Here is a 62,858-nt window from a genome sequence, read left to right on the forward strand (position 1 = left end):
TGCACCAGAAAGGCCTGTTAAAATTTCAGCAGATGCTTCAGAGTCTGGATTAGGTGCAGTGATTTTACAGAAGCATGAGGATTGTTGGCAACCAGCGGCATATCTATCCAAATCACTGATTGAGCCAGAAACCAGATACACACAGATTGAGAAGGAGTGACTGAGGAACACTTTAAATACAATATCCAATAGTCCTGTGCTTAGGGCTTTTTCCACAAAGCTGGGAAACTTGGGTTCAAGTCCCTGCTCTGAATCAGGCAGAATGGGGATTAGAACCTGGGTCTTCTACAGCCTGTACAAGTGCTTACCAGAACTGCTGCCTCCTCCTTGTTGGTTATTTATTTCGCAAGAAGGACTGACCTGGTTTAGGTGCCTACTGCCAGGAAGGGGTTCACAGCTGTGAATACCAAGCTGAGCAAGCTGCTTCCCTCTGACTGAGACTAATCCCTTTTGTGGGGCAGGGTTTAGTCCGTGCTGCTCAGCATGCTAGTTTCTGTGAATCCCTCTTTTGAGGCACCCTGGATGGGGAATCTGCCTAACTTGGGGCTGTGAATTCATTTGGACAGCAGCACCTAAGTCAGAGGTGGGCAAACTATGGCCCGTCCTGCCCGGCCAGGGTGGCTAGCCCCCGGCCCCTCCCCTGCTGTCCCCCCTCCCACACAGCCACGCAGGTAGCACGGCTTGCGCCCTCCCACCTCCCAGGCTTTCCAATAAGCCAGTCCTGCTGATCTGAGAGGCATGGTAAGGGGGCGGGGAGCGGGACAGGAGGGTAGATAAGGGGCAGGAAGGGGGGCAGCCAGGGGATGGGGAGGAGGGGGCGGTTGGATGGGTCAAGGGTTCGGGGGGGGTAGTCAGGGGATGGGGAACGGGGAAGGTTGGATGGGGGTGGGAGTCATGGGGGGGCCTGTCAGGGGGCGGGGTTGTGGATAGGGGTCAGGGCAGTCAGGGGACGGGGCGGGGGTTGGATAGGGAGTGGGATCCCGGGAGCGGTTAGGTCCTGGGAGGGGGTAGTCAGGGGACAAGGAGCAGGGGGGTTTGGATGGGTTGGGGGTTTTGAGGGGGGCAGGCAGGGGGCAGGAAGTGGGAGGAGGTGGATGGGGCAGGGGCCAGGCTGTTTGGGGAGGCACAGCCTTCCCTACCCGGCCCTCCATGCAGTTTTGAAACCCCAAGGTGGCCCTCGGGCCAAAAAGTTTGCCCACCCCTAAGTGTTGCAACATCAAAATCTCCTTAATTCTCTATCCTTCTGTGATAAAGGTAGTACCATGCAGTTTGCTCTATGTATGTAACCTTGGTAACAATCAAAAAATGATCACATCACTGTCTGCGCTGCACAGATATTAAAGTTGACACTTTTTATAAAAGGGGGTACAGTTTGGCCCTGTGTCCTCGGACAAGTTCCCTCTGTGATGCTGATGCCAGCTCTGATCAAAACTGTAGGCTCGGCTGAAAACTGACAAACTCACAGTTGGAAGTCAAGTCAATTCACATGTGTAGTAGCAGACTAAAAGACTGTTAAATGTGTGTGAATGTGTTTGGTGTTTAAACTTCATAAAATCAATGAGATTTTGCATGCATTGTTTTCACTTATCTGTATCGTGTTAGTAAATATAACACCCTCCTCCCTCCCCTACTGTTTAGCATGCTTGTGTTCTCCCTAACTCAGCTATGGCTTTATATCATCGGTGTTGTGTGTAGACAGTTCGCACAGCACTTTGGGATTCTTCAGCATAAAAAAAAAAAAAATCTTAAATTTTACTGTGGTTACAGTTCATTCCAACAAAACAGATCTGAGCAAAGACACCATGTATCCAGAACATTTTTAATACAAGAAAAATCAGTGCAGACTCATTCAAGGAATAAAGGATTGCGTGGGCGTAGGGAAAGATAAGTGTAAATGACAGTCTTCTGCAGTCTGGCCACATACATGCCTAACACTAGTTTAACAGAAGTTTCTGGTGCCAATTCCACCTCTGAAAATGAGTTCCCAAAATGGGATTTTGTTTTTTGTGGGATTTTTTTTTTGGATGGGTGGGTGAATATGAATATTTTTGCTGAACTTGATACCATACATTTTAAATTCAAACAGTATGGCTTTCTCTCACACGTTTGGTGCACAGAATAGCTTGACTCATCCCAGAATTCTGCTGAAGAGATCCACATTGAATATGTAAAATATTCATAAACTGCAGTTTCATACCTTTAGTCACTTCCTTGTTAATGGGTGAGTTCAGAAAAAAATGATCATATCACTGAATTGAATGAAGGACCATAGGTAGTATTAATTATATATAAATCACATTACATATAAACAAGGTAAGCATTTAGGATAAAAATCACATTGTTTTTATTATTGCATATTTAATAAAGATCTTAAATTCAATCAGTAAAAAGTTCATTCTAAACTGTGAAATTGTTGACTTGCAAAATAAAGTCATACAGGCATGATCTTGAATAGTCAACAATTCAGAATTATGCCTTTGGGGAACCTAGAGCCAGCAGGTGGGCCCAAGGATCTGGGCTGCATATTGGATAGTGTATGTGGGATATTGCTGTGTATGAGCGATGTATAGAATCATAGAATATCAGGGTTGGAAGGGACCTCAGGAGGTTCATCTAGTCCAAACCCCTGCTCAAAGCAGGGCCAATTCCCAACCCCCCAGATCCCTAAATGGCCCCCTCAAGGATTGAATTCACAACCCTGGCTTTAGCTGGCCAATACTCAAACCACTGAGCTATCCCTTCCCCCCCAGAAGTGCTCTCCTACCTTCCCCCAGGCCTCTATTGCAATTCCAGGATTGGAGCACACCATGTGGCTAGTGCCACTCCATAGAAGACTGTCACCTGATTCATTAGTTCAAAACCCCAATCTCCTCCCCCACCACCGCATGCATGAGGAGACGATATGGAGTGGAGCTTCGTGGAGGCACAGGGCTCCCACATCCTGCCCCTATTTGCAGCAGTGGTTCTGTGGGGCCAGAGCCTGCTGTGGTTATTGGGCTGTTCATATAAAAGCTCTATCCATCCCAATCTAGTATTCATGTAATTGAATAGCAACACCACTGCCTACTTTGGCAGTTCACAACCTTGCAATAAGTGTTATCCTGCAACCTGATAAGCATAAGACTGATGCGTTCTCCTGAAAAGCAAAGGCTCAGCATGCTTTTAAACAAATGATTGATATCTATTTTATTTGCTACTATCGCCCTGCTAGGCACAGCAAGGCTACAATCTTCCAAGAATCAGAGGTGTGCCAGAAGCTCAAGCAATGATGCTGAATCACCAAAAAAAGCTTCCCAAAGCTCAGATATTTAGAAGATCTGTTGTGGCTGCTGATGCAGGATTTTCCCTATTTTGAGTCTTTTAATGCCACAGAAAGAGACTCATTATAGTGCTAATTATTATTTCCACTGGAATAACAGATTTAAGATTCATCCCATCGCATGAACAGCTGATGCTTTCCAAATAAATCGCTCAGTCAATGGTGAATTTGGTCTCAACCCATCACGTTCTGCCAGGAGGCATCTGAAGGAGGTAAGGGAGGGGGGAAGTGAAAAAAGAGGCCATAAATACAGCGCTCAAAACTATAGCAAGCAGGCTTTTCTGTTTCCTGATTTAGTAGTCATGTGTGGTCTGAAAATAAAAAACTTGCTGCAGCAAAAAGACTGGTAGATGCTCATGTTTCAGTCCCTGGCATTTAAAAGAGTTGAAAATGAAAATCAGTATCGAAAACAGCACAGCTATGTTTTTAAATGCCTATATTGTATGCCTTGACCACAAATACCACAACACAGTCTACCACATAGACTAATAAGAGAGTGATGTTCCCTCTCCCATTTCTAACCCTCCAACTAATTTTCCCTACTTTCACAGCCACATGGCTCTGAAAATGACACAGCACAAGAACTTTGTGAGAAAATAATCTTACTCTCCTCCCTTCAAGATCCTAAAAGCTCCCTTATTCCAGCTCACTGTCTACCACTAACCATCCACTCCTGTTCTGATATCTCACCTCACAATTCTTAACCATAACAAACATTTGAAATAAGATGTCTCATACATAGACTACCTGCTCACATCACTTCTAATGTTCCTTCCCCAGTTATTTCTATTTTGTCTAATTTTGATTGTTAAGTTTTCTGACAGAGAGATCTAATAGGAAAGTGAATAAAATGAGCAAGGATCCCTTCATATCTGGGAGGTTGGAATGATTTTCATTACTTTGAAGCTAGGGGTCTGATTCTCCACTCATTTACATTTGTGTTAATCAGGACTAACCACAGTGAAGTCAGTGGAGCCACTCTAGTGTAAGAGAATGTGATCTTAAGCTTCAATTCTTTCAGCTGCCCTACACAGGTAGACTCCTCCAATAACTTGAATGGGCCTCAGTATGGGCACGTGAGTCTGCTCGTGTTAGCAACTCTTGTGATTTCTACTAACACAAGACTGGCACAATGGAGAGCTGAAATATGGCACCAGAGTAAGTTAGATCCCAAATAAACTGCATGTGGCATCATTATAGTATTCAGCTACTCGTATACGTTTTATTTTGTAATCTATTAAGTATATTGCTCCATATGTAAATACAATGGTTCCATACTGAAAGAGAAAGTCTTTTATAGCTAAACTTGTAGACTACTAATAAATTGGTGAAATCAACCAGCCAAGTTTGTGTAGCTGAACAAACTAAATATTTGTTAATTGCTGTAAATTGTGACCTAAGATTAAATCTAAAATTATGCAGCTTTGTATGTACTTGCTTGCATATCATTTTACTTGTAATTTACAATGTTTAAAAACAATTGAAATTTGTGCTTTCATAAATTGTATTTCTATTTAATGCATATCATGGAATCCAGAAGTTCTGATTTTTAGCAAGTGCTACTTATCTAGCCAGTTTTTGATAGGCTTTTGATTTACAATTTAAAGCAGCATGAATAAATAGCTGGCTGAAAACATCTCTCTGAAAATATGAGTCACAAATGAAATAAGTTAATATTTGGTAATAAATGCTGCAAGTGATAATTGCTTAGATTCTGATTGGTTAAAACTATCCAGGAGAGAATTTCTTTTACATACAGTATTAAGCAGCTGAGACATAGTACTTCTTATTTGTACATTTGAATATTAGTAGTAACATGAAAGCCTAACAGATGCTTCTCAAAGACAAACAAGCCCTACCCAAATGCAATTTAATAAAATAACATTCAATCCCCTTACCTGAGCATTGCTGCCTCCTATCTGCAGGAGTTTGTAGCGAACTGGATAAAGTAATTCTACTGTCTTGTCATAATTTCCATTGTCAAACTCTACCAAAGCCTGGCAAAGCGGCAACCCCAATTTCGGAGCCAGACCGAGCTCATGGTCTTCACCGGGTGCTCTGCAGAACAGGAAAGAAGTTAACTGCCAATGAGCAGAAGGTCAGACTGCAGCACTTGTACTCCTTTTCGTGCTGTTCTGTCACCTCCTGTTGGAGCAACTTAGGGTATGTCTATGCTACCCGCCACATTGGCGGGTAGCGATCGATCCACCGGAGGTGGATTTATCGCATCTAGTCTAGACGCAATAAATCAACCCCTGAGTGCTCTCCGGTCAACTCCTGTACTCCACCACCACAAGAGGCGCAGGCAGAGTCGACGGGGGAGCGGCAGCAGTGAGTAGATCCTGAGTAGTGACACCGCGGTGAGTAGATCTAAGTACGTCGACTTCAGCTACGTTATTCACATAGCTGAAGTTGCGTAACTTAGATCGATTCCCCCCCCCAGTGTAGACCAGGCCTTAGTTCCATTGAGTTAAAGGAATAGTGATACAGGAACAAAACCTAACACACATTAGGTTCATTTTGCTAAACAAATCCTTATTTGCTGTAACTTTAAAAAATCCTGAAATCTCGCATATTTTAATTAGAAAAGTGAAGACATCCATTCCATAGTATTGTTACCCCCATTCAACCTGAGTAGTTAGCCAATCATTGGAGCCCTGCAGGTTGTTTCTATTAGGAGGAGAAACTGATAATAAAGTCAGGTATTTCTTTGAGAGAAACCTGTTTATTAACAAGAATGTACAGAAAGCCCTGTTTCCCCAAACGCAGTAGGAAACAAACATAAAACAGGAGGCATTGCTCAATATTCCAAGCCTCTTTTTTCAGCCAACACTCTACCCAATAGCTCTCTCAAATTTCAGGTCACACTACAAGTGATGCTTTGGATGTCTTTGGATTTGTGTTGCCTTCTCTAGCTGCCTGTCTCTTTCTCTCTCACACACACACAACACAGACAGAGAGCCCTCTCCATCAAAACCCCCATACCCACATAGCTCAGCTCCTGGCCTTGCATGTAGCCTATGTTTTGGGTGGTGGCTACTATTGTTTTTCAGCTATCTTACTTCAAAAGGAGCTTAACTGCTTCTTTTGTTTATCTGAATGAAAGGCAGCTATTATTTCCACCAGCTCAAACAATTTTCACCCATCCCATTATACATCTACAGTAGAGAATTTTGGTTTTTTGCACAGTGATCCACCTAAGAAAGAGGAATAGAGTCAGCAGGTTAATGCCCCAGTACAACAGATTATGAATCCAGTTTGTCATCATTTCTCAGTATACAACACAAACAAACAAATTTAAATTCTGTTTTTGGAATATAGATTTTTCTTTATAATTTAGTACACATAGCTGCTATAAATTAAAGCACTTTCTTAGCTCTGGCTGTATTATTATATCACAGTTATAAATCTTTATAACTAGATAGACAGAAACACAATGGAAATAGAGTGCTGAACTTACATTACTGTATTCAGCTGAGGAGTTTGAAAAAATAGCTGACTGTTAGCACTCCTAAACTAATTGGAATGTAAGCTGTTTGGGCCAGGGACTGTCTTTTTGTTCTGTGTCTGTACAGCATCTAGCACAACAGGGTCCTGGTACAGGACTAGGGCTATGCTAATACAAATACAAATGATAATAAAGTGGAACACTACGTTTATGCAATGTCACAAGGATAAAAGTGAATATCCGATGTACAACTGCAAGCATAGTATTTACAGATATATCTAAAACTTCCAACTCATCCCACAACTATAACAATCTTTGAAAAAGCAAGCAATGAGTATATGTGCCTACTTCCCAACAATGGCCTGTTTCTAAGGGCTTGTCTACACTGGCACTTTACCGCACTGCAACTTTCTTGCTCAGGGGTGTAAAAAAACACCCCTGTAAAGCGCCAGTGTAGAGAGTGCCCCAGCGCTGGGAGCCGTGCCCCTCATGGAGGTGGGGTTTTTTGAGCGCTGGGAGAGCTGCGACTACACAAGCCACGTTAAAGCGCTGCCACGGCAGTGCTTTAACATTGCCAGTGTAGACTAGCCCTAAGACATTTCATGCTAATCATCAAACCTGGAGGACAACAACAGCAATATAAATAACTAAATTGTTCTTCAAGATGGGATCTTCAGAAGTGATCAGCTTTGGCCTAAATCTACTCTCCTGTTGGAGTCAATAGTGTAGTTCCCGTTACTTCCATTGAAGTTAAAGTTAAGCACTTTTGAAAATCTCTCCCAGTTTAAGGTTTTCTAATTAAGAGGCTATAAAAACATGATTTATAGCTGAGTTTAAGATGCAGACTTATTTTTTTTTAAATGGCTATTTACAGAATTATGGTGTTTGGTGCCCACACAAAAAAATCTTTCTGTATTTATACGTTTCACAACCCTCATCTCTCACAAGGAAACCACAAATACGGGACACTGAATTTAGTTTCTTCAGTTAATCTGAAAAGACTAGTGCAGCTAAATATTCCAATAAGAGGAATCAGTCCTTCAGTTCATGAAAACATAAGTGTGATACCCACCAGAGTACACTATTATATGGATTTGTTTGTTGTTGTTTTTTTATTTTAACTTTCAGCCTCAAAATGTATAGGGTAGAAAAATAAAAATAACAAAAATAAAGGGCTGGAGGATTAGAATTGTATGGCTATTCTTTAAACAAACAAATAATTTCTAATATAGGTAACGTAATTTTTATATTCTTGATGTGAGTAAACAGTCCTATTACCCACATTTTGGCTTAGTAAAAATGAAGTTTAATTTTATATTTAGTTTTTCAAATATGCATATTCATATCAATGTTTGTTTTCTAAAGTAAATATAGTAAAATTACGTTTTATAATGCTTCAAACAACTATTATAATGCAGAGCAGTTACAACAATGTTACAATGAAGATGTAAAGGTAGGTGTAGACAAGCAGATGAAAGCACTGTGCAGAGGTTGGCAATACTAAGTATAAATTCATTAAATATTCTACAAATTTTCCATCTACCAACGTTTAAATTCTATAGCACATATACTTGGTATCTAGAAGAAAAAAAAGGCTGTCACCATCTGATAATAGCAAGCAAACCAGATATTACTGTTTGGTAGCTTTACATTTCTCACATTTTCTTCTTGATCTCTCAAAGCTTAAGTGGGTCATTTGCATATGCACCAGTGCTGTTCTGCTCTTTTGTGCAAAACAATACCCATCACACTTGATATTAAGATTCCATTTATAAATAGTTTCTAAAAATTGCTAATTGGTTAATAGGTGTCAGTCTCTTAGAAGATTGTTAGAGAGAGTCCAAGAGACCAACATATTGCTTGTAACCATGGCTTATAATCATCTAGCACAGTGGTTCTCAACCAGGGGTCCAGGGCCCCCTAGGGGGCTGCGAGCAGGTTTCAGGGGGTCCACCAAGCAGGGCCAGAATTAGACTTACTGGGGCTCAGAGCAGAAAACCAAAGCCCCACTACCTGAGGCTGAAGCCTGAGGCCCAAAGCCCTACCACCCAGGGCTGAAGCTGAAGCCTGAGCAATGTAGCTTTGTGGGGGCCCCTGTGGCATGGGGCCTCAGACAACTGCCCTGCTTGTTATCCCCTAACGCCAGCCATGGCTTTTGTATGCAGAAAAGCAATTGTTGTGGCACTGGTGGGCTGTGGAGTTTTTATTGCATGTTGGTGGGGGGGCCTCAGAAAGAAAATGGTTGAGAACCCCTGATCTAGCACACCTTCTGTTGTACTTATAACCATCTTTAACACATACTACTCGTGTCTAACATCTATCACTCATATCACACCTTTACACACCATTTATAAATGGAAACTTAACATAAAGCATTACCACAGTAACCTTGCTGCCCTATTTTGTTTGGGTTTAAATGCCACTGCTGTCATCTTTCTAATGCTATGTATACACTATTTTTAATTAAGATTTGTTTTAGCAAAATATGATGATCATTACTCTTCTGAAAACTGACAGACAAATCACAGGCCCTTTCTTCTGTAAGTGAAAAAAGTTATCATTGTAGGTAGCTGCCTCTTTCCCAGCCTATTTCAGGATGTTCCTTTACATATAGCCCTTAAGGGTCAGAAAGAGAAAGCAATGACTGACTCAGACTGTACTCTGAAGAAAGAAGGGAAATCAGTTTCACGCACAGAAAAGTTGTGTACATAAAACAAAAGCAGGAAAAATGTAAGAGTGGAATGCCATTCTTATACCTCCTGTCATGATGGTTAATATAAAAATAAGAGGAAGAAATTTATATTTTAGACATAAACAAGGATGTGACAAACATTCTATTTTGCTGAAATACCAAAATATTCAAATTTGTATAGATGAACCAAATTGTGCCAAAATTATTTCCACAGCGCTTTCAGCTCAATATCATGTTAAAATGAAACAGTAACTCCTCACTTAAAGTTGTCCCAGTTAACATTGTTTCGTTGATACATTGCTGATCTATGAGGGAACATGCTCGTTTAAAATTGCGCAATGCTCCCTTATAACGTGGTTTGGCAGCCGCCTGCTTTGTCCACTGCTTGCAGGAAGAGCAGCCTGTTGCAGCTAGCTGGTGGGCGCTTGGAACCCATGCTACCACGACCGGAAGCCCCCTATCAGCTCCCCGCTCCCCTAAGTTCCCTGTGTGGCAGCTGCCCAGCAGGCTATCAGCTGCTGGCAGTTCAGCTGTCCCTCCCCATACTGCCATGTGCTGCTCCTGCCCTCTGCCTTGGAGCTGCTCCCTGAGCCTCCTGCTTGCTGTGCGGGGGGGGGTGGGGAGGAGGAGGAGGGGAAGAAGGGGGCTAATGTCAGGGTGTCCCCCTCCCTCCTGCTCCTGCACCCTGCTTACCCCACCTTCCATAGAGCAGGGGGGACACATGACAGGGACAGGGCTCAGGACGGGGGAAGCTTCCTGGCAGCAGCTGTGGTCTCAGCTTGCTGATCTACTGAACAAGGCAGTGTACTTAAGAGTGGGGTCAACATACTTGAAGAGGCAATGCGCATCTCTCTCTCTCTCACACACACACACACACACACACACACACACACACACACACACACACACACACACAGAGTGTTTCTCTGTCTGCCATGCTGTCTCCCCTTCCTCCATTCGTGCTGCCTTGTAGAGAGTGAGACTACATTAATAACAATGAGTTAACCCTTTAGGGCTCAGCCAATTGCAAGTTTATCATTTAGCAGTAAGGCATTCCCTGGGAAATATGCCACGCTCTGACTTCACCACCTCAACCAAGCTTCACAATCATCATCGCTGTGGACCAGTATTAAATTGTTTAAAACTTACACTGTGTGTGTGTGTGTGTGTGTATATATATATATATAGTCTTTTGTCTGGTGAAAAAAATTTCCCTGGAACCTAACCCCCCCATTTACATTAATTCTTATTGGGAAATTGGATTCGCTTAACATCGTTTCACTTAAAGCTGCATTTTTCAGGAACATAACTACAACGTTAAGTGAGGAGTTACAGTAATTCATTGTATGCTTATAGACATTTTATAGATCTCTCATAATGAACACTGATTAAAATTGGGGCATTAGGGCAAAAAGGGCCTTTACAGGTAGTTGGCTTATTTTGTTAAGTTTTCTTAATGCTGTAGAAGAAAAATTCCACTGTTCTGAAATGAACAGTCACATCTCTAAAGTACACCCACTGTAAGGGAAAAAAATGTCTACAGGGTAAGGTGCCACAAGCACTCAAACTCACAGTACCTACGATGCTCAGACAATGATGTTGCTATCTGACAAGATTAAATACCCAATCTATACATTAAATGCCCAGTTTAGATACACTTAAAATCAAAAGTAATAAGATTTTCTAATCTTAACGTCAGAAACACTACCCTGCTGAAACCACAATTCTGGTTAGGACATCCTAAAACAAAGAACAATAAATTATGGTACTTAGCAAACTGGTAGAAATTAATTATTATACTAATATGCCTTGTGATAAAAAATATTTTAATTCACCTGCTTACTTGGCAAGTTCATGAAAAGTTGTTAAGAGCTCATTGGTGGTTTTGTGGTCTTTGACCCTTAGCAAAGACATGAGAATGTGGACATCATTGAAAAGCCAAACATGATCTTTGGTGTGCTTCTTTGCAAGAGGGATAACTTCATTCCATCTGTCTCCCACCTTTACACCTAGGAGTAATATACATGATTTCAAATAAACACTCCACATGCAAAACCATACCTTTTGGCATATACTCCCAGTTTAATTCAGCATCATAAGATTTGATTACTAGTTTAAGGAACCACCTCTGGACCTGTGTCAAATCTCTTTATTGATCATCTCCAAATATACCATCTGTCACTGATATCCTGGATCCCATTAGATAGGGATCAGACCTAATAATAGGATAAATCAGAGGCGGATTATGGGTTTGTAGGGCCCTGGGCCAGAGCAAGTGGGGGCCCCTCCCCACCCCTTCTGCCTGCAGTCCCCCTGCTCCCATCCCCAGCGCTCCTGTAGGGAGCTGGGTCAGGGTGCAGAGGCTTGACCCGCTTTACCTGCCCGGCATTCTGGCTGGGGAGCAGGGTCGGGATGCAGGGGCCAGGCAGGAATGCCAGGCAGGCAGGGGGAGCAGGGCAAGCCCCTGCGCCCCGATCCCGCTCCCCAGCAGGAGTGCCGGGCAGGCAGAGTGCGTCATGGCAGCGCCCATTTTTCCAGGGGCCCCACAATTGGCCAGGGCTCCCGGGCACAGGCCCCGCTGGCCCAGGGGCTAATCCGCCAATGGGATAAATGACGTCCTCCTGAACACAGATGAGGGAAGATAATGCCCAAAATCATTATTCTGGATCTGTGTGGGGCATATTATTACTAAAGCAGACTGCAGATGAGTGCACCATGACTACCTGTGAAAGCTCTGTGAAAATTATTTACAACTATGATGATGTGGGGACAGTCTGTCTCTTATGAATGCTGGTTGATATTATGAAGCTGTACCATGAAATTGCTGTATCAAGGAAAACCTTTGTATGTGTATCCACCATGAGTGGGCAGAGTTGTGTTATGTCTTCCCCAGACCCAGGACAATGGGAAATAATTAATGTTAACTGAGGTGCTTTGAGCAGGCAATAGACATGCCCAGATAGTTTGCACAAGCTGGGAAAAGATATTTCCTCCTTGGGTGTGGGGGAGATTGGAGCACTGGAAATTTGCCAAAAATCAGAACAAAGAAAACCAGGTGTTGGAAAGGTGGCATATAAATAGGGGATGCTTGCTGTGAGACACACAGGAGGCAAGCTGGGCTGAAAGACTCCATGAGGAGCAGCAACCCCGAAGCCTGATGGGGCAGAGAAGGGCAAGTAGCGTTTACTATGAGCAGATCTGTGTATTTCTCATGCTATTAAACAAAGACTCTTAATGTGTTAGTAAACTATGCAAAGGTCTGTATGTGTTACATGCTTTACAACCATCATATGCCCCTACCCTGAGAGAATTAAACTGTAAGCCAGAGGGCTCTTAACTTTGGTGGGATTCTGGGACTGGGTGTGTGTAGGTTGCTGGAGGGGGAGAGGGAGGGGGATGGCGTCAGCACTGGTCCTAGGGACCTAAGGCATAGGGTTACCATATGTCCAGGTTATTCTGGACATTGTCTCTATTTTGAGACTGTGTCCTCTGTCCGGGCAGATTTTTCAAATAACAGGAAATATCTGGGATTTTTGTAGAGCAGATATTGCAGCTCAGAAAGCGCCCTGATTGGTTCGCTTCCAGATTGGTCCCTCCCATGTATCCACAGCTGATTGGTCCATTCCCCTGCAGGCACAGATTCTGGATCCTGCCCACCCAGGTCCCGGCTCCCAGCCCCGGGCAGGGGGTCCTGCAGAAACTGCTGACTGATGGTTGTCAGTCACTGGGTCCTGGGCTTGCGCCAGTCACCATGACAGGGAGTGACACTGCCCTGTATCTCCAGTGATCGCCCCTCCAGCACCCTTAACTATATCCCCTTCCCCGCCCCCCCCCAGCAGTATCTTCTTTTGGCCAACCTGAAATTTGGTAACCCTATAGTAAGGCAGGTGAGCTGATGAGCTCTATTTCCATGAAAGGATAACAGACTGAGAATCAGCACCAGGATATGTGCCACACACACCAAGGGAGGAAACACTACTGCAGCCTATTGAGACCCAGGGAAGCTTAAAAACACACAGGAATCCAGAGGAATTCCCCTGACAGCAGTCTATTGAGGATATGTCTACACATACACAGGTCTACACATATACATGTCTACCCTTCACCCTCGCTGGGTCCCAGAGCTCAATTATCTACACAGCAGTTTTCAGCCTGGGGCCCAAGCCTAAGTCAGCTGTCCCGAGCCAGCCTTGGGTTTTTTATCCCTGTGTCGATGTACCCTGAATGACCAAAAAGAAGTGCTTGACTGGATCTGTGACAACAACTTAGGAGGTGAGCATTTTTTTTCTGGAACTCTCGCTTCATCTTTGTGTTAGAAAGTTAAAGAAAAGACGGATGGCTGTTTACATATTCCCATGGAACTTTTGGAATGATTGGTACTATATTTACATTAACTCCTTATTTCCATCAATATCAAGATTAAGAACTAAACATTAATGTTGGCTTGATATTTACTAAAAGAGAAGTTAATGGCTTTTTAATAGCTTATGCATTTGATCTTTTAACATTAGGTTGAAAAATGAGATCTCTGGGGACAAAGGAAGTGAAACTTGCCAAAAAAAGAAAAATGTGACCTTTATTAATTTGGTTGAATGGAATACTGTATTGCAGGAAAATAATAAACTGTAGGGAGAAATAAAGGTAATGTTCATTAGTATATACTTAAAATTCACCTCTGAAGAACAGCATCTCTTTGAAGATTTCTTCTCTAGCATAACCCACTGCTCAGACTCGCTCTGTATATTTACCTAACTCTTCACCTGTTGCATTTTGGAGGACGAGCCTTTCACCTTACTCTTTTAAGAAGAATGAGTAGACTGAAGCAGAAACTAACAGTTCTTTTACCTTCCAACTGAAGCCGGTACAGCATGGAGCAGTTATCTAGCACAGCTAACATATTTCCGTTTGACAGGCATGCAGGAGCAATCTATAATCAGAAAGTATTCTTATGTTGCATTACCCATATTTAAGTGGAAGTTAACTTACTTTGACAGTACAAAATTAATTCTATCCTCTTACTCTTCCAGATAGAACAACCCAAATTGCATCTTTCAGAAATACAGCAATCTACAAATAATATTCATATTATTTTATCTGTGGTGTTTTTCCATTTATAAAATCAAATAAAGTATGTGTGAAAACTACCTTTTCTACGATCTCTGATCGCCCCAAAATGGACCATAATTACCTCTATTACTTTGCAACAATCACTAGGTAGGACACGATATTTTTGTAAAGTTTAACACCAAAACAGGCATGAAGAGACCTGTTATACAGATTCCCGGTTAATTTGCTGTGGATTATTTTAGAAAGATTCCTCCAAAGTTCAGACAGCAAAAAATTTTAATAAGTCACCTAGAAAAGAAAAGACATGACTAAGGAAGAAGAAGCCTAACTAGTAACTGGACTGGTAATTAATCTACGAGATCTGATTTTAATCATGACAGTTTATATTTATACAAAAACTATTTTACATAATGTTAAACTTTTAAAGATTATCTCTTTCCCCCCATACCTCCAAGGCATCTACATAGCAACTATAGCAGCCTGACTAAAGATTACAGGATATGAAATTGGAAAACACTAAAAATATTTAAATAAAATGTGGTATAAACAACATTAAATATGATGGTTTGAGATAAAGGGGTTTTTGGCATGGGTTTAGGATGATCTCTGTAACTTCATTTGTGATTTTGCCAGTTGAGTTGAATAGTCACTCTAAAATGCCAATTAAACTTTTCAAAATAAAACCAGAAAATGGTATCACACCTTTATCTATTTTACATCAAATACAAAATGAGGCATGTACATACCATTTCATTTGAACAATGCCTTTTCACTACACCAGAAATGGTTTATACTCACACGATTGTCATAAATTGTCAAAGCAGCCTCATAGTCACCCTGTAAAACCAAAGGAGGATTGTGTAATGACCTTTAGGATACAGTGTCCATAAGTGACTGCTAGAGTTCAGTAATAGCAAATTTTTAAAAGAATATTGGTGATCCCATCAATAAATGTCCATGTGCAACATACCCAGATTAGATATGGGAGAGGTCTATATTCTCAAATTTCTCTATAACTCAAATAAATACAATAATCACAGACTCTAAAACGGCCTATTCCTGCCCAATGGAGAAGTTAAAATTAACCTTATCTCTAAAGGGTCAGAGTGCTCATTTTAGTGGTGACTACTTCAGTACAAACCTCTGAGATGTGAGAGAGTTCTCCATATGTTAGCATTTTATGTTGTTTACATACGCCAGCAGTTTATTGTAACTTGTTTAATATTAAACTACAACAAAGACTCTACTGACACAGGTTGTTAAATGTTAGACATAAAAGTGACATTAGAAAGTTTGGCCTATACAGTAACTGGTTCCAAATGTCATGCAAATAAGATTATGGGGTCCCTTCCCTATGAATAAAATGAAGCTTCTTAGTGCTGCATAGGCTAACCTATAAGAAATGCCTAAGGGAGGGGTGTGGCCTAAGTGCACCCCTCAAAGGGATTTAGGCACCTAAATCCAGACCAGTGGAAGGTGCCTCCTTCAGCTTGGGAATCACAAGCATGAACCCTCTCCGGGAATTCGGTGCCTATGTCCTTTCTTGCAAAAAGCTGTTCTACTTTTTACAAATAATTAAAGTCATTGGGCCAGAGAAAGAGTGAGAATGACTGTATAGCGCAGTGGTTAGGGCACTCACCTGGGATGTGGAAGACCTATGTTCTAACGAGTAATTATTTATATAAAGTGGAACAGCTTCAACAGGAGAGACAGAGAGATCTACCCCAGAATATCCCATAGCGAGCAGTTAGGGCCCATTCCTGGGAGGTGGCAGATCTGGGTCCAAATTCCTGCTCCATATCAGGGAAAGTGCGGATTTCAACCAAGGTCTCCTAGATCCTTGGTGAATGCTCTCACCACTGGGATAAAGGCTGTAAGAGGGTGGCAGCACCTCCCCGCACAGGCTGCATTTTATGCAAGGCCCAATCCAGTAGGCATGCTCTGAGCAAGCCTGCTGAATTGGGCCCTGCAGGTGAGATAGGTAGGGCAACCCTAGTCTGAGGATCCTCCTGGCACTTAGGTGTGAGCTAAATGCCCAGGCATCAGAACACAGTGGGCCGTGAATATGCCCAACGATAGAAATGTAGGTTCCATGGGGACGTTACTGCAGAAACTTAGGCACCATGGGACTTTAGGTATCTACAAGGTTAGGCAGCAGCTGAGAGAGGGCTTTCAGGATCTAAATTTTGGATTTCCACTTTGGTTTATTTGGACAAAGGGTAATATTTTCTAAAGCATCTTAGTGACTTAGGCACCTAAGCTCTGTTTTTAAAAGTGACCTAGGACTTTGAGGCCTAAGTCACTCAGGTGCTTTTGAAAATTTCACCCAAATTTTCTATTTACAGCTCATTACAATTTTGTTTGTTAGTTCTGGTGCCGTGTTTTTGTTTGTTTTGTTGCTGTAGTCCTCAAAGTTGATCAGCAAAGGGGAAAAACAAATCTCTCTGAAATATGATATGCCTGAACCTTGAGGAAATGCTCAGAAAGCTCTCCATCAATAATACTAATCTTGATATTGAAGATTTCTAATTTTTAAAAACAAGCAGAAAACAACCCCAAAACTCTTTAGGCCTTCTTGATACAACTCTGCTCTCTGAGTATAGAGGAACTGTCAATTGCAAGGATAAAGCTCATTCCTACAGCAGACAGACCTTTCTTGGAGCAAACTCCTGTGGGTTGTAAGAACCACCACAAACTTCACCACCTGCTGTTCCAATCTACACACAATTTTCTGCTGGAGGAGAAAGAAAGAAAGAAGGAAAAAACCCACATGACAGATGCTGGTCATGTTGTTTAGTGCAGTGGTTCTCAACCTTTCAGACTACTGTACCCCTTTCAGAAGTCTGATTGGTCTTGCATACCCCCAAGTTTCACTTCACTTAAAATCTACTTGCTTACAAAATCAGGCATAAAAATCTAAAAGTGTCACAGCACGCTATTATTGAAAAAATGCTTACTTTCTCATATTTACTATATCATTATAAAATCAATTGGAATATAAATATTGTACTTACATTTCAGTGTATGGTATAGTACAGGGGTTGGCAACCTTTCAGAAGTGGTGTGCCGAGTCTTCATTTATTCTCTTTAAGGTTTCACATGCCAGTAATACATTTTAATGTTTTTTAGAAGATCTCTCTCCCTATAAAAGTCTATATATTATATAACTAAACTATTGTCATATGCAAAATAAACAAGGTTTTCAAAATGTTTAAGACACTTCATTTAAAATTAAATTAAAATGTTGATCTTATGCTGCCGGCCCGCTCAGCCCACTGCTGGTCTGGGGTTCTGTTCATCTAGGCCAGCAGCGGGCTGAGCGGGGCCTGTGGCTGGGACCCCAGCTGGCAAGGGTCCGGCAGCCAGAACCCCAGACCAGCAGCGGGCTGAGCGGGGCTGGAGGCCGGGACCTCAGACCGGCATTGGGCTGAGCGGCTCAGCCCGCTGCCGCTCAGAGGTTCCATCTGCCGGCTCCTGCCAACCGGGATCCTGACTGCTGGACCCACTCAGCCTGCTGCCGGTCTGGGGTCCTGGCCCTGCCCACATACAGTGCGTACCTACCTTCTCCCTGGTTCTGGCCCATTCTCTTCCTCTCTCTCTGCACTGAGCTGAGGGTGGGAGTGCACTAAGTGCAGGGCTGGGGGTGAAGAAGCAGGCTGGGGGTTGGGGTGTAGGGTCTGGCCAGGAGCTAGAATGAGGGAGGGGGCTCAGGGTTGGGGCAGGAGGTTTGGGTGTGGAGTGCTTACCTGGGCAGCTCCCATTTGGTGGGAGGTGTGCAGGTGGGAATGTGGGAAGGGTGCAGGAGCTCCCGTTTGGTGGGGAGGGGGATGTGGGGGTGGAGATGTGGGGGGTGCAAGAGTCAGGATGTGGGGGGTGCATGGGGTGTGGGGGGCCTGGGTATGTGTGTATGGGGGGGTCAGGACAGAGGGCTGGGGGTGTGGGCTGGGGTCGTGGGGTGCTCATGGCAGGGGGCTAGAGGGGGTATGCCCCGCTTCCACCCCCCTTCTCCAAGGCCCTGCCCCCACTTCTTCTCTGCCTCTGCTAGGAGCAGCGAGCATGCTGACCCAGCTCCTCCCCCACCCCTCGCAAGGGCCATCACCTGATTGGCCAGCATGGAGGGACGGGACAGAGAGGAGGAGGAGGGGCAGGAACCCAGCACACTGCAGGAAGAGGCAGGGGAGCTGGCAGGACCAAGCTTCTGCACCCTGCCCCTTGCCCCCTGCCCCCGCGGGAGGGGGCGGGGGATGGAGAAGAGTGGGCCAGGCCAGGCCGGGCAGGGCAGGGCAGGATTTTTAATGGCATGCTGCTGCTGCCCCGGCAGGCAGCAGCATGCCATTAAAATGCATGCATGCCACAGGTTGCCGACCCCGGTATAGTATATAGAGCAGTTTAAACAAGTCATTGCCTGTATGAAATTTTAGTTTGTACTGACTTCGTTAGTGCTTTTTATGTAGCCTGTTGTAAATCCAGGCAAACATCTAGATGAGCTGATGTATCCCCTGAAAGACCTCTGGTTGAGAACACGTACCCCTGGTTGAGAACTATGGGTTTAGTGCATTATGGGACCATACTCAGATGGATATGATATAAGAACACGAACAGAAAAGGGCACAAGCACCATTTTCCTTTCCTTTGCAGTCAATCTTTTAACATTCTCCCCACCCCAAAAGCAAATATAAGTTGAGGTCTTTTATAATCTTACTTTGATTGTTTCTCCCTGCAATTCATTCTATGTTCACTAATCTTTTCGTGAAGTAGTTTTGTCAAGTCCCTCAATTTATTCTTAAATTGCTGATTTTAGGCTTAGTAGAAAGCTATTTCACTTTATTGCCTGCGTATCAGAGCAAAGGGCCCTTAGCCACAGCAGATAAAAGCATTGTATGCACATATATATTGCTCAAGATCCAAATCACAAGTGGCATGTAAAATGTTTTATCTACCAACACTAGCCACATCCCCTTGGATATGTCAAGCCCGTGCTTGAGCCAGGGCTGAAGCCTAACAACCCTTGCATCTACACTGCAATTGCACTAATCCAGTGCTCAGACCCAGGGCCCCAGGACCCTGCAGGATTGGAGGATCCAAACTCGAGTTAAGCCAGTACGCAGGGTCCGAGCACTATTGCTTCACAGTGTAGACACAGCTCCGCTTCACTCAGGTCCCAAGAGTAAGCCGGAAGTATCCCATAATTTCATGGGACAACTTCCTTAGTCCTCTCTATCCCAACAATCTGCAATTCACTCTATTGAAAATGGAAGCCACCACTCCCTCTTTGCAAACGACAACAGCTCACGTGAGCATTAACCCATTATCTTCGGATCACTGATCTGCAAGCACACTATCAGAGAGCTTCCTGGGTTTGCAACGGAGAGCGAACTGATGAAGCTTTTTGTAAAATGAGCTGCTTCCTGGTAGCGTGGGGGGGGGGGGGTGGCAGTAAAGTTTTCCCCACAGTGCACCATGGCACTAGGGCTAGGGTGGCCACATTTCGGGGGTAGGGAGGGGCATCATTAGGGACTCTGGATATGGTTACTTTGACTCAGGTCTGCACACTACTGTGTGGAAGCCAGAGCCCTAGGGTTAAAATATAATGTAGATGCTCAAGCCCAGGGCTCCGTAGCATGGGTCACCTCACTAAAGCCCCACTAACCATGGGCTTACATTGCAGCATAGACATATCCAAAATATCTAACAACTCTGTTGTGCTTATGAATTGTGAAATATTTTTTTATGTAAGAGCACATGCTAGTTAAAGATGCCTACAGAATTTACCTCAATATTTCAAAGTAAAATATGGTAAACTGAGAAATGAATAGAATTTTGGGTGAAATCTTGGATACACTGTAGTCAATGGCAAAACTTTCATTTACTTCAATGGGGCCAGTATTTCACCCACTTGTTTTAAAAGTCTTTATTTAGATCATTAAAACAGAAAGTTTGGAGAATGAGTTTGAGGCTTTTTTGTTTTGTTTTAATTGTATGTCACTAATCTCAGCTATAAACACTGAGGGGAATTTTTGGATGAATAATACCCAGGGTGGATTTCTGAAATACGGAACTGTTGTTACATTTTCTGCCTGTTGCTTCCGAAGTGACATGAATGGAGATTCCATCTTGAAGCAGTAGCTTCCTATTATTTGTGAAAGCCTACGAATTTCATTAGGAAACAGATCTGACTAAAAGTAGCTACATAAGGAGGAATCACTAGTATTTAGTTGAAGGAGGAAAAAACCCACAGTCAGTCACATCAGAGGAACTGCTAAGGAAATTTACCTTCCAGTTGTTTTCAGTTTGCATCATAAATGTCAACCCATTCTTCAGGTCTGCTTTCATTTCATTTATGTGTGCTATGGTATGGACAGACCATGCATCTGACCGGTTTATAGCTAAAGCCTGGTAGTGGGAAAAGAGAAAATAGCATGATGCATACCGGGTAGATTACAAATAACTGTACATACTATTGCAGGAGTTGGAAGTGGACCTAAGGGAAGGCACAGCTCAGGAAGCTGAGTAAGGGGTACTTGGGGCTCCTCAGGTCTGGAATAGCAGGGAGACAACACCCCCTTTTTTCCAACTCCTCTTAACCCTCATATGAGGGGAAGCTAGTAGGGTCCCAGCAATAGGCTGGGAACAGAGAAGGCTGACAGCTACCCTCCCAAATAGGCAGAAACAATTAACAATGGCCTAAACAATGTACTCCTAGATATGTAAAGTGAATAAAGTTGTGGCCTAATTAAATCATATCCATAGCACTTTGTCTTTCTTTCTGCATTGCCGCGGTAACAAAGTAAGTTTGTTTTGGAGAAAGGGATACAGTATGCTGGTCACAAGGTTGTATTCATACAGCTTATAGTGTCAGGGCAGGAGCTGGTTGCATATGGATGGCTTGTACATCTACCTCAGTGTGTCAACCTGTATATCCACTTATAAATTTATCTCTGCACTCAGCTCTACATTTCTTTTGTAATTCAAAGTTAAAATCCTTTCATGAGTTTAATGTTAGTTGCCCTTTTTTGCCTTTCAAGATTTGAATTTTTTGTTTAAAAAAACCCAAAACATGTTCTGACGCATGTTTCATAAGTAACTGATATGTCAACATATTTAGATTACCTTGCATTAATTCCAGAAGACCAAACTGGGTCATCCTGCAGCATTTCATGAAGCACTAAAAGTTTTAGATGGGTGCAGCAGAGCAGCCCTCTTCCTGAGACAGCTGGGTCAGCATGCACACTTAGTTATTAAGTTAGGCAGCAAGCAGACTTAACTAGACTTCCTTGTTGCACAACTCTTTTTAGGAAAATTCCAGTTCTTATTTCAGAACAACACGTTGGCAGTCCAAATTAAAACTGTGTCCCACGGCTGCATTTTCCTCTCCCAGTTCTGCTTCCTTCTTGTAAAGTCTTGCAGCTTAGCTGTAAGTTCTTTTGAGTAAAGACAATGGATACAAAACTGGCCCAACTGAAGTCAATGGGAGTTTTGCCATTGACTTTATTAGGGCCAGGATGTCACCCCATGTCTTCATATGTCATCTGTGACATTTTTGAGTGCTATAAATTAATCATCATCAATGACTCATTCAGACAAAATCTAAGTTAAAAACAGCTGACCAGTGGGTCAATAGGAATGCAAAAAAAAATAAGTTAATTCTTATATACATATTTTTAAAGCCAAGGGTGGTTAGTTGGCACTCCCTTTTCTGTCCTCAGGCAGCGATTACAGGAATAAGCAGGGAAGGTTTGCAACACCATCACACATTGCAGACCAGAAGCTTCTGAACTTATGCAAACCAGAGGTGACGATCCACAGACATCTGAAGATCAACTCTTGCATACCTACTCAGAGGAATATCAGGTGTCCAGTAAGGATAAACACAGGCAACAGAGTCTCGCATCTGTGTTTGACATCCCATGTAAAAGTAAGTGGCATGGGCAAATTTGAGCGCTAGCATGTCATTTGGATGGTCCGTAGAATTTGATCCCACACATTACGAGCTATGGGAAGACACCTAGAGAGAAGAAAACATATTAATCATTGACAGAGTCAGCAAGACTTAACTGTCTCAGTCTAATATTTCTAAACTTATACTACTCCAGCAAGTGTAAGTGAAAAACCGAACAAGAAGTGACAATTTCCTAGCTTGCAGGAATTTTTCTTAATTTATAATATACACGATTGTTATACTGTCTTCACAGCATACTTTCTACACAGTCACGTATATGGTGTTCTTTGTTACTCGTACTGCACTGTAACAGAAGGGAAAATGAATCACCTTTTGGCCCTGATCTTGCATGTTGAGCCACATGGAAAGATCCTTACACCTGCAGAGAGTCTCACAGAAGTTTATTTAGTTCCTCACAGGTGCAGAGGTCCCGCCACGCAAACTGAACTTGCAGGGTCAGAGCTTTAGTGATTTCATTTCTAACCTTTGTTATCAAATATTAGCATAAAAATATTTTCTTATTGACAGGAAGCAAATAATCAAAACTAATAGCATGCAATATTTTTGACAGGATATGCAAACTCAATATATTTCTGTAAATGCTCAAATGCCCAAAGTCCTAATTTTCTTGGAGTGCTTCCAACTATGTATCATCTCTCCTTTTTAGAGGAAACAGGGCTTGTGGTGCAGGGGGGCTATAAAAAGAAGAACAGGAAAAGACTGCTGCAGCCCCAGCTCCATGGGATGCTATGCTCAATTTTCAGCATAACCAAAGATTTAGCCTCTTGAGTGGTTTTAGTTTTAAAAATAGTTTAGTCCATTACTGGAATAATGGTAGGTTTTAAAATACAGAATGCTTAAAACTAATTAAGTTTAGTATGCTGGCATCATAACAATAATTTTTATTATGATACTACTTGTTAATTAGCACAGTGATGCATACGGTCACACAAGAGGACTGAAAGATGCCAAGACAACAATAAAAATGAAAACAGAAATGGCAACGTGCAATCACACTATACACATTTTGAATGATAAAACCCTCTCCACCTCTTCTTCCCTAAAAACCAACCGCTTACCCACTGGCAAATGTGTCTAGTGCAGAAACATGAGCTTCTTCCTCTCAGTCAGTGGTTGCGATTCTGAGAATGGCATCATCTTTTTCATCGCACTGTCCAGCTCTTTGTCTAACCACTCTGAAGTTCCAGTGCCAATCAGAACCAAGCCATTAGCAATCACGTGTCCCATTGCTGAAGAAAGCAGCATGGATAAACATTAGACTCTAAGAAGAATTGTAAGTAATTTAACAGGTGCAGAAGCACTAGGCTAAACTACTGAGATAAGTTTAAATGAGAGCCAGAGGCAGTAGATGGCAGTAGTGCTAGAGACTGGTTAGGATCCCAATGGAAAGCCCAGGCAACTTAAGGTGCATCTACACTGCAAAGTAAGCACAGACTCAGGTTGAGTCCATCTACACACAAATCTCACAGACTCGGGTTTGCACTTAGGATCCTAGGAGCCTGCAGGGGTGAAGGGTTCAAATCCAAGTCAAGCCAAGACCCAGGGTTCAACTCTATTGCTTTGTAATATAAATGTAGCCTCTTGACTTGGGTCCTGTGAGTCCACCAAAAGTATCCCACAATCCTCTTGGCCAGCTTCCTTTGTCCTTTCTATCCCAAGAATCTCCAATCGACTGCAGGGAAATGGAAGTAACCCCTCTAAGTTTAGTGTAGCAGCTGGGTATCAGCCTTTAACCTAGCCACTGTCTTCTGAACACCGAGCTGCAAACACACCATCAGAGAACCTTCTGTATTTGCTGACCAGGAGAAGCCTTTTGCAAAGCACGCTGCTTCATGGTCACAGGAGCGCAGACAGATTTTAGTAAATCCTTGGGCCAGCAAAACAGTGTCTTTAGTAAGAGTACAAATAATGACCATACATACCAGCAAATAGCGAAGAAGCTGGCAGTGTTGCAAATTTACCAAACCAGTGAACAGTGCAGGGAGCAGATTAAGTGGCTCAAGACTGAGTACAGGAAAACCAGGGATCACACCTTGGGCAACATGCCTTTTTTATGAGGAGTTTGACCGGGTTCTGGGCACTGTGCTGAGCAGAGCCAGCGGTGGTGCATGATGATGTGATCATCTGGAATGGCACCCTGCTGACCCCAGCATCTAGCATGGCAACTGATGGGAGCCAGCAGCAAGCGCTGAGTGAGGCCAGCAAAGTGACTCTGTGGCTGAAACTGTTCCCAGAGGAGGCTTTCAGGAGGAGCACCAGCAGCACATCCTGGGGCCATACTCGGATGACCTGTTTGATGCATCTCTGAGGAACAGCCCACTGTGGATCCTGCAGCAGCCACAGAAGGGACAGAAGCCTGCACTGAGCTTTGTGAGACAATAACCATCTGTGTCTTGTCCTGTTCCAGGCCCCTCGACCTCTAGTGATTGCAGTACCTCCACAGCTTGCCCACAGTGCAGCAGAAGCCTGGGCCATTCCAAGTGGACCATTCCAAGTGGAAGCATTTCTGTGATGAACTTATGGTTGAAGTTCTAAACAGGGACAACAAGTAGGTCCAGTATCAAAGACAGAGGGACTTAGGCTAGAGGAAAAGTATGCTGAGCGCCAAGAGGAAAGGCTCAGGCTTCTTGCATATCTTGAGGACAGGGTTTCAGAATGAGACCATGCACTTGTTTCACAATTCCTGGAACAGGAACAGCAGCTAAGGGAGGAGGACAGAGCTCAGCAGAAAGAACTGTCTGAACAGCTATATCACTAATGGCTGCAAGAGTATCGAGTTCTGCTGCATTATGTGCACCATGGCATGAGTCCAATGCATGGCCCTGTGATGCAGTCCAAAAAGAGGTTGAAAAACTCCATGGCTGGGTGGCCCATGCAAACTTGCCCCATGCAGCTCTCGATATTTTCCCACACAGCGCTTCCCACCCCCAGCACAAAGGACACGGCAAACAGGGAAGGAAGGTAAAGGAGGATGGGCGGAGGTCGTGGTGGGGGTAGCAGACTTGCAATGGTAGGGGGTTTCAGTCTTGTACATGGTTTCACTTTTTGCACTTGTTCATGCACTTTTTTATTTTTATTTTTTCTGTAAGGTTCTGTTGTTACTGGAGTTTTGGTGTGGTACTGGCAGCTGGCCTGCCTGGCAGTGGGCGAATGTTGTACTTTTCTAATACATGTTTATAAATAAAGCTTTTTATTCAATCTATATAGTTTATTGCTATCACTGCATCACATCATACTACGTGTATTTAAAATAATAAAGGTAAACACATGATCAGGGACAATTAGGAATTAGCATGCAAACACTATTCTTCAATATAAGTTATCTATATCAATCCATACTTCATTCACTTTCTTACATCAATTTGAGGTTCACCACTTTCCCCACCATTCATTTTTTCCCTGACAAGTGGTCACTTTCTTTCATTAATCCTATCATACTCATCAGTCAGCAGGAGGATAGCACGCATTGTCTCCTCCAGTCCCTAAGCACATCGCCATCCTCAATAAGACTGAGATCCAAATCCAAGCATATACTACCAAGTTACTTTTCATTTTAGTAATTACATTTCATAGTTCATTGGAAGTACATTTTTTCAACCCATTTCTCATGTCTGCCTTTTAAAAGAGAATGTCCTAAAGGGAAGAAAAAGGGCTATCTTGTAGAACATAAATAAAATTAATCAGTATATTTTCAGGACCCAGCCCTTATGCTTATGCATGTGATACTCCTGGGGGAATTCTGCGCCCTTCTGGGGGCGCAAAATTCATATCTTCCAAAGATTTCTTGGTTCCCCTGCAGAAAAATTGGGGAGCAAAGAAATCTGTGGGGAACACATGCCCCTTCCGCAGCAGCCCAGGGGTACATCTGCTGTGGAGAGACGTTAAGGGGATGGGTCTGATTTGGGCACATGCTTGTGTGGGAACAAGTGAGAGAGACTCAATCTGTCCCTCTCGCTTGCTGTTGCTGCATCCCCGGATTGGAGGCCTAGGGCTGTGTGAAGTAGGCTTTGTCCCTGAGGCAGAGCAGAAATTTAACAACTAAGCAGGCAGGGGGCCAATGTTCCCATTGTTAGTTAATTGTTCCCATTCTTAGTCAATTAAGGCTCCTTCACTTGGCTGGAGTGGTGTAAAGGAGCCTTATTGTAAATGACTGTAATGGAATCTTCAGTTAGGAAGAGCTATGTGCTTTCTCACTGTTTCTCCTGTGCCAGAGAGGCACAATGGGGTTAGACTACAAATTAGGATCTATTTTACTTATCCATTTAAAAATAATGCACGACAATGATTAGCAAAACTGTATGATTTTCATTTTAAACTGACATTCTACTTACAGAACACCAAACACCAAAATAAAAGTAATGTAATTTAAATGAAAATCCAGGATTATAACTGGAATGCAGGGTATTGGTTACCAAGTATTTGTAACTTAACTTTCATGTGTTTAGGAAATGCTGAACAGTTATTGTGATTTTTTTTCTGTATGGCAGTTTAAATAAATTACCAAAATAAGAGAAACTGGTGTGATTATATTGCATTATTTTGACAAATAAAATATGCAGAATTTTGCATTTTTGGCACAGAATTCCACCAGGAGTAATATGAAATAAGCTAAGCATATAAAATTACTATACTGTACGTTCAGCCTCAGTGATAACCATTAATAAGGTATACATACTAAAAATTGGATCTGCTGCTAGTAACTTGGAGAGACATCCTTCAATGCCTCCTAGACTCTTATCATTGGTCCATGTGAATAAAGAGTGAAGTTGACTAGAAATTAGGTTTCTTTTCATTGTCTCAATTGAGTGAATTCAAAAGTAACAAGATAAATGGGAACAGTGAGACTAATTTTTTTCAGATGTAATTATCTAACATATCATCAATAAATGAGGGAATCTGTTTCTTAAAAATATTTTTTTTAACGTGACACTCTCCACTTAATTAATAAAAAGGGTAAACAATTCAAAAATCAACTGCCACAAACACTCTTTTTATGCTTGTCAGTCCCTTCAATGCATGTTTTATCAAAACTCTTCCATACCTGAGTCAGTGTATGTCAAGGTTCCTCCCCCACTCTGAACTCTAGGGTACAGATGTGGGGACCTGCATGAAAAAACCTCCTAAGCTCATCTTTACCAGCTTAGGTTAAAACTTCCCCAAGGTACAAAATATTCCCCCCGTTGTCCTTGGACTGGCCGCTACCACCACCAAACTAATACTGGTTACTGGGGAAGAGCTGTTTGGACGCGTCTTTCCCCCCAAAATACTTTCCAAAACCCTGCACCCCACTTCCTGGACAAGGTTTGGTAAAAAGCCTCACCAATTTGCCTAGGTGACTACAGACCCAGACCCTTGGATCTTAAGAACAATGAACAATCGTCCCAACACTTGCACCCCCCCTTTCCTGGGAAATGTTGGATAAAAAGCCTCACCAATTTGCATAGGTGACCACAGACCCAAACCCTTGGATCTGAGAACAATGAAAAAGCATTCAGTTTTCTACAAGAAGACTTTTAATAAAAAATAGAAGTAAATAGAAATAAAGAAATCCCCCCTGTAAAATCAGGATGGTAGATATCTTACAGGGTAATTAGATTCAAAAACATAGAGAACCCCTCTAGGCAAAACCTTAAGTTACAAAAAAGATACACAGACAGAAATAGTTATTCTAGTCAGCACAATTCTTTTCTCAGCCATTTAAAGAAATCATAATCTAACACATACCTAGCTAGATTACTTACTAAAAGTTCTAAGACTCCATTCCTGTTCTGTCCCTGGCAAGAGCAGCATACAGACAGACACAGACCCTTTGTTTCTCTCCCTCCTCCCAGCTTTTGAAAGTATCTTGTCTCCTCATTGGTCATTTTGGTCAGGTGCCAGCGAGGTTACCTTTAGCTTCTTAACCCTTTACAGGTGAGAGGAGCTTTCCCCTGGCCAGGAGGGATTTCAAAGGGGTTTACCCTTCCCTTTATATTTATGACAGTGTAGCATCAAACATTTTGCAGGCCTCATTACTAGTGGTGGATAGGACAAGTCCAGCATCCTGCCATGCCTATATAAAAAACAAGATGTGCGTATGCAGTGTTTTAGTAGCTGTGATGGTCCCAGAATATTAGCACCTTTTCCAGACTGAAGAAGAACTCAGCGTAGTTCAAAAGCTTGTCTCTCTCACCAACAGAAGTTGGTCCAATGAAAGATATCACCTCACCCACTTAAACAAGATGTGAGACTGTTTACTGAATACACTGATTTTCCAGATGACATGTAAGCTGAGGTATAAGAATCGAAAGAAGGTTACCGGCAATTTCGTTTCATCTACTTAAAAAAAAAAATTAACAGGACAACTTGAGAAGCTATGTGAGCCTTTTATTCAACTAAATTATATTTGAGGAATCCTCTTAATGGGGATAGAAAGTACGGAATGGTAGTGGTGGAAGAAAGACAAGGCAAATTCCACAATACTGTGGATGATGCAGATATGTTATGGGTCTTGTGATTTTAGGATCAGTCTCTCTTTAACCTTCAATTGTATAATAGTCCCATCTCTTCGGATATACCCCTTTCAAAATGGTTATGTGGCAAAATAAAATCCTTGCTTTGCTTCCTATCAAACCAATACCACCAGTGACACTGGGGGCCCAGATTATCTGCTGGTGTAAATCCACAGAAGTCAACTGAGTTATGCCAGCAAAATATTTGACCTAAGGATTCATTTATAGGACTTAGTATGGACATTTGATAAGGCTAAAACATAACACACAAACACTGAAAGAATTATGCTGTGCACAATTTTACACACAGATTATATAACAGCCTCATTCTATAAACTCCATGGCTAACATCTCATTGCTATAACAGAGGTTTCAGATCGACCAAGGTGATTTATAAGCAGGAAGATTAAAGTAAGACCTTTTATTAGCTGGATGAGGTGATGTATGTTTTACACATTAGTGTGGTTGGCTGTGGTGAACTGGTCATGAATGTCCTTAGGGGTATTCCTAAAACAATCCCAATGGTCAAATGAGAAATCTAATGATAATTCCTAATTTGCCATCAGATTGCCCGTGCAACCTTAATTCTGCTCCCTTGCACATATACATATATTCTTTAATTACATAATATTTCTTTTCCACAGGATGGATGCACAAAGAGGTGGAATGAAGGATGGATGGGAAACCTTAAACCTCATTTCCTAACTTTCACGTGCTTGACTTTGCCACCTAAACAACATTTTTTAACTTTGTATCCAAAAAGCTATCTAAATACACAGACCAGTTCCCACTCTCTCTTTCTATACTGGTACCACTGGCACTATTAAGACTACAAGCTTCTATGGGCAGAGACTCATGTTAACACATTTTATCCACTGTATAATGCTAGGCACACTTTAAGAACTACACAAATAACTGCAGTCAAACTCAGTTTTTCTTCCATAACATAGAATTTACAGAAAATAAAGATGGAAAGACCTGGAGCCATTTAATAGATTCTCCTGCTAACGGAAGACTATTCCGTATATATTTTGCAGTTTTTTACCTACCCTCATTTTACAGTCTAAAATATTTTCTGAGTCGAACCGTGAACTCAAGTGTGGAAATTTGAAGCAACTAGCAGAGATATCTATTTTAATTAACAATTTCAAGGTTTCCTTAGTGTGATTGGATTAAAGATCACATGCAAGTAATTTAAGCAAATTGAGTACTCAAATTACAGTTAAAAAGACTATACTGGTATACATCTTTTGTTTAGTATTTGTACTATGTACAGAAATATGGCAAAAAAACACCAGCACCAAAGAATGGAAAAGAGGTAGGTAGACTGTATAACTCTGTATACATATTGATAGTAAGGCTTTGCCTGCACTAGCTTGGTTTCTGAAAAATATTCCACTGCTTCTGATGCTAACTCCACAGGTGGTACCAAGCATTGGAATACTGGAGTAGAAAAGGTGCCCTTGGCAGCCAGCATTATATCTATCCTGTTACGTAGACCTCTTTGTGCTTTGTCTGCACTAGTGCTCCCACCATTGTTAACACTGGGAGAGCTGTTTTTGTGTTAGCAATGGCAGGAAGCTTTTTAGAAAGCAGGATGGTGTAGACCGTGCCTATGGGGAGAAGCAGAGACCAGTAGAACTGCTATAAGTTGTACTGCCTGCTACAAACTTTGTATGGCTCAATAGTGCAAATAGGGAAAGGGGGCCTGAGCACCGTCTCCTTTTCCAGCTTTCCACTATATGCTGAAAACTTCAGCCTGTTTCACTCTCCCACATTTCCCATTATAGATATTGTGCTTGATCATTAACATTCCACCCTACCCCCACCCCAAAGCCAGCTGGACAGGACACAAATAAAATGTTTCACCCAAACATCTCAAAACATTTCACACACACAAGTAGCAATACAGCATCCCTGTGATTGTTTGCACAGTTGTAACCATGTTGGCCCCAGAATATTAGTCAGACAAGGTGGCTGAGGTAATATCCTTTACTGGACCAACTTCTACTGGTGAACCACACAAGCTTTTGAGTTACAGAGAGCTGAAGGAGAGCTCTATGTAGCTCAGGGGTGGGCAAATGTTTTGGCCTGAGGGCCATATCTAGGAAGAGAAATTGTATGGCGGGCCATGAATGCTCACAAAATTGGGGTTGGGGTGCGAGAGGGGATGAGGGCTCTGGTTGGGGGTGCAGGCTCTGGAGTTGGGCTGGGGATGAGGAGTTTGGGGTGTAGGAGGGTGCTCTGGGCTGGGACCAAGAGGTTCAGAGGATGGGAGGGGGATCAGGGCTGGGGCGGGGGTTGGGGCATGGGGAGAGGCTCAGGGGTGCAGGCTCCAAACGATGCTGACCTCAAGTGGCTCCCGGAAGCAGTGGCATGTCCCTTCTCTGGCTCCTACGCGGAAGCGTGGCCAAGCGGCTCTGCATGCTGCCCCATCTGCAGGCACTGCCCCTGCAGCTACCATTGGAGTGCCAGAGGGGGCCACTGGAGCGCATAGAAGCTGGAGCGGGGCCATGCCACAGCTTCTGGGAGCTGCGCGGAGCAGCCCCCAACCCTACGCCCTAGCTGGAGCACGAGAGCGGGACAAGCCCCAGATCCTGCTCCCAAACGGGAGCTCCCGGGGTGGATCCGGCTGGCGGGCTGTAGTTTGCCCACCCCTGATGTAGCTAGACAGCTTGCCTCTTTCACCAACAGAAGTTGGTCCACTGAAAGATATTACTTCACCCCACTTGTGTGTCTAGCATCCCTGTGAGACGGATGTACTGTATGTTATTCCCCACTTTAAGACAGGGAGCCTGAGGCAGGGAGAGGTGAAGTGCTTACAAAAGGCAGGCTGGGGCAGAATGGGAGATGGGAGCCAAGAGCCTGATTCTTTGTGGTAAGTCACCACCACAAAACCCTCTGTGTCTGCAGAAAGCAAACGGCCGCTTGTATTCATGGTATTTAAGAAGAGGCGGGACAATCACCAGTCGGGAGGCTCAAGGTTTACTTGGCACTGCCTGCGCCTGGAACCGGACTAAGCGACCGCTCCAGGTCCCTTCCAGCCCCATGTTACTGTGGGTGCGGGGGCAGGGGTTTTGGGGGGGGGGGGAGAGAGGCGATGCCCTGCAGGACAGAGTCACCTGGGGCGTTGGAGACGAACCTGCCCCACGAACTGCACCTGGGAGGAAGAGACACCCCCCCCACACACACACAGAGTCACCCCGCTCCGCCTCCGGCCTGAGGGTCGCTGGGGGCGAGCGCAGAGCCCCCAGCTCCCCGCAGCACGCGGGCCCCAGAGCGGGCAGCGGGGCGGGGGCCGCTCCCGCCTCACCTTAAAGTCTCTCAGCGGCACCATGTTCCCGGCCCCTTCTCTGCCCCTCGGGCTTCAGGGCCGGGCCTGGCCCCAGCAGCGAGACACGGCGGGGCCAGGCGCGGGCGGCTCGGGCTCCGCTGAGCGGGTAGCGGCCCCTGGGGGCGCTGGGGGTCACAGCGCTGGCCCCGGCCTTTAGCCCCAGATCAGGGAAGGGAGGAATCTGGGCGCCACATAAAAGACGGGGGGCGCAGTGGCCGGGGGGGGGGAGCTCCCGGCTGTGCCGGGGCGCGGGGAATTCCGGGCTCCGCAGCGGCTGCTCGGTGGCAGTTGGAGCCGTTGGGAGGCGCCTGTTCATGGGCCAGGGATCACCCCTTGGGCCCCTCCCCCACCCCACCCCACCATGCCTCCGCTGCTGCTCCCCAGCCTCCTCCTGCAGCTCCTGGGCCACTGCGGCCCCCCGTGCCTGGCTGCTGCGGCCCCCCCCCGCTTCCAGCTCCCGCCACTGCTAGTCACCTGCTCGGATCCGCACGGGCGTGTCTATGGGCGCCGGGACAACGAGGTCTGGGCCTCGTGCCTGTGGGATGGCCCCATCGAGCTGCGTTACAGGCGGGCCCCGGGAGCCGCGTCAAGAGTCCAGGAGGGAGAGACACAACTGCCCCCCCCACCGCGCTGCCGCTGGTACCGGGACTCGGCCTGGGTGCAGGACACCTCTCGCTGGTCAGGCAGGGCAGTGCTGGGTCCAGGCCTGGCTGGGGCGGGCCCTGCTCCACCCTGGGCCTCAAGCCACATCACGGTGCAGTGTGTGTCGGCCTCGTGTGCCGTGCCTACGTGTCTGCACCGCAACCTGAGCATCGAGGTGTCCGGGCAGGATGTGCGGCTCTTCCTGCTGTGGCCACCCGAACCCCCCATCCTCGAGTGGCAGCCTGTGCAGCTGGGCTGGTGTGCACGCCTCAAGAGCTCACGCTGGCCCTACCGCTTCAGCAGCCGCGGGGGCAGCCCTGCCGCACTCCTCATTCCCGGCAACCAGCACCACAAGCTGCTCCCACCTGCTGCCTACCCAAGAGCTGAATTGCACCAGGTCTGTGCCTCCTACTACAGCTACCGTCTGACCGTGCACTATACCCGCCGCGGTCTCTACATTGCCTCAGTCAGCATGGAGCAGGGGCCTCGGATCAGCCTTAGCCTCACCCTGAGGGTGGAGCCGGCTCTGCTGCATGTCCTCAGTGCCCACTCTAAGCTATTTAGCCTTCCTTACCAGCCCCTCAATCTCTCCTGGAGCCTACAGTCCCTTGGCCCCAGGACACTGGCCTACAGGCTGCTGGACATGCAGGGCACGGGGGGCTGGTCAGCCTCCTACAATCCTTATGCTTTGCAGAGCAATTTCTGTGCTGACTCCATGTCCCAGAAGGCTAGTGAAATGGTGCTGGCCAGCATCTACTTCCATGTTGATGGAGAGTGGTTTGGTGATCTAGCAGGGGAGCTGAGTTTCTCCAATGCTACGCTGGGCCTGACAGTGAACAGTGAAACTCCCACCTACCTCACCCTCAATGCCAAGAAGACCAAGACTGGCACTTACATTTTTAGCCGCAACCATGGACTTTATTACACCACCCAAGCAAACAATGCCAGTGCCCCTGATGATGGCTTCAGCACGCATTATATATTCTTCCAGCAGCAGAGCCTTTCCTTCTTGCTCACTATTGAGTTTGTGAGGTTGCAGTGGTACAAGTTCAACATGCACTTGTATCTCAACCGGAAAGGAGCCCTGTTCAAATCGCTAATGGACAGGGATATAGAAGTCCACATTTTCAACAGCGGTCCTTCTTTTTTGCGGAGTTTGATCTACATTGTGTGGTTTATTCCTGTGCAACATCCGATGCTGCAGTGTGAGTGGACCTTCAACTTGCAGTTGTTTGGGTCAAGAAAAGAGTACCTTATCCAGAACAATACTTATATATATGATGATCATGTCAGAAATGCAGCCCACTTTGTCCGTCGCTCTGTTTTACCTTTTAATCCTGCCCTATACACAGGGTTTGTGGCAAAAGTGAATTGTACCAGAAGTGGACTTACACCTGCTGTTTTAAAAGTCACAGTCAACACTTATGCTTCAAAGGTCATGGAGTCACTGGTGTCTTGTCAGAAAAAACCTTGTTTCATAGAGCGTTTGAGAATCCAGAAGCCTGATCTTGTTTTCCCCATCATACGTACTAAAAAAGGGTTACAACTTATCCTGTATGCCAAGTTGCAAGTAAACTGCACAGATCTTGTACGTACTGAACAAATCTGGAAAATCTATGGTGTTCAAGATGTCATGACTATTCCAGACTGGACAAAACCTTTAAATCCACCCCTCATCTGGAGAAGACATATGCTCATTTTACAAATTCCCAGCTTTAGTTTAGATTATGGCTTGTATCTGTTTAATTTCTCTGTTAAAATAATTGCATCTGAGGGTGTTGTGGAAGGCTCAGATACAGTTTTTGTTCAGATTGAGAAGAGTGACCTGGTGGCAGTCATTGCTGGAGGCACCTTCCGGACAGTGGGTTTTTCTGATCATTGGACTCTGGATGGATCTACTTCCTATGATCCTGATTCACTGGACCGATTAGAGGGGCTCACATATTCGTGGTACTGTACAAAACATGTATCAGATTACGCAACCATGACAGTGAGTACAAATGGGACTTGTCATCCAGACCAGGTAGATTTGAAATGGATAAAGTTTTCTAGTCCTACTCAGACTGTTTTGCCAGAAACCCTTCAAGGAAATACTATGTATCATTTTCGTTTGGTCATTCAAAAGGATAACAGAAAGAGTTATGCTGACCAAACCATAAGTGTGCGGCCTGGATCTCCACCTGTTCTGAATGTTATATGCATTGAAAATTGTGGTAAATTTGTAATTCCAACAGATAGATTTACATTGTCTGGAAAATGCCTAAACTGTAGAATGACTAGTCGACCAGTCTATCACTGGTCACTTTTTTCAGGAAGTTTCACTGAAGTAAACTTTGATTGGGCTTCCAAAACTTCAACAGGGAAGTCTAGTGCATACATGTCTATACATGCTTTGACTTTTATGAATATTGCAGACCAGTCATACACTCTTCTCCTAAAAATAACCACTTGGGGTGGTAGGTCATCAACCTACAGGTACTCATTTTATGTAAATTCTCCACCTAAGATTGGAAAGTGTACCATCAATCCAACCAGGGGTGTTGCATTCCTGACAAAATTCATTGTTCAGTGTAGTGGATTTTCAGATACAAATTTACCTCTTATGTATAAAGTAATAGCAGCCTCAGATTTATTGAAAAGCAGTAGAATAACTTCGTTAGAGGAGAATACATTGGGGACAATAGTGTATTTTGACTATCAGCCTAAAACTCCTCCATCTTTTCTCCCCATTGGTATACCATCTAAGAAGTATACTTTGACAATCTATGTTCAAGTGTATGATTCCCTTGGGGCATTTTCCCAAGTAACTTTACATACAAGAGTGCAGGATCCAGCCAAAAGTAGACCACCAGATATTATGCTTAATGAACTGCTTGCTTTAACCAGTGGATCAAGTGCACCAATGACATCTTTGCTTCAAATTGGAGATTATTTAAATGTAGGCTATTTGGTTTATATGGTGGCCTCAATTTTAAATGATATTAAAACTGCACCAACTATCCAGGTGTCTAAAGTTGAATTTAGGGAAAGCCTTCTTAATCAGTCTTTGAGTATTCCTACTGCTAACGTAATGGAAGTAAATCAAGTAGTTGCTTGTATTTCTGAATTAACACAGGAAGTCACTGAAGTAAATAGAGCGTCACAACAGCTAGCTGTTCGAAAACTGAAAGAAGTGAGTGAAGCACTAAAAAGGTTCAGGGATAAAAACCTTGGGTCTGAACAAACAGAGCTTCTGAGCACTGGTATACTAACAGGCCTGTCCAATGTCCTGAAAGCTTCTCTTTTAGACCTCAGGAATGTCAATGTGCACGCAGTTAAACAAACCTTCTCTGTCATGGAGACTTTATCAGAAGTAGTCTTACAAGGCAAAGTCCCTGGAGAAAATGAAACTGTAATGGAGGCCAAAAGCTGGAACATTAAGTTAAAAAAAGATGAAAAGTGGGATGTCACAAATACTTTCTCCACCAAAAAAGACTGCAGGAATTGCTTTTATCCAACACTGAAGCAGGGGGATCATTCAGAATTGCCAATAGATGCTGTGATTTCCACTGTATTTTATGAGTTTGAAGAGAACCCCTTCCCTTGGTTGGCATATAGGTCAGATATTGTAACAACAGTGACTGGGTTCAAAATGACAGGAACCAAGGTGAATGGTGACATAATAGGGATCATGCCTGCAGTAGCAGAAGTGATTATTGCTAGAAAAGACAAGGAGTCTGCAGCTTTTAAATTGACAATAGGGCCTGATAAAACCCTCCCAAAAACAACTGGAGGATTTAGTTTTGAAGTGGACAGAAACTCCAAGGATGTATTTATCCAGATTTTGACTAAATTAAAAGTTTCTTTCAAGGTATTTATATACTTAGGTGTTAATGTCACCCACACCTCTCCTATAGCTTCTTTTTTTGCTTCTCACAGTGAGCCTGCAGTTGCAAGTGGGAATAAGTCAAATAACATAGATTGTGCAATTAAGGCTCCATATGTTATCTGTCTCCCACAGTCACTGCTGAGGGCCACAGCCCCAGTCAGTGGGACAGATAAATGGAATATCTCCATTATCTTGCAATCAGAATCCATTGTAAGATCCAGAAACAACAGATTGGTGAGCATATCCCTTTTTAATGCTGCCTGCTTAGACCTAGATGGAGTGCAGAGTCAGTGGAAAGAAGGTACATGCGTTCTTGGCCCTCTTACCAGCTGGCAACAGGTACATTGCATCTGCAAGGCGAAGCAGCACACCAAGAGAACAGCAAGCCGCACCAGTTCCTCCAAATTCAATATCAAGTTCTTGGCCTCCAAAGTATTTGTGATCCCCAACCCAGTTGATCTGGAAAAATCCCTTTTAGCAAAAATACACAAAAACGCAGTGACCCTCTTAACAGTGCTTTTCATTTTTTTAGTCTATTTTCTCCTAGCTCTCTGGGCCATGAGAAAAGACCGGACTGATAAAGTTAGCAGGGACAAAGTTATAGTCCTGCCAGACAATGACCCCTTTGATAAAGTGTGCTACTTGGTCACTTTATACACAGGCAGTCGCTTGGGAGCTGGAACCACAGCAGACGTGTTTCTCCAACTCATAAGCCAAAATGGCACCAGTGACGTGCATCACTTACGGCACCCAACTTATTCATCATTCATTCGAGGAGGCACTGATACTTTTCTGCTAACTACCAAGAATGATTTAGGAGACATTTATTCCCTTAGGGTCTGGCACAATAACGGAGGTTCTTCTCCTGACTGGTTCTTAAGTAGAGTAAAAGTTGAAAATATGTACACTAAAGAGTTCTGGCTGTTTATTTGCAGGAAATGGCTTGCTCTTGACAAGGATGATCGCTTACTAGAAAGGACATTTGTTGTTACACACCCAAGAGTACCTTTGGCCAAAATGGACTATTTTTTTATAAATATTGCCAATGAACTCATGGATAGTCACATATGGTTATCTGTTTTTGCTCAGGTTGTCACTGGCTCTTTCAACAGACTCCAAAGATTGTCTTGCTGTTTAGCAGTACTATTGTGCACCCTGCTTATTAACATTATGTTCTTTAATGCCGACAAGAATAAAGAAGGTGTTTCAATACACTTACGATATTTGATATCAATAATAATAGGAATTGAAAGTGCTTTGGTTACCATCCCTGTGCAAATGATTATAACTGCCTTGTTTAAGTATTCACAGAAGGAGCCTTCTCCACGTGGTGCAGCTCCGAATCACCCAAAGGAAAGTTCACCCTTCATGTCTGGAAACCTTAGGAACTGGAAGGAACGCCTGCAAAAATGGTACCTTGCAGAAGCTTCGACACAACCTGTGAGTAGCAATTCTCGAGAGAACTCTTCCAATGCCCATGATTCATATAGCTTGCAGTATTTTGGTAAGAAAAGAAAACAAAGAACACCAAAAATGTGGAGTAATTGCACAATCTCTGAGGGTGCTGCAAATGCAATTGCAGCAGAGGAGGAAAATGCAGCTGATACTTCAACAGCAAAGGTTACAGCGCAACAGACCCAACCGCCGAATTCCAATTTCAGTAATAATTACGCAGAAGAAAAGGTTGCCAGTATTCAGAAAGAAAGAAAACCACTAAACATCCCCCTCATGCTCTTTCGCAAAAGGCCACAGATAACTTTTTGTTGGTGGTGTGTCTATGTCTCTTGGATATTGGTCATAGCTGTAGCGGGGGTGTCATCGTTTTTCATCGTATTATATGGTCTGTCCTATGGCTACAAAACATCATTAGAGTGGCTGTTAGCATCAATAGCCTCATTTTTTGAGAGTGTGCTGCTTCTTCAAACCCTAAAAATCATCGTTTTCTCAGCCCTGAGTACAGTTTATCCAAAGTACTGTGAAAACATCCCATGGACAACCAGGGATAATTTCCTTGAGATTAGGTTGGATGAAGTTACTATGGATGCAGATGAGATGAGAGAGAGGCACTATGAAATTATCAGACTCAGAGGCACTAAGCAGTATCAGCCCTTAGAAGAGGATGAAATCACAATCATGAGGAAAAGAGAGAAAATTAAAAGCAAAGCTTTCATCTTCCTAAAGGACATTGTCAGTCACTTTGTCTTTTTAACCCTAGTATTAAACATTGCCTACTCTACAGAAAACACCAACAGCTTTTACTACAATCAAGTTATTCATAAACAATTCTCTCTCAAGCTCTCCAACGTGGATAAACTAGAACACATTTACCTGTGGGTGAAGAGTGTCTTTTTGCCTTTGATCCACAATAACCACCAACCAACTTTTCTTTCTGACAGCTGGTCCAAAATCCTAGGTTTGCCAAGGATGAGGCAAGTAAGGGCAAAAAGTACTGAGAAAAAATGTTTCTATCCTCACAGCTTTGTAAATAAATTTGTGATCAGTAAAAGCCATTGTCTTCATAAATATGGCAGTGACCCTGAAGAGAGAGGTGACTATGTTGGGTCCTGGACAAAGGGTGCCAACAGATCCGTTACTAGTGACACCAGCAGCTATGTAGGGTTTACATACCAGTCAAACAGAAATCACTGGGTGTATTACTCATATGGAGAATTATACACATATGGACCAGGAGGATACACTTTTTACTTCTTCCCTGCAGAACAGCGGCCTAATTCAACAAAAAGGCTGGATGTTTTACAAAACAGCAATTGGCTTGATGAAGAGACATGGGCTGTGATTATTGAACTAACTACATTTAACCCAGATGTACATTTATTTTGCAGCATCGCGGTCATATTTGAAGTTTCTCATTTTGGGCTTATAAACACAAGCTTGTCAGTACATTCTTTCACGCTCCCAATTTTCCAGCAGCAAAGCAGAACACAAATTTTTGTGTTTGTAACTGTTCTTGCTTTTCTCCTCATTTATATCATGGATGAAATTCACATCATACGCCAAGAAAGGACAAAGTATATTAAAAATGTTTCCAACTTAATCAATTTTGGTCTAAAGTCAGTGTTTTTCTTCTTTGTTTTTCTGCAAGTCATCAAATTTAAGATCGGGGCTGATATAGTAAAGTTTTACTTACTTAATCCAAATGATTTCATTCCTTTCCATACAGTTTCTCATGTAGATCAGACCTTGAGGATAACAATGGGCTTTTTGGCATTTCTCATAGTTTTGAAAACTCTCAGGTATTCCAGATTCTTTTATGATGTGCGCCTGGCACAAAGATCCATCTTGGCAGCTCTTCCTGGAATCTGTTCTATGGCACTTGTGGTGGCAGTGTACTTTTTTGTATACATGGCTTTTGGCTACCTAGTGTTTGGCCAACATGAATGGAATTATAATAATATGATTCATTCAGCTCAGACTGTCTTCTCCTATTGTGTTTCAGCTTTTAAGGACACTGCTTTTACATCCAACCGGTTGCTGGGGGGTCTTTTCCTAGCCTCTTTTATGCTGGTGATGATCTGTGTCTTGATCAATTTATTTCAAGCTGTGATTATGTCTGCCTATGAGGATATGAAACAACCTGTATATGAAGAACCATCTGATGAAGCAGAGGTGATTACTTTTCTAGTTCATAAGATAAGAAGGATATGGTATTTTATCACCTGTAGGACACCATCAGCAAGTGATCCAGATCTTTTAAATAGCGTACTGTATGGGCAAGCTGAGAGGTATAGCCACCGACACTTAGGGCTAAAGACCAAAAAAATAAATGGCAAGAAAATGGTTTATCTTGTCATATGAGTAATGCAGGTTTTTATGTGCAATAAGAATGATTTTTAAAAAACAGTATAATATTAACAACAATAATAATGTATCCTCCAATACTTATTTCCCAAATCAGTGCTCATAAATATTCTGAATTAACTTGTTACATTAGGAAATTCTCAACAGAGAATAGCCACTCACTAGTGGTCCTCCTCAGATTTACCTCAGAATCCTTTGAGACAGTTGCCATAGTATTTTAAATTAGACAACAGTTCCTATAACATTTCATAGGCAACAGGTCAGGACTCAGTTCAATAGTTTATGGGGTCATCCTTGCCGCTGACAATAACCCAGCTGAAAATGGCTGAGCAAATCCACTATACTGGAAGACTAGAAATGGACAGGGAGCAGGTTCATGGCATGTATACCCCTGCCCAGAAACTGCTGGTAAAGTTTCTTCATGAATCACAACCTAAAGGATGAGAAATGTTACTTTGAAAGAAAAGATAGGACAATTTATAATAATTTGATTTGGCAAGCAAAAAAACGGTTTCAAAACTACATTTCCCTAACAAAGACAATTTAAATACAATACTATAAGGTTCTTAAAAGAATCAACAAATACCTTTGACCTATACAATTTGCTGTGTATTCAGACTGTGCATTCAGTGGAATTCTGGTATATTTTGCTATTTTGTTTGCATGTTGGTCAATATGTTAAGTTTTACTAAGTAATGAATGTCAGATAAATGGGTACAGGCAAGAAGAAAGGATTTGTTTTATCATATGAAGCATTATTAAATACATAGACCTTTGTTAGAAAAAATATATTTTCTATCCCTGTAACTTGTTTGCTGTAATAAATAAATCTGTTGTACAAAATTGATGTACAACAGATCCCCTCGCTCTCAATTCTAATTGTATGTGTTTTTATTATATGTTCATCTTTTGCATGGAAACATTCTCCTTAGTTGAGTTCCTGTTTATCTAATAAATTCCAGGTTCCCCCTTCTGTTCAGAAAAGTGGGGTTTTACTATACTAAGCTTCTGACTTATTGTGTATTCAGAGAGTATTTTTGATGTGAGTCAATTATACAGTATTGTGGGAACACATTTTATAGAAGTTTGTATCTTATTATAAACATTAAAGAATAAACCAGACTTTACAAACCTTAGATCATGTGGCTATTTCTTACCAATATAAGTGCATACATATACCAAATTCTGTCAGTAATCGGCATTGAATACAGATTCAAATGTCATCCTTTGAACTGATAGTTTGATAGATCTTCTGGATGCATCTACATGAAATGCACATATATGTAACTCAATCTAGAGGCATGGCTGCAGCATTCTCCCTTTTCTCCTCAGGGGTATGGGTTCTGGGTTCACCTATCAGGGTGCCTGGTTCCTCCACCCAAGGAAACTCCTTCTAGTGCTGAGAACATAGAAGGCCTGCCCCTTGTAAAATATTCATCACCCAATCTCATACACAGGAATGTTAGAGCATCAAAAAAACCTATCAGTTCCCAGAGTGATAAAACAGTAATAGAGGCTTTATTAGGTACTGGAAATTCTGGATAGGAGACAATGGAATAAACAGATTGGGATAATAAAAGACAGAATTAATAATAAATTTAATGCCCCCCCCCCAATATTTACAGCTAATATGTACCATACTGCTCCCTCCCAACATGTGCCTAGGAAAATAGTGACTTTAGGTGAAGTCTGTGATGGGTGGTGCAGCACTGAAATCAGTAGACAGCTTAAAACACAATATCAAACCAAATAAACAAGAGTGTTATAAGTATCCACACCAAGGATGGTTGGATCATCCTTGTGACCCTCTGGATTCAAAAGTGCAGTTTGGCTGGCTCTTGGTAGCCTCACTGTGACTCTCCCGGGTTTCTGGTCTCTGCTGCGATGACAATGTTCAATGTCCCAGAAATTCCATAAGAGCTCAAAGTCTCCCCTTGGGTAGGAATGTGGAGGGTAGAAGGGTCCTCCCCAGCTGCATAGCTCCTTTTCCTGCTACACTCAAAACACAGCGCACTTAAAGTAAAGTCAGATCATTTATTCTGAGTCTTGGCTTGTCAAGGTTCCTCCCCCACTCTGAACTCTAGGGTACAGATGTGGGGACCTGCATGAAAAACCTCCTAAGCTTATCTTTACCAGCTTAGGTTAAAACTTCCCCAAGGTACAAAATATTCCACCCTTTGTCCTTGGATTGGCCGCTACCACCACCAAACTAATACTGGTTACTGGGGAAGAGCTGTTTGGACGCGTCTTTCCCCCCAAAATACTTCCCAAAACCTTGCACCCCACTTCCTGGACAAGGTTTGGTAAAAAGCCTCACCAATTTGCCTAGGTGACTACAGACCCAGACCCTTGGATCTTAAGAACAATGAACAATCGTCCCAACACTTGCACCCCCCCTTTCCTGGGAAATGTTGGATAAAAAGCCTCACCAATTTGCATAGATGACCACAGACCCAAACCCTTGGATCTGAGAACAATAAAAAAAAGCATTCAGTTTTCTTACAAGAAGACTTTTAATAAAAATAGAAGTAAATAGAAATAAAGAAATCCCCCCTGTAAAATCAGGATGGTAGATATCTTACAGGGTAACTAGATTCAAAAACATAGAGAACCCCTCTAGGCAAAACCTTAAGTTACAAAAAAGATACACAAACAGAAATAGTTATTCTAGTCAGCACAATTCTTTTCTCAGCCATTTAAAGAAATCATAATCTAACACATACCTAGCTAGATTACTTACTAAAAGTTCTAAGACTCCATTCCTGGTCTATCCCCAGCAGAAACCAGCATAAGACAGACACACAGACCCTTTGTTTCTCTCCCTCCTCCCAGCTTTTGAAAGTATCTTGTCTCCTCATTGGTCATTTTGGTCAGGTGCCAGCGAGGTTACCTTTAGCTTCTTAACCCTTTACAGGTGAGAGGAGCTTTCCCCTGGCCAAGAGGGATTTCAAAGGGGTTTACCCTTCCCTTTATATTTATGACATGGCTCATGATTGCTCCAAGTAGTTTTGACAACTAGGTTCTGTTTCTGCCCTGGACCCTCGGCAATCTGGGAAACAGAGTCCTTGGCCTCTGCCACCATTACTGCTGTAGTTCACCTTACAGGCTGAATGTGGTATTTCAGGAGCAACCCCTCAAAAGACAGTACACCTTCCCCTACATCAGAAAATGTGATGTCCCCATCAAGAATTTAATTAAAAACATTTAAAAGAATAAATAATAAAACACATCAATACAGACAAACACAATGTCCTACTAAAACCCAAGGACAACACAGAGGTCTTTCCAATACTGGACAGTACACCTCTGAGACCCACTTATGAAGCATTGGAGGAGACACTAGCAGAATCCTAGGTTAATTTTACAATGGGTTTCACCTTTCATCCAGAGTGTCTGGGTACAGTTGGATTTTCAGCAGCAGTAGGTCATGCATTCCCCACCTTAGGTTCCATGTATGGGTCTGCAACTTCTCCCTCAGTGGGGCTCTTTCTCTGTAACCATAGCTATATCTTCTGGATTTTGTGGTGGAAAGAATGGTTCTGTCTAAGGGTTTAACTAATCCAAAGTGGTATCAGGTTTAGACCAATCAGATATGGAGATTTTGTTGAACTTGGGGCTTTAGTTTCATCATAAAACTTGTCCCGTACAAACAGCATCAGGCTGATGTGCTCATAAGCCATTTCCCCACGTGGAAAACTATAGCCACTATCAGTATATGAAACAACTGATTCTTCAGCTGTAGCTGAATACACTACATCAGGAGACGATGCAGTAATGCTCTCTTGCCTTTATTTCTTCTAGTGACAGGAATTCTTTTGACATATGTTTCTGGTACAGGGTTACTGCTTGGGTTAAGTTGTCTAACTGGTAACGGATGGTTCCTGTGCAGAGTCTTGATAGATTCTCTCCCATCCTCAGACCAAACTTTATAAACAGGTAGGTCTGGTAACTTTTGTACAATGAAAAAGGTGTCAGCCTTCCACCAATCTGCAATTATATGTTTTCCTGGGAGTCCAAAATTACTCTGAAACTTATTCATATCTGATTCCCTGGTTGCAGGGCATGATCTCTTATTTGGGAATCAGCAGGCCTTGTTAGATTCTCTGCATTTCCTTATGGCATCTGTCGCTGTTTTATAGGCCTCCTTCAACGGCTCTTATTCAATTGACATACTGAAGACATGTCTAAGAGTAAACTCCATCAGCTGACACCCTGAAGCACAAATCAACCAGAAGTCTGGCTTCTCTTCCAAATATTAAGTAACAGACAATATCCTGTAGACTCATTTTTTGTACAGTTGTAGGCATGCACCAGAAAGCTGACATGCTTTACCACAAGTATGTTTCATTGTTCTTATCGCTTTCCACACTTAAACAGTCCATGCATAAAAGATGTAGAGGTTCACTGCTGGTGATGTTAATCAAAGGGGCAGATTTCTTTGGCAATGTCATCCTCTGTAGACATCTAAAACAAGTCTTTCAATGCTTTCCCATATAATTAGCCATACATGGTCAACAGAACTGGGATTTCACTAAATCAAGTGTCTTGTCCACTCCCATCTGTCCCATTTCTTCATGGAGGGAATGTAAGGGTATGTCTACAACTATGAAATTAGGTCGATTTTATAGAAGTCGATTTTTAGGAAGCGATTTTATACAGTCGATTGCATGTATCCCCACTAAGCGCATTAAGCTGGCGGAGTGTGTCCACAGTACCATGGCTAGTGTCGAGTTTCAGAGCAGTGCAATATGGGTAGCTATCCCACAATTCCTGCAGTCTCCGCTGCCCATTGGAATTCTGGGTTGAGCTCCCAATGCCTGATGGGGCAAAAACATTGTCGCGGGTGGTTCTGGGTACATGTTGTCAGTCACCCCTCCCTCCCTCCGCGAAAGCAACGGCAGACAATCATTTCGCGCCCTTTTTCCTGGATTGCCTGCGCAGACGCCATAGCACTGCAAGCATGGAGCCTGCTCAGATCACCGCTGCAGTTGTGAGCATTGTAAACACCTCGCGCATTATCCTGCAGATATCTGCAGTATGTGCAGAACCTGCAAAAGCCGGCGAGCAGAGCAGGATCTAAAGCCTGCAGTCGGGGGCAGGAATCCCAATCTCCAATCACAGGGGCTACAGAAAGAATTGTGTTTCCTGACTAGGTCTCAGAAAGCTGGACATTGTTATAGCAAGTCCTAGACCAAAGATTCAGCAGGGGCTGGATTGAGAGCCCTCCACTCCTGGGGAAGTTTCACTCTGAGCCCCTAGTGCTATACAAGAAGCTGCAGGTGTTTCCCCACTCCTTTACCCCCCTCCGTCCCCTTCCCCCACTTTCTTTACCTCCCTTCTCCCCATCTCTTACTCTCTGTAAGAATCATACAAGGACCATGGTTAAAAAGTGAAAGGAAAAGTCAGCGAAACCAATATTCCAATTGTTATTGCTGCTTGCTTTGTGCTCCACAATATCTGTGAGAGTAAGGGGGAGACGCTTAAAGTGGGGTAGGAGGTTGAGGCAAATTGCCTGGCGGCCAATTACGCACAGCCAGACACCAGGGTGATTAGAAGAGCACAGCTGGGCGTGCTGCACATCAGAGAAGCTTTGAAAACCAGTTTCATGACTGGCCAGGCTACAGTGTGACAGTTCTGTTTGTTTCTCCTTGATGAAAACCCGCCCCCTGGGTTGACTCTACTTCACTGTAAGCCAACCGCCCTCCCCCCTTTGATCACCACTTTCAGAGACAATAAAGTCATTATTGTTTCAAAATCATGCTTTCTTTGTTAATTCATCACACAAGTGCGGTGGGGGGAAACTCGCAAGGTAGCCCAGGAGGGGTGGGTGAGGAGGGAAGCACCGGGTAGGGTGGTGGATGTGGGGAGGAGGGAAGGACAAGGCCACACTACAGTTCAAAACTTATTGAATGCCAGCCTTCTGTTGCTTGGACAATTCTTTGGGGTGGAGTGGCTGGGTGCCCGGAGCCTCCCCCTCGTGTTCGTGGGCGTCTGGGTGAGGAGGATATGGAACCTGGGGAGGAGGGCAGGCGGTTATACAGGAGCTGCAGCGGCGGTCTGTGCTCCTGCTGGCTTTCCTGCAGCTCCACCAGATGCCTGAGCATATCAGTTTGCTCCCCCATTAGCCTCAGCATTGCATCCTGCCTTCTCATCACACTCATTTAACGCAGGGGTCGGCAACCTGTGGCATGTGTGCCGATTTTTGTTCCATTCACCCAGGCCGGCAGTGGGCTGAGCGGGGCCGGTGGCTGGAACCCCAGACCAACAGCGGGCTCAGTGGCTCAGCCCACTGCTGGTCTGGGGTTCTGGCCGCCAGTTCCTGCCAGCTGGGGTCCCAGCTGCCGGCCCCACTCAGCCCAGCCCAGGGTTCCATCTATGCCCTTGGAGATTTTGGCATCTATATTGGCATTTCGTCTTTTGGAACAGAGTTCTGCCTGCCCGGATTCTTCTCCCCATACAGAGATCAGATCCAGTACCTCCCCTTCCACCCATGCTTATGAGCTCACCACGCTGGCCAAACAGGAAATGAAATTCAAAAGTTCCTGGGGCTTTTCCTGACTATCTGGCTAGTGCATCTGAGTTGAAAGTGTTGTCCAGAGTAGTCACAATGGAGCATTCTGGGATAGCTCCCGGAGGCCAATACCGCATTCGTCCACAGTACCTCAAATCCGGAACAGCAATGTCGATTTTAGCGCTACTCCCCTTGCTGAGGTGGAGTACAGAAACCGGTTTTAAGAGCCCTTTAAGTTGACAAAACTGGGTTGGTTGGGTGGACGGATTTTGTTTTAATTCAACCTAACACAGCTAAATTCAACATAATCGTGTACTGTAGACTAGGCCTAGGACAATCCTCCTAAACTTAACCAGAAGCACTAGTTATTTCTTCAGGGCTATTGAACATTGACTTGTCCAATGTAACAGACCATTTATGGGGGTAAGCCTACTCCATTATCGTAAAAAGAAGGGTGCATCTTGGTGAGAAGACTACTGACATCTCTGGTTTTCCTTTCTCTAGAGCACAAATAAAGTCTCTGAAACTGCGGTCCATTTTTTGAGCTTTTCTCAGGGTGGACTTGCTTAGCTGCAATAAAGAAGTCATGTCCAGATAGGTGAAATGGGCATAAGTGATAGGGATACTCCTGGACAGGCTCCGAGCTAATCACACAGCCTTTACCCCAGGGGCAGGAATCTAGTGTGTCCTGTTCTGGCTGAGGGCACTGAGGCCTGGTCTACACTACAGGGTTAGGTCGAATTTAGCCTCATTAGGTCAATTTAAAAATGACCACGTCAACCCTGTTCCATCAATCTAAAGGGCTCTTAAAATCGACTTCTGTACTCCTCCCCGATGAGGGGAGTAGAGCTAAAATCGACCTTGCTGGGTCGAGTTTGGGGTACTGTGGATGCAACTTAATGGTATTGGCCTCCAAGAGCTCTCCCAGAGTGCTCCATTGTGACCGCTCTGGACAGCACTTTCAACTCCAATGCACTAGCCAGGTACACAGGAAAAGCCCCGGGAACGTTTGAATTTCATATCCTGTTTGGTTAGCATGGCAAGCTCAGCAGCACTCAGCAGCACAGGTGACCATGCTGTCCCGGAATTGCAAACAAGCTCCAGCATGGATGGAAAGGGAGACACTGGATCTGATTGCTGTATGGGGAGAAGAATCTGTGCAGGCTGAACTCCGATCAAAAAGAAGAAATGCAAATATATTTGCCAAAATCTCACAGGGCATGGTGGACAGAGGCTACCTGAGGGACACACAGCAGTGCCACGTGAAAGTTAAGGAGCTCAGGCAAGCCTACCAAAAGATAAAGGAGGCAAACGGTCGCTCCGGGTCAGAGACCCATACATGCCGCTTCTATGAACAGCTGCATGGCATTCTAGGGGGGAACCCTACTACTATCCCACCACTGTCCGTGGACACCTGCAAGGGGGGAGTCTCACTCTGCACGGAGGAGGATTTTGTGCATGAGGAAGAGGAGGAGGATGAAGAGGAGGAGAATGCACAGCGGGCAAGTGGTGAATCCATTCTCCCCGGCAGCCAGAACCTTTTCATCACTCTGGAGCCAATACCCTCCTAAGGTGGGATCCCCGACCCTGAAGCACCTCTGGTGAGTGCACATTTGTAACTACAGTACAGAGTTTAAAAGCAATAGTGTTCATGGTCACCTGGTTGAAATAGGGGAATTTTTGTAAGGGAACAGTAAAAGGACCCCGTTCATGCTGGGCTGTTTGTGCTTGGCTAAAAGGGATCATCCCGGAGAACAGCCACGCGGCGTGGGGGAGGGGTGAAGGGATCATCCCGGAGAATAGCCACGCGGTGGGGTGGAGGTAGGTGTGTGTTGCACATCTACCTGAATACTGCAGCCCTTCCTTTTAAATGTGAAACCCAACCCATTGCTTGGTCTGGGAAAGGGGGGTGCTGCAGTTTGAAAACATTCCCACATGTTATGAAGGCGTAAGAAGCCAACCCAATTTTACTCTCCCTTTTTATCTCTCCCCAGGTGCAAATGTTTCTATGCTCCCCGTATCATCTCCGTCCCTGAGGTTATCGCAGATTAGAAGGCAAAAAAAACACATTCGCAAAGCTGGGAGGTATTGCTAATTTAGAGAAGGACAGGGATACCCTACAGGAGGATCTGGATGACCTTGTAAACTGGAGTAATAGGAATAGGATGAAATTTAATAGTGAGAAGTGTAAGGTCATGCATTTAGGGATTAATAACAAGAATTTTAGTTATAAGCTAGGGACGCATCAACTAGAAGTAACGGAGGAGGAAAAGGACCTTGGAGTATTGGTTGATCATAGGATGACTATGAGCTGCCAATGTGATATGGCTGTGAAAAAAGCTAATGTCGTCTTGGGATGCATCAGGAGAGGTATTTCCAGTAGGGATAAGGAGGTTTTAGTACCGTTATATAAGGCACTGGTGAGACCTCACCTGGAATACTGTGTGCAGTTCTGGTCTCCCATGTTTAAGAAGGATGAATTCAAACTGGAACAGGTACAGAGAAGGGCTACTAGGATGATCCGAGGAATGGAAAACTTGTCTTATGAAAGGAGACTCAGGGAGCTTGGCTTGTTTAGCCTAACTAAAAGAAGGTTGAGGGGAGATATGATTGCTCTCTATAAATATATCAGAGGGATAAATACCAGAGAGGGAGAGGAATTATTTAAACTCAGTACCAATGTGGACACAAGAACAAATGGATATAAACTGGCCACTAGGAAATTTAGATTAGAAATTAGACGAAGGTTTCTAACCCTCAGAGGAGTGAAGTTTTGGAATAGCCTTCCGAGGGAAGTAGTGGGGGCAAAAGATCTATCTTGCTTTAAGATTAAACTCGATAAGTTTATGGAGGAGATGGTATGATGGGATAACATGGTTTTGGTAATTAAATATTCATGGTAAATAGGCCCAATGGCCTGTGATGGGTTTTTAGATGGGGTAAGATCCAAGTTACCCGGGAAAGAATTTTCTGTAGTATCTGGCTGATGAATCTTGCCCATATGCTCAGGGTTTAGCTGATCGCCATATTTGGAGTCGGGAAGGAATTTTCCTCCAGGGCAGATTGGAAGGCCCTGGAGGTTTTTCGCCTTCCTCTGTAGCATGGGGCACGGGTCACTTGCTGGAGGATTCTCTGCTCCTTGAGGTCTTCAAACTACAATTTGAGGACTTCAATAGCACAGATATAGGTGTGAGGTCTTTTTTAGGAGTGGTGGGTGAAATTCTGTGGCCTGCATTGTGCAGGAGGTCAGACTAGATGATCATAATGGTCCCTTCTGGCCTAAATATCTATGAATCTATGAATCTATGTTTTCCGAGCTCATGCAGTCCTCCCGCACTGATAGCTTAATGCATGGAGCCATTCAGTGGCAAAGGCCAGGAAAGCATTAAGTGAGCACAAAGAGCGGAGGCAGGAAGCGATGCTGAGGCTAATTGGGGAGCAAACGGACATGATGAAGTGTCTGTTGGGGGAGCAAACGGTCATGATGAAGCATCTGTTGGAGCTGCAGGAAAGCCAACAAAAGCACAGACCCCCGCTGCATCCATTGTATAACCATTGTATAACCATTGTATAACCACCTACCCTTCTCCCCATGTTCCATAGCCTCCTCACCCAGATGCCCAAGAATGTGAGAAACTCCGGGCACCCAGCCACTCCACTCCAGAGGATGGCCCAAGCAACAGAAGGCTGTCATTCAAACAGTTTGATTTTTAGTGTGGCTACAATAAACAATATGGCCTTGTCCTTCCCTCCTCCCCCTCCCCACCCAGGCTACCTTGTCCGCTATCTCTCTCTTTTTTTTAATTAATAAAGAAATAATGCATGGTTTCAAAACAATAGTTACTTTATTTCGAAGAGGGGAGGGTGGTTGGCTTACAGGGAATTAAAATCAACAAAGGGGGCAGGTTTGCATCAAGGAGAAACACACACAACTATCACACTGAAGCCTGGCCAATCATGAAACTGGTTTTCAAAGCCTCTCTGATGCGCAGCACACCTTGCTGTGCTCGTTTAATCACCCTGGTGTCTGGCTGCTCAAAATCGGACGCCAGGAGATTTGCCTCAACCTCCCACCCTGCCATAAATGTCTTCCCCTTACTCTCACAGATATTATGGAGCAAACAGCAAGCAGTAATAACAATGGAAATGTTGGTTGCACTGAGGTCTGACCTAGTCAGCAAACAGCGCCAGTGAGCTATTAAACGTCCAAAGGCACATTCTACCACCATTCTGCACTTGCTCAGCCTATAGTTGAACTGCTCCTTACTACCGTCCAGGCTGCCTGTGTAAGGCTTCATGATCCATGGGAGAAAGGGGTAGGCTGGGTCCCCAAGGATAGCTATTGGCATTTCAACATCCCCAATGGTAATTTTCTGGTCTGGCAAGTAAGTCCCTTCTTGCAGCTGCTCGAACAGCCCGGAGTTCCTAAATATGCGAGCGTTATGCACCTTTCCCGGCCATCCCATGTTGATGTTGGCGAAAATGTCCCTTGTGATGCTTGCAGCACCATTGAGAAATACCCCTTGCGGTTTATGTACTGGTTGGCAAGGTGGCGCGGTGCCAAGATGGGAATATGCGTACCGTCTACTGCCCCACCACAGTTAGGGAACCCCATTACAGCAAATCCATCCAGTATGACCTCCACATTTCCCAGAGTCACTACCCTTGATACCAGAACATCAGTGATTGCACTGGCCGCTTGGATCACAGCAGCCCACACAGTAGACTTGCCCACTCCAAATTGATTCCCGACCAACTGGTAGCAGTCAGGCATTGCAAGCTTCCACAGGACTATCACCACTTGCTCCTCAACCGTGAGGGCAGCTCTCATCTTGGTATTCCTGTACTTCAGGGTGAGGGAAAGCAACTCACAGAGTTCCAAGAAAGTAGCCTTATGCATGCAAAAGTTTCACAGTCACTGGGAACCATCCCATACCTGCAACACTATGCGGTCCCACCAGTCTGTGCTTGTTTGCCGGGCCCAGAATCGGCGTTCCACTGTATCAGTCAAAGCCATTGCCACCATGATGTCCCAATTGCCACAGCCCGTGCTTTCAGGAATGTCTGTGTCCATGTCCTCATCAAAATCTGCCTCGTGCTCGCGTCTCTTAGCCCGGTTCTGCATATACTTTAGGATAATGCGCGAGGTGTTTACAATGCTCACAACAGCAGCAGTGACGGTAAGCTGTGCAGGCTCCTTGCTTGCCGTGGTATCACGTCTGCACAGAAAAAAGGCGCAAGACGATTGTCTGACGTTGCTTTCACGGAGGGAGGGGCGACTGACGACATGTACCCAAAACCACCCGAAACAATGTTTTTGCCCCCATCAGGCATTGGGAGCTTAACCCAGAATTCCAATGGGCGGCGGAGATTGCAGGAACTGTGGAATAGCTACTCACAGTGTACTGCTCCATAAGTCGAGGCTAGCCATGGTACTGAGGACGAACTCCGCCGACTTAATGCGCTTAGTGTGGACATATGCAATTGACAGTATAAAGTCAATTTCTAAAAATCGACTTCTATAAGATGGACCTAATTTCATAGCCCTGGTCTACACTAGGACTTTAGGTCGAATTTAGCAGCGTTAAATCAATTTAAACCTGCACCCGTCCACACAATGAAGCCCTTTATTTCGACTTAAAGGGCTCTTAAAATCAATTTCCTTACTCCACCCCTGACAAGTGGATTAGCGCTTAAATCGACGTTGCCGGCTCGAATTTGGGGTACTGTGGACACAATTCGATGGTATTGGCCTCCGGGAGCTATCCCAGAGTGCTCCATTCTGACCGCTCTGGACAGCACTCTCAACTCAGATGCACTGGCCAGGTAGACAGGAAAAGAACCGCGAACTTTTGAATCTCATTTCCTGTTTGGCCAGCGTGGCAAGCTGCAGGTGACCATGCAGAGCTCATCAGCACAGGTGACCATGATGGAGTCCCAGAATCGCAAAAGAGCTCCAGCATGGACCGAACGGGAGGTACGGGATCTGATCGCTGTTTGGGGAGAGGAATCCGTGCTATCAGAACTCCGTTCCAGTTTTCGAAATGCCAAAACCTTTGTGAAAATCTCCCAGGGCATGAAGGACAGAGGCCATAACAGGGACCCAAAGCAGTGCCGCGTGAAACTGAAGGAGCTGAGGCAAGCCTACCAGAAAACCAGAGAGGCGAACAGCCGCTCTGGGTCAGAGCCCCAAACATGCCGCTTCTATGATGAGCTGCATGCCATTTTAGGGGGTTCAGCCACCACTACCCCAGCCGTGTTGTTTGACTCCTTCAATGGAGATGGAGGCAATACGGAAGTAGGTTTTGGGGACGAAGAAGATGATGAGGAGGAGGAGGTTGTAGATAGCTCACAGCAAGCAAGCGGAGAAACCGGTTTTCCCGACAGCCAGGAACTGTTTCTCACCCTAGACCTGGAGCCAGTACCCCCCGAACCCACCCAAGGCTGCCTCCTGGACCCAGCAGGCGGAGAAGGGACCTCTGGTGAGTGTACCTTTTAAAATGCTATACATGGTTTAAAAGCAAGCATGTGAAAGGATTACTTTGCCCTGGCATTTGCGGTTCTCCTAGATGTAGTCCTAAAGCCTTTGCAAAAGGTTTCTGGGGAGGGCAGCCTTATTTCGTCCTTCATGGTAGGACACTTTACCACTCCAGGCCAGTAACACGTACTCGGGAATCACTGTAGAACAAAGCATTGCAGTGTATGTTTGCTGGCATTCAACCAAAATCCGTTCCTTATCTCTCTGTGTTATCCTCAGGAGAGTGAGATATAATTCATGGTCACCTGGTTGAAATAGAGTGCTTTTCTTCAGGGGACACTCAGAGGAGCCCATTCCTGCTGGGCTGTTTGCCTGTGGCTAAACAGAAATGTTCCCCGCTGTTAGCCACAGGGAGGGGGGAAGGTTGAGGGGGTAGTCACGCGGTGGGAGGAGGCAAAATGTGACCTTGTAACGAAAGCACATGTGCTATGTATGTAATGTTAACAGCAAGGTTTACCCTGAAAGAGTGTAGCGACTGTTTTATAAAATGTGTCTTTTTAAATACCGCTGTCCCTTTTTTTTTCTCCACCAGCTGCATGTGTTTCAATGATCACAGGATCTTCTCCTTCCCAGAGGCTAGTGAAGCTTAGAAAGAAAAAAAAACGCACTCGCGATGAAATGTTCTCCGAGCTCATGCTGTCCTCCCACACTGACAGAGCACAGACGAATGCGTGGAGGCAAATAATGTCAGAGTGCAGGAAAGCACAAAATGACCGGGAGGAGAGGTGGAGGGCTGAAGAGAGTAAGTGGCGGGCTGAAGAGAGTAAGTGGCGGGCTGAAGACAGGGCTGAAGCTCAAATGTGGTGGCAGCATGATGAGAGGAGGCAGGATTCAATGCTGAGGCTGCTGCAGTACCAAACCAGTATGCTCCAGTGTATGGTTGAGCTGCAGCAAAGGCAGCTGGAGCACAGACTGCCACTGCTGCCCCTCTGTAACCAACCGCCCTCCTCCCCAAGTTCCATAGCCTCCACACCCAGACGCCCAAGAACGCGGTGCGGGGGCCTCCGGCCAACCAGCCACTCCACCACAGAGGATTGCCCAAAAAAAAGAAGGCTGTCATTCAATAAATTTTAAAGTTGTAAACTTTTAAAGTGCTGTACTTAAAGTGCTGTGTGGCATTTTCCTTCCCTCCTCCACCACCCCTCCTGGGCTACCTTGGTAGTCATCTCCCTATTTGTGTGATGAATGAATAACGAATGCATGACTGTGAAGCAGCAATGACTTTATTGCCTCTGCAAGCAATGATTAAAGGGAGGAGGGGAGGGTGGTTAGCTTACAGGGAAGTAGAGTGAACCAAGGGGCGGGGGTTTCATCAAGGAGAAACAAACAGAACTTTCACACCGTAGCCTGGCCAGTCATGAAACTGGTTTTCAAAGCTTCTCTGATGCGTACCGCGCCCTCCTGTGCTCTTCTAACCACCCTGGTGTCTGGCTGCGCGTAACCTGCAGCTAGGCGATTTGCCTCAACCTCCCACCCCGCCATAAACGTCTCCCCCTTACTCTCACAGATATTGTGGAGCACACAGCAAGCAGTAATAACAGTGGGAATATTGGTTTCGCTGAGGTCTAAGCGAGTCAGTAAACTGCGCCAGCGCGCCTTTAAATGTCCAAATGCACATTCTACCACCATTCTGCACTTGCTCAGCCTGTAGTTGAACAGCTCCTGACTACTGTCCAGGCTGCCTGTGTACGGCTTCATGCGCCATGGCATTAAGGGGTAGGCTGGGTCCCCAAGGATACATATAGGCATTTCAACATCCCCAACAGTTATTTTCTGGTCTGGGAATAAAGTCCCTTCCTGCAGCTTTTGAAACAGACCAGAGTTCCTGAAGATGCGAGCATCATGCACCTTTCCCGGCCATCCCACGTTGATGTTGGTGAAACGTCCCTTGTGATCCACCAGAGCTTGCAGCACTATCGAAAAGTACCCCTTGCGGTTTATGTACTCGGCGGCTTGGTGCTCCGGTGCCAAGATAGGGATATGGGTTCCGTCTATAGCCCCACCACAGTTAGGGAACCCCATTGCAGCAAAGCCATCCACTATGACCTGCACATTTCCCAGGGTCACTACCCTTGATATCAGCAGATCTTTGATTGCGTGAGCTACTTGCATCACAGCAGCCCCCACAGTAGATTTGCCCACTCCAAATTGATTCCCAACTGACCGGTAGCTGTCTGGCGTTGCAAGCTTCCACAGGGCTATCGCCACTCGCTTCTCAACTGTGAGGGCTGCTCTCATCTTGGTATTCATGCGCTTCAGGGCAGGGGAAAGCAAGTCACAAAGTTCCATGAAAGTGCCCTTACGCATGCGAAAGTTTCGCAGCCACTGGGAATCGTCCCAGACCTGCAACACTATGCGGTCCCACCAGTCTGTGCTTGTTTCCCGAGCCCAGAATCGGCGTTCCACAGCATGAACCTGCCCCATTAGCACCATGATGCATGCATTGTCAGGGCCCATGCTTTCAGAGAAATCTGTGTCCATGTCCTGATCACTCACGGGACCGCGCTGACGTCGCCTCCTCGCCCGGTATCGCGTTGCCATGTTCTGGTGCTGCATATACTGCTGGATAATGCGTGTGGTGGTTAATGTGCTCCTAATTGCCAAAATGAGCTCAGCGGCCTCCATGCTTGCTTTGGTATGGTGTCCGCACAGAAAAAAGGCGCGAAATGATTGTCTGTCCTTGCTTTCACGGGGGGAGGGAGGGAACGGGGGCCTGACGATATGTACCCAGAACCACCCGCGACAATGTTTTAGCCCCATCAGGCATTGGGATCTGAACCCAGAATTCCAATGGGCAGCAGAGACTGCGGGAACTGTGGGATAGCTACCCACAGAGCAACGCTCCGGAAGTCGACGCTTGCCTCGGTACTGTGGAAGCGCTCCGCCGAGTTAATGCACTTAATGCACTTAGAGCATTTTCTGTGGGGACACACACACTCGAATATATAAAACCGATTTCTAAAAAACCGACTTCTATAAATTCGACCTAATTTCGTAGTGTAGACATACCCATAGTGTAGACATACTTTGAGACAGAGCATTCACATCAGTGTTGTTCAAATTGGGCAAGGACTGAAGACTGAAATCCTAAGCAGACAAGGCTGAAAACCATCAGTGCCCTATAGCATCAAACTTAGCTGATGTTAACACACATGTCTGTGGCCTTACACCTCATACTCTTCATAGAAATATGGTTATTATATGAATATGGGGAAATACTTTATGCAAGATGGCTCATGTAAGATATCACTGGAATGGTTACGATTTACTGAATGTGATTATCCAATTTGTATGCATGTATCATTTCTGTATTTGCAGTTAGGAATATTGACTATGTAACAATAACAACTGTGTGTGTACTTGGGAAAATGCCCACCAGACAGTAAGCAATCATCCTGAATAAGCCATTTAAGAAGAACAATAAGACCATGAAGATACTAATGTCTCTCCTTCCTGAGAAGCATCCTGGGACGTAGCTATGACACTACTAAGGGCACGTTTTCACTGACAACGTTAAAGCGCTGCCGTGGCAGTTTTAACATGGCTTGTGTGGTCGTGGCAAACCACCTCCACCAGAGGAATAGCTACCAGTGCCGGGAGCGCTGGTGCACTGTCTACACTGGCACTTTACAGCACTGAAACTTTCAGCGCTCAGGGGAGTGTTTTTTCACACCCCATAGCGAGAAAGTTGCAGTGCTGTAAATTGCCAGTGTAGACAAGCCCTAAGTCAGGTGATAAGATCACCTGATTCAAAATACCACCTTGGACGCTGCTGGTACGTTTCCTCTGTAGGGGGATGGTGATCAAACAAAGGTTTCCCACCTTAGGTAAATCCTTTTTAAGGCTGGGGAGGGAGTTAATCTGGACTCTCCTCCATTGCTTACCCAAGAAGAAACACTGCTGAAAGTACCCGAGGGCAAAGGCAGGGGTGAGTCCAGACTGAGACAGGGGTCCAGTCTGTAAGAAGAGATAACTGGAACTCTAAGTTACAGAAACTTTGCATTCTGTTTAATTCAACATTTAGGGTGAGAAATTACACTTTGTAACCTGTTTCTTTAGTGAATCAAGCTTAGTTTGCGTGTTTTGTTTTATTTGCTTAGTAATCTGCTTTGTTCTGTTTGTTCTAGCCCTTATAATCACTTAAAACCTGTCTTTTGTAGTTAATAAACTTATTTCTTGTTTATAACATAACCCAGTTTGTGCAATCCATATCTGGGGGGGGGGGCGGGGAGGAGAGGGGACAGAAGCTGTGCATATCTCTCTTCACCTTGAGGGAGAGGGCGAATTTTTATGAGCATGCGCAGTGCAGATTTTTCTATAAAGCACAAGACAATATAATTTTTGGGTCTTCACTCCAAGGGAGGTGGGCACCTGAGTACTGGGGCAAGTCCCTTAAACTGAGTCTTCCCAGAGCTGATCTTAGTGTCTGTGTCTTAGTGTCTGTGTCTGGTGTGGCCCTGCCTGTGTGTGCCCTAGAGGAGGCTTAAGAGCCTGGCTCAGCAAGACAGGGTAAAGGGGGCCCAGGCTGGCAGAAGAGGTGGGCTTAAACTTAGCTGATGTTAACACACATGTCAATTTGCCTTCCAGAAATGTGGCTTCTTAAAGACAGTCATGAAACTTATCCACTATAGCCCATTTCAGTGCCAGAAACTCCAATTTGTGAGCAGGATAGTTTTTCTCCTTCCCCTCATGCTTCTACTTGCAGGCAATGAGTCTCAACTCTCCATTATGTTTTTGATAAAGAACTGCTCATAGACCACTAAGGCTAGCATCTGTATGCAAGGTGCAGGGTTTCATAGTCAGGACAGGCTTGTACTGGGGCCCATGGTAGGCATTGGATGATATGTTGGAATGCCTCCTCAAATTTGCGTCCCATACAGGTTCAAAAGGTTTTGTCTCCTTAAAATAGTTTTTTTCTTTAAGTATCTTCTTGCCAGTCCTTTTAGTTCTGGTAAGGGAATAGCCCTATGTGAGGATATGCAGGGGTTTCACAATCAAAGAGTAGTCCTTTACAAACTTGCAGTAGTATCCACAGAATCCTAGAAAGGATTGTAGGCTCTCTAAATTGTAAGTTTGAGGCCTAGTAGTTAAAGCACTGATCTTGTCAGGGTCTAGTGATATTCTGTGTTTCGACACAATGTGCTCCACATACTTGACTGAAGTCTGGCAGGAGATACACATATCCAGTGAAAGTTTCAAACACAGGCTTGCAAATGATCAAAGACCTTCAACAAATATGTTTTGGAAAGACCTCCAGGGTCTTTGAAAAGGTTCATATTTCCAACCACCCTCTCTATTAACCTCTGGAAGGTTGTTATTGTTTTTGATTCCCTGTAGCATCTTCTCAAACTGGCAGGTGAAAGAAGTCCTCTCTTTGTCCTATTCTCCCAGAGGGATTTGATAGTGCTTGCTCTGGAGATCAAGAACGGAAAACCATTTGCTTCCCAACAAACAATCAAGGGCCTCATTCACTCATAGTGTGCTGATCAGGGATCATCCTTTTATTCAGGCTCAGATCATCAATACACATACAGACTGTGACAGAGAGGCCTACTGGTGCCAGCTGGCTTAGGTCTGCTGTTCTGTTACAGCAACTCCTAACAGGTCTGACAAACTCACTACACCTAGCACATAGTATATATCCACAAAGACTATCATATAAGTCTTAAGTGAAAGCCACTGTCATACCGGTTAGGAATATTGTTGTAAGATGTATGTACAGATGATATACAAAGAGTTGTGTATATGTATTGAAAAGTTTTAGTCTGTCAACAACCATAAAAGAAAAACAGATTTCTTCCAGACACGATGTAAGATGTGCATCTCTTTTCAAATGTAGATTAAGCATTGTAAGCCAACACAATGGAATCCCTATTTGCATACAGAGTCAGCAGGAAAATGGGAAGTCAACAGACACTGGAGACTGAACCACTCCATAATTATATAGGAAAGCAGAGAGTCCTAACCTTGCTGTCCTAAATTGTAGTGTAGTATTGCCTGTGAAATGTTAAACAGCTGCTTCATTTTGTCCCAGAGGTAGCTGTCTGTCAGTGGTGGGTAAAATATCTATAGAATCCCTTAATAAATGAGTATCTGTACATTTACAGGTGCAAGCTAAGCTGATATAACCAGTTTTAAATGAATGTGTGTGTCCACACAGAGATTTGCACTGGTTTAACAATAAAAAAAAAAAAAAGATTTAAGTTAAACCAGTACAACTTCTGTGTGAGGACAGGCCCTTACCGTGTACAATTTAATACATGGCTGTTTCCCTCCACATGTGTACAGTTTTTCTAGTTAGTAGGACTCAATGACAACTGAGGCTTAAAAACTAGGGGAGATTATTTGTTTTATTGAATTTTTTTACTTGGTTTACTTGATTAACAGTTGCAAACAGTGTACCTTTAACATGTATTGCTCTTATGACACTGGAGATCAAAATCTGCTGCATTATTCTGGAGTATAGCATGAGTTACCCCATTGGAACTGAAACAGAATGAAGCCCCGGTATTCAAATTAGGAACTCTGCTTTCAGTACTTCAAGTTCAAAATAACTACACAAAGTCACAGATTACTGGGAAATCACTGACAGTGCAAGAGAATCTATCAGTGCTGAGGGAATATAATGAATGGAGTAATAACTATCACAGAGAAGTCTTTGGCTAATTATAAACTTGCATCTGTGACCCACCTCCCTCTCTAGAGATGCTTAAACATCATTCAGCACATCAGTCACATCTGTAACCATATTATGACGTTTCCTACAACCAGCCTGGTTCAGGAATAATATTTGATTAGCTATTTCAGTAATCTGTTAGCTGATTTGTTTCTACTAGTTCTTAGGAGCTCTGGAAATAAACTACTTTTTTATAAATATGTATGGCATACCCAACTTTGTCTTCAAGTTGAATATTACATTAGCCTGTTTCTGTGCCTCGAGGATGCGGCTGGGGCTGCATATCCCAACTTCAAACATTATAGCCAAGGGATAAGAGATGCTGTCTGCTGAGATTTCATCCCTAATTATTTCATCATTTGTTGATGATTTGACAAAATTCAGTGACCAGGATCTTTTTAATAACTTCAACAACTGTAACATATTTCAGGCTGAAATTGTGACCTTTCACTTCTCGGGATCTTGTTTGGTTAAAATGTATAACCTTGTTTAACTTCTTCAGCCTAATCCCTTGATATTTATTCATAAAAAAAATCTCTTGACCTAAATATTTGCAATTTGAGATGGGATATTCATTGGCAGTTATATTAGTACAGTTATGATGTGCAATCATTTCAGAAATCATAGCTATTCCTTTTAGACATTTAATGTTGTTTATGATAAGAATGATCTCTCCCAATACTCAACAATAATTTCCTGGAGATAATAGTTAAGCCATAAATAGTGCCCATAAACCTTGGAAAAAAATTAACAGTTAAGCCATAAATAGTGCCCATAAACCTTGATTAATAAGTCACTTTAGGAGTGAAATAATTTGCATTATGAACTCATATTTTCCGTATTGCAGTGTAGAAAGATTATTGTAAAATCACTATCATCAGAGCACTTTACAAATATAATGGGTCATATCCTGATCCCAACAATACCCACACCCCAAGTAAATGGGCTGCATGCTAAGGAGGTCATAGGCTTTGGAGAGTTCAAATTCCTCCCACAAGGCTACAGAGCAGCTTCAGTGTACCTATTAGGTTCCGGGAAGAGACCCACACCCCCAGCCTATGGGGAGGATCCACAGGACCTGGAAACCAAATGACTCCGTGGGACAACTAATGAAATAACAGGGACAGGAGCGCGGTCAAAGGGTTAAAAGAAGGGAGCCTGACGGGGACACCGAGCAGAGAACCCTGGACAGCGCCCACTGCTCCTCAAAGGCGTCAAGGGAGCCAGTGGACGCTGCCAAGAAGAACTCCGCCTGGATACATGAACGGACAGAGGATCAGAAACAGGCCCCACAGTCACAAGAGTCTCCATCGGCCAACCTCCTCTCCCCGGTTTAATAGATGGCCGTTTTAGCCAGGGAGGAGGTTGACGAGGAGGTCCCGTGACTTTGTGGGGCCACGGATAGAAAGTGCATAGAGAAGGAGGTGAGGGGAAAAGTGCAGCCAGAAACGTAACAGAATATTCGTGAGGAACCGGAATAGGGGCTGCAACCTGGCGCACTCCAAGTAAACGTGCGCCAGAGTGTCCCTCATGCCACAGAAGGGTCAGGTGTCCGGGACGGGAAAACCGCGCCAAGTACACACCCGGGCTCACGGCCCCATGAAGGAGGCCAGCTGATATCCCCGGTGGGCCCCGGGACCGGGGTGGAGTATAGGCTGGCCCACCGGGGGCTCCTCACCCTCTAGAGGTGGCAGGAGGTTCTGCCACTTTGTGTCAGGGCGGGACGCGAGGGTGAGGAAGTAAAGGGTGTGGAGCATGAGTATGTATAGGTATTTCTTTGGCGCGGTCTGGAAACGAACCGGCTGCAAGTCGTGCAGCCGGCTCACAGAGAAGGGGCGGGGAGGCCGGTTGGGTCCATGGGGCAGGGGCCTGATGAAAAGGTTCGGAGCGCCTGGGGTGGAGGGTGGGCGGGGCGTGCCTTTGTGCAGTGTAGCTCTGCAGCTGCTACTGGAGCATCAGGTCTGTAGCAGACTTCACAGCTACTCTATCTACATGGAGAGGAAAGGGGTTACTACGTCCAATGAATCTGCAGTCATAGATACATTGGCTCCAAACCACTCTATCCCAAATCCACTACCCAGCATATTAAGAGCAGGGAGCCCGCACTGTGCTCTACAGCCTGTTGGGGGCGGCACAGACCTCAATGGGGTTCTGCATATGCTGGTTTCCCCTGTCTGTGTAGGTGCGGTGGCAGTGATGGTGTAGATGGGTGGGTGGGAGGGAGATAGGGTTTCAATGTTGTATTTAGAAGATAAGGGAATACACCCCATCATAATCATGATTATTATTAATAATAATAAGCAGTACTCCCCTACATTTGCCAGGGGTATTTCATGCTGCTTTTTGCAACTCCCAATTTTGTTGTACAGAGGTGAAGCACGGGACAGGTAATTTTCTATTTAAATAAGGGACATCCCTTGTAATATGGGGCTGTTGACAACCGTTGATGATGGTGATGGTGGTGGGAGCGGTGGTCATATTGGTTCTGGTTCA

The 62,858-nt window shown here is 44.3% G+C and overlaps 2 protein-coding genes across 4 annotated transcripts; one reads left to right on the forward strand and one right to left on the reverse strand.

Annotated features, from left to right (window-relative positions):
• Positions 1 to 2,359: 2,359 nt before the first annotated feature.
• On the reverse strand, positions 2,360 to 32,953 carry LOC140906111 (tetratricopeptide repeat protein 38). Of its 3 annotated transcripts, XM_078851476.1 has the most exons (9): positions 32,786 to 32,953; positions 22,359 to 22,531; positions 20,800 to 20,919; positions 17,178 to 17,257; positions 15,327 to 15,363; positions 14,305 to 14,386; positions 11,303 to 11,468; positions 5,218 to 5,377; positions 2,360 to 3,522 (listed from the first exon to the last, which is right to left on the reverse strand). In XM_078851476.1, exons 5-9 carry the CDS (start codon positions 15,333 to 15,335, stop codon positions 3,502 to 3,504), a joined length of 438 nt encoding a protein of 145 aa, XP_078707602.1. In that variant the 5' UTR covers positions 15,336 to 15,363; positions 17,178 to 17,257; positions 20,800 to 20,919; positions 22,359 to 22,531; positions 32,786 to 32,953; the 3' UTR covers positions 2,360 to 3,501. The 3 variants fall into 3 exon arrangements, with proteins under 3 accessions (XP_078707602.1, XP_073185734.1, XP_073185728.1); XM_073329633.2 differs by lacking the exons at positions 17,178 to 17,257; positions 20,800 to 20,919; positions 22,359 to 22,531; positions 32,786 to 32,953 and adding exons at positions 14,648 to 14,814; positions 17,541 to 17,762 and having other exon boundaries at positions 15,325 to 15,363; XM_073329627.2 differs by lacking the exons at positions 17,178 to 17,257; positions 20,800 to 20,919; positions 22,359 to 22,531; positions 32,786 to 32,953 and adding an exon at positions 17,541 to 17,762.
• PKDREJ (polycystin family receptor for egg jelly) lies at positions 32,673 to 40,637 on the forward strand. The gene has a single exon (XM_073329613.2). It carries the CDS (start codon positions 32,673 to 32,675, stop codon positions 40,635 to 40,637), a length of 7,965 nt encoding a protein of 2,654 aa, XP_073185714.1.
• The last annotated feature ends 22,221 nt before the right edge of the window (positions 40,638 to 62,858 follow it).

The sequence above is a fragment of the Lepidochelys kempii genome, chromosome 1 (assembly GCF_965140285.1).
Source record: "Lepidochelys kempii isolate rLepKem1 chromosome 1, rLepKem1.hap1, whole genome shotgun sequence".
Lineage (NCBI taxonomy): Eukaryota > Metazoa > Chordata > Testudines > Cheloniidae > Lepidochelys > Lepidochelys kempii.

Bases quoted from the DNA above. Each gene is read 5' to 3' on its own strand.
- LOC140906111 (XM_078851476.1), bottom strand. The intron at 5,378-11,302 runs GTAAGCAGGTGA...CCTGTTCTGCAG, and splicing joins ACTTTTCATGAACTTGCCAA to AGCACCCGGTGAAGACCATG. The intron at 3,523-5,217 runs GTAAGGGGATTG...TACCTCCTTCAG, and splicing joins TAGGAGGCAGCAATGCTCAG to ATGCCTCCTGGCAGAACGTG.
- PKDREJ (XM_073329613.2), top strand. From the start codon at position 32,673: ATGCCTCCGCTGCTGCTCCCCAGCCTCCTCCTGCAGCTCCTGGGCCAC.